Source organism: Glycine soja, chromosome 4 (genome assembly GCF_004193775.1).
Source record: "Glycine soja cultivar W05 chromosome 4, ASM419377v2, whole genome shotgun sequence".
Taxonomy (NCBI): Eukaryota; Viridiplantae; Streptophyta; class Magnoliopsida; order Fabales; family Fabaceae; genus Glycine; species Glycine soja.
The window spans coordinates 43,328,048-43,400,136 of NC_041005.1; the positions used below are offsets into that span (position 1 = coordinate 43,328,048).

Sequence of the window (72,089 nt, forward strand, 5' to 3'; positions counted from 1 at the left end):
AAATGCTCTCGAGAACGGAAGCTTCACTCATACTCCAAACATCTTTCCAAAGATCCCAACGGTCATATTGTGGAAAATTGTCTTGTGAAGCTGAAGACCAAGTTTCGAGACGATCCAACGATTAACGAAGGCGGAGCAACGTTTTTACCGAGGCAGCTCATGTAGCTTCCTCAAGAAGCTTCATTAAGAGGCTTCCTCAAGAAGCTTCCTCGTTGCTTCTTTGAGAAGCTTTTTCATGAGGCTTCTTTGAGAAGCTAACACTTTAACTACTAACACCCTCCTAATAACAAAACTCACCTCCTTAAAAATAATTACGGATAAAAATAATGCAACAAATATAATCAAACATCAAACATAATTACTAATAATATTTAGATATATATCACGGTGTTACAACTCTCCCACCCTTTTAGAAATTTTGTCCTTGAAATTTACCTTACTCAAACAAGGATGGGTGAGCTTGTCGCATCTGACTTTCCAATTCCCACGTGGCATCTTCTCCTGATGCACCTCCCCAGATCACCTTGACCAACAAAATCTCTTTCCCTCTTAGGTGTTTTGTTCGCCTATCCTCATTCCTCAAAGGCAATGTTTCATATGTCAAATTCTCCTTTACTTGTACATCATCCAATACAATCACATGGGATGGATCACGGATATACTTACGGAGTTTAGACACATGAAATACATTGTGAAGATTATAAAAAGACGGGGGTAATACAATTTGGTATGCCACAGGGCCAACTCTCTTAAGAATTTGGAAAGGACCAATAAAGCGAGGTGTGAGTTTTCGGGATTTCAATGCTCGACCAACCCCAGTCCACGGAGTGACTCTCAAGAATACATGATCACCAACCTCGAATTCCAAATCTTTCCTCCTCTTATCATGATAACTTTTCTACCTACTCTGAGCAGTCCTCATCCTTTCCTGGATTAACTTGACCTTCTCTATGGTTTGTTGTACCACTTCTGGTCCTAAGGTGAGGCCTTCTCCGGGCTCTAAACAACATAGGGGTGTCCTACACCTTCTACCATATAAAGCTTCATAGGGAGCCATGCCAATGGTAGAGTGAAAACTGTTATTATAAGTGAACTCTATCAATGGAAGAAAACTCTCACAGCTTCCCTTCTGTTCTAAGACACATGCCCTCAAAAGGTCCTCCAATGACTGAATGGTCCGTTCAGTTCGGCCATCAGTCTGAGGATGGTAGGCTAAACTTAGTCTAAGCTTGGTCCCCAACGCTCTATTTAAGCTCCCCAAAATCTAGAGGTAAACCTAGGATCTCTATCATATACTATGCTAGATGGCACACCATGTAACCTGACAATCTCACTTATATACAAGGTGGTCAACTTCTCTAAGGAAAATATGATATTAATGGGAATGAAGTGAGCAGACTTAATCAGTCTATCAACAATAACCCAGATAGAATCTAATCCTTTAGGGGTCCTAGGTAGTCCTACCACAAAATCCATGGAAATATTGTCCCACTTCCACTGGGGTATGTCTAAAGGTTGTAACTTCCCTGAAGGTCTCTAATGTTCTATCTTAGCCTTCTGACAGACTAGGCATGCATACACAAACTCATTAACCTCTCTCTTCATGTTGGGCCACCAAAACATTGTCTTTAAATCCTGATACATCTTGGTAGCACCAGGATGGATGCTCAAATTACTCCTATGTCCTTCCTCTAAGATCATCTTCCTAAGTTCAGGCACATTGGGAACACAAATCCTATCTTGAAGTCTCAAAACTCCATCTGATCCAACCTTGAAACTACTGTCCCTTCCTGACTCTATAACCTCTAACTGAGTCCTTAGAAAAGGATCAATCTTCTGGCCTTCTCTACTATCACCTAGTAACTCACTAGTGATCCTCAAAGTTCCTAATCTCACACTATTTGGAGTAACCTCGCATGCAAGACTAAGGTCTCTAAACTGTTCCAGGAGATCCATCTCTCTAACTATCAAGGCAGACATATGTAGAGATTTCCTACTCAAGGCATCAGCCACTACATTGGCTTTACCGGGATGATAGATAAGCTCAAAATCATAATCCTTAAGAAACTCTAACCATCTCCTTTGTCTCATGTTCAGCTCCTTCTGACTAAACAAGTACTTAAGGCTCTTATGATCACTAAACACCTCGAACTTAGAGCCAAACAGATAATGCCTCCACATCTTAAGGGCAAAAACCACAACAGCCAACTCTAGATCATGGGTGGGATAATTCCTCTCATGAGTCTTAAGCTGTCTAGAAGCATAGGCCACCACTTGGTCATTTTACATCAACACTCCGCCTAAACCCATCTTTGATGCATCACAATACACCTCAAATGGTTCTATCAGGTTAGGCAAAACTAGCACTAGAGCGGTCGTCAATCTTTCCTTAAGGGTTTGGAAACTATGCTTACACCGGGTATCCCACACAAAAGCTTGACCTTTACGAGTCAGTTTAGTGAAAGGTAGAGCCAACTTGGAGAAACCTTCTATGAATCTCTGGTAATATCCTGCTAAACCTAGAAAACTCTTAATCTCAAAAACAGACTTAGGACTCTCTCACTTAAGAACAACTTCTAGCTTAGAGGGATCCACAGCTATACCCCCTTGAGATATCACATGCCCTAGGAAACTAACTTTCTCTAACCAGAACTCATACTTGGACAACTTAGCATAGAGTTGTTGGTCCTTAAGGGTATGCAACACAATCCTCAAATGTTTTTCATGTTCCTCTCTAGTCTTGGAGTATACCAAAATATCATCTATGAATACTACAACAAAACTATCAAGGTAAGGATGAAAAAATCTATTCATGTAGTCCATAAACACTCCTTGAGCATTAGTCACACCAAAGGCCATGACTAGATACTCATAGTGACCGTAACGGATCCTAAAAGCAGTCTTTGGTATGTCCTCAGACTTCACTTGGATTTGATGATAACCCGACCTAAGGTCTATCTTGCTAAACACACAAGCTCCTACCAGCTGGTCCATAAGGTCATCTATTCTAGGCAAAAGGTACTTATTCTTAATCGTTACCTTATTCAACTTGCGATAATCCACACACAACCTCATGGTTCCATCTTTCTTCTTCACTAGCAACACTGAGGCTCCCCACAGAGACACACTAGGCCTAACAAACTGCTTATCCAACAACTCCTCTAACTATTTCTTAAGCTCAGCTAACTCTATAGGAGACATCCTATAAGGAGCTATGAATATGGGTCCAGCACCAAGTACTAAGTCTATGGAAAACTCTATCTCTCTCTCAGGTGGCAGACTAGATATATCCTCAGGAAACACTTCAGGAAACTTTCTGACAACATGGAGGTCACACATAGAAACCTTTGTCTCTATTTCCAGGCTAGACAAGATCATGTACACTTGAGCATCTTCCTTTAAAGATGTCACAACTTGGTTGGCAGAGATAAACATCATATCCTTACTCACTCCAGAATCATCACTTTCTGACAACATGGAGGTCACACATAGAAACCTTTGTCTCTATTTCCAGGCTAGACAAGATCATGTACACTTGAGCATCTTCCTTTAAAGATGTCACAACTTGGTTGGCAGAGATAAACATCATATCCTTACTCACTCCAGAATCATCAAACACTACACTTTTATCAAAACAGTTCAACAAGACATGGTTGAAAGATAACTAGTCCATACCAAGAATAACATCAATCTGACTCAAAGGCAAACAAATCAAATCAATTAAGAATGTTCTACCAAAAATCTTCACAGGACAATTCAAACACACATCAGAAGTTAACACAGAACCACTAGTAGGGGTCTTTACTACTAGATCTTTATTTAAGGAAGACACATAAAGCTTAAGTTTTCCTACACACAAACAAGATATAAAGGAATGGGTGGCACCAGAATCAAACAACACAAGCAAAGGAATCCCATTTATGAAACATCTACCTTGGATTAGATCTTTGGATTTCGAAGCTTCAACACCATTAAGGGTAAAGACTCCTCCCGTGGCCTTTGGATGTCCAGTTTGACCATTTGGGCCTCCACCATTTTGCTCTTTCTTGAGTCGTGAACAATCTCTTTAAGTGTGTCCCTTTTGTCCATAATTAAAACAGATCATATCGTTATCTGGACAATGTGAGGAGATGTGCCCTGGCTTACCACATCTATAACAAATGATACGAGTGGGGAAAATATTAGGTTTGCTACCACTACCACCTGCAAATCCCCTAGCAGCAGTCCTTTGACTGTCATGGCGGTTACCATATTGCTTAGGAGGAGTCGAATATGGTTTTCCTCGATGTTGAGGCCCATTCTTTTTGTTCCTCATTGGACCTGTACTCCTATAATAGGATGCCCTGTCTCGGGAGTCTTCATCCCAAATCTAACACATGTTAACCAAAAGTGGGAACTGACGAATACCTTGGTAATTCACAGCTTGCTTCACTTTAGGTCGCAAGCCATTTAGAAACTTTACAGACTTGGAACTTTCACCATCTCTCCCTTGATAATGGGGAAAGTATCTCAGCAGCTCCTCAAACTTGGTTACATATTCAGCCACGGTCATACTTCCCTCTTTAAGCTCCAAGAACTCCATCTCCTTCTTGTTCCTAACATCCTCGGGAAAGTATTTCTCCAAAAACACTCTCTTGAAGTCCCAGGTCACATCTTGACCTTCAGCCTTTAGGCTTTGGCGAGTATTCTCCCACCAATACTCAGCTTCTTCCACTAGAGTATATGCACCAAAGGCAACCTTTGGCCCCTCCGAACATGCCATCACTCGGAAAATTTTCTCAATTTCCCTCATCCAGTTCTGAGCACCATCAGGGTTGTATCCTCCATTGAATGAAAGAAGGTTGTTTCGTTGGAAGCAGTCCAACCCCTGGTACTCAACAGCTCCACCAGCTTCTCCCCTATTCAGATTCCCTATAGCCTGAGCTAAGGCTTGAAGGGCATCCGTTATCGCACGATCATTCCGTCCAGCCATCACTCCATATACACACCAGGGAGTTAGACTCGGAAGGAATACACACAAACAAAGAACCACACAACAATCACAACCATCACAAATTCCTACTCAGTTACTCTTGAGAGTTGATGCCTCAAGACATTAACACCCATTTTCCATCTTTTTCATTTTCTGATCGTTTGTCATATCATTCCATTGCCCTTCACAAATTATATAGGTGGCCAGTCTGATAATCCGTGACCCGGCATTGAAATTCATGGTATAGCAGACGTCAAAAAAACAAATTCAATATGACTACAACAATCAAATCTCTATAGCTCATTAAAACACAACTAGTGAATAAGTGCTAATAGCAAACAACGAACATCAAACATCAGAAAACAACCAACATCACGCATTCAACAAAACAACCAGAGAATGCACAAAAAAACATAACAGACTCACAACTCACTGGCCGAAAGGTTCAACCTGGCTCTAATACCACTAGATGTAATGACCCGCCTCGTCGCTACGGTATCCACACTCTAATATTCGATAATTTCAATTTTTATAAAAAGAACTCCCTTAATTTTTGCTTATGAAAATAGAAGTGATTTTGTCGCAACATAAATTCATCCAACACACGCCATTACTTAAGTGAATATGCATAATTACATAGAAACTAATTCGGTACATGTCATACACATAACGAAAATTAAATCTGTTCATAGATATAATTAAAATCTCAGTTTTACATTTTTAAGTCAATAAAATAAAACTTAAAAACTAACTACGGAGGAGTTGATTAAAAAACACAACTCTCTCCAAAAATAACGCCAACGTCATCACGCCGGCTCGGCGACTCCTCACCAGAATCTTACTCCCTGCACTCTGTCACTATCATTCTGCTCCCACAAACAAGGTTCGTGATCATCACAGGTATCAACCACACGATACAAAATTGCAAGGGTGAGTTCATTGTAAAAAGAACCAATACCAATTCCAAATAACCACAACTAGCAAGGAACATAGGCAAACATGATGAGCATACACAACAATCATTATTCAACACTCATATCCAACAAATATTCATCATCCACATCCAACAATTACTCATCATCCTTCCATGGACCCAATCAAGACTGCAGAGAATGATGCATGCACCTGACTCAACACTCAGATGCAATGTGGTACGTACCAACAACAACCAAACCTCAGGAAATAGCCTAAGTGTGTCCACACGACACTCTCACTTAGGAACTGTGCTGAGTTCGTCGGGATCACCCGGTTGTGCACGTAACAGCCCCCCTCTCATAGGTGATCAGCCTGGGAGCCCAAAGGTGTTCCCTACCAGGTGACAAGCCCCCTTAGTACAAAGTACACTTGGCCACAGTTACTCTATTTCCTGTGTCGTATGAGCTATGATCACGACCAAAAGTAAGTGCCAAAGACCATGGACCAATTAAAGCGTCTAAGCATCCCGTCAGAAATGCTTAGATTCTCTAACTATGCTAGTTACCCACGTCTAGGCCATCCGACAAGGTCAGTGCACTCTACCCCCCATGACATACACTCCATACGATGTATGAACGTGGCCAAAAGCTAGTGCCAAAGACCCTGGAAGGTCAGTGCACAGTGCCCCCCACAAACATACACAACATGCACATGCCAATGCATTTTCAACATCAATCAACATTCCATTTCCATGTCATTCACAGCATAAATATCATCTCATCTCAATGACGTTATCAACAACAACAGCAACCTCATTTCATATTCACATATTCATCAATAATAACAATTCATGTTGACATGGTCTTTATTAACAACGTCATCTCAAATCAATATCATCATATATCAATTAAAATCCTTAATAGCGACATCAACAACAAATCACATTTCGCATATATATATATATATATATGCGAGTCATGTTTGGTCTTGAAGACTCACTTACAACCAACTCTCCTACAACCCTTTGGTAATTCTACAAGGTCCCAAACACTGTTATGTTCCATGAAATTTATCTCATGACTTTCATCGCATTTAACCACTTCTCATAATTATCACAACTTACAGCTTGTGAAAACGAAATTGGATCGTTATCATTAATGCTTAAGTCTGTTTGTGTTTCATGTAAGTATACCACATAGTCATTCAAAATAGCTGGTCTTCTTTTCTCTTTAAGACCTCTTTAATGCTACTTCTTGCGGTTCTTCCATAATAGGTTCATTATGCATCATGTGTTCATTATTGTGTTGCTCCTCTTCATTAATTTTGCAACAACAACTAAAAGAAAAAAACCTTACTACTGGAGGCACAAACTAAAAGGACTTGCACTCTAACTTCTTTAATTTCCACTTCTCGTGGTAATGCACTCCCACTGATTTCACCATTTTCAATGAACTTTGCATTTCCAGTTTCGACAATTCTCATACTATGATTAGGACAATAAAACCTATACCCCTTTGATTTTTCTGGATAACCAATGAAATATTCACTGATTGTTCTTGCATCCAATTTTCTTTCTTGCCGATTATAAATCTTTATATCTGTCTGGCAACCCCAAACATGCAGGTGCCTTATATTAGGTATCCTATTCGCCCACAATTTAAAAGGTGTCTTTGGAACTGCCTTACAAGGAGCCCTGTTCAACAAATACATGGCAGTTTTCAAGGCATACATCCACAAAGATACGAGTAAATTCAAATTGATTAACATACTCCTAACCATATCCATCAAAGTTCTATTACGCCTTTCTGATACACCATTTTGTTGTGGTGTACCGGCCATTGTGTATTGCGCACAAATGTCACGTTTCTGAAGAAGTTTAGCAAATGGACCTAGGTGTTGCCCAGTTTCATCATATCTTTCGTAATACTCACTACCTTTATTAAATCTAATAATTTTGACCTTTCTATCTAATTGTCTTTCTACTTCATTCAAGTAAATTTTCAAGGCATTCACTGCCTGAGATTTCTCATGCAATGAATAGACATAACCATAACGTAAATAATCATTAATAAAGGTGATAAAGTATTTTTCCCTTCTGAATAACTAACATCAAAAGGTCCACAAATATTAATATACACAATTTCAAGAAGCTGAGTGCTTCTTGTAGCTCCTTTCTTTGTGTGTTTTATTTGTTTTCCTTTAACACAAACCACACAAATATTTAGATCCATAAAATCTAGATAAGGAAGAGTTTTATTCTTTATTAATCTTTCTATCTTTTCTTTAGAAATGTGACCTAAACGTTTATGCCACAAGAAAACAAATCATTCATTCACTAAACTATGTTTAGTGCCAACATTATGATGCAGAGTTTAAATAGTTTTAACATACAAACTGTCTAATTTCAATTTATATAAACCATCACAAAGAATACCAGTACCAATGAGATAATTATGGTTAAATAAATTGAAATATCCATTACCAAAATTAAAAGAGTATATAGTAACATCAAGTTTAGATAATGAAACTAAATTCCTAGATAAACTAGGTACATAAAGAGTTTCCAGTAAATCTAAACGATATTCAGTGTTGAGTTTTAAACAATAAGTCTCAACTACTTCCATTAGAGCTTTCACTTTATTTTCCATGAAAATGAACTTCTCATTTAGGCTTATGATTTGGATTGTAAAGAATCTCTGCATAATGTTAGAAACATAAGTCGTACATCCAAAATTAATTCACCATGTATTATGTGGAACTTAAGTTAAGTTTGATTCAAAACATACATGAGCATTAAGCTCACCTTTCTTTTCGAACCAAGACTTACACTTTAGGCAATCCCTTTGGAAATGTCTTGATTTCCTACAAAATTGACAATTATTGCCCTTTGATACCTTATTCTGGATTTGCAAAGAATCTTCATTTATCTTTAATGACATTTTGCCTTTATCATGCTTCTTCATAAATTTCTTTCTAGCTCCTTGATCCCCTTGGTGACTTACATACTTAAGCCTCGTTTCTTCCTGAACTAACATACTGTGCAATTCATGCACATTTCATTTATCTTTCATGATATTATAGCTCATTTGGAATGGGCCAAACTCAGACAGTAATGAGTTTAGAATAAACTGAACAAGAAAGTTCTCATTCACAGTCATTCTCAAGGTCTTAAGTCTTGCTACAATGTTTGTCATCTCAATGACATGTTCATACATTGTACGTGAAACATCAAACTTTATGGTGACCAATGTACTCATTAATTTCCTAGCAATAGACTTATCAGCTGTTTGAGAGCACTCTCTCACTAATCCCATAAATTTTTTAGCACTTTCGATTTTAGAGAGAATTGTCTTAATACTGTCTGCAATAGTCATTCTCATCAACATTAGGCTAGTCTGTTAGACCTTTCTCAAGCTTTATAATGAACTTTGTCTTCATTGCTACTAGCATCAATAATAGTAACAAACTTTTCTTCCAACATAGCAAGATTATGATCCAAAACACCGAGGTGAAATTGGATTTTCTCATTTCAGTCAGAGAAGTTAAGCTCATTAAAATTGACACATATGATACATAAGAATTCAATGAATTCAAAACATGTATTACATAATAAAATTTACATAAGTGTTTTGAGACATAAATACATGTCATACATATGATTCATTTAGATGACAGTCAATGTATATTGATGTTCTCCTTTGGGTGATACACCAACACGCAACATACAAACATAATGATGCTAATAAAAATTCTTAACATTATTTGGCAATTAAATATGCACCAATTAGTAGTATCTATTTCCTTTGGGCATATAAATAAAACTAATGATACACACAAATCGCCTACAATTAAATTCATTAATTATAAGAACAACTAATCAACCTTTGGGCGATCCATAAATGTCTTATAACAATAAATTTCAATTACCCATGAACCAATAAATATATAATTTAGCATTCATTATTCTAAGAGTAATTGAAATAATCATTAGTTTGGAATTAAATAACCTTACAAATTTGGCCACTTTAGTAACTAACAAATTCAACATACATTTAATTCCAACCAAATATATATGCACTGCACATACTTATTTCTATTAACAATTCATAGTCATTCTATTAATTTCATTCAAGACCATAAAATAATATTCATATTTATTTGTGTTTTGCATTTAAACACATTCAAAGGAATATGCAGCACATACATATTTATTGCTATCAATAATTTCAAATCATTCACATTAATTTAATTGAAAGGTATAAACTTTCAATCCTTTAATCATGTTTAATAATAATTTTTTTAAAAAAAATTAAGCAAGTGGGATTAAAATAGCAAAAATGGGTTGTAGATAGTAAATTCCAAAATATCCCATCCCAACGCAACGGACGTACGTGCAATGGCACTTTTCTATCTTTCTCCATTTGAATTGGAACTACACATTAATGGCCAGCAGCAACTTTTCTATTTTCCTTCCATGAATGGGAATTGAAACTACACATTAATGGTGGGGGACGCTTTCTTCATTTCTCCATTAGAAATTAAAACGGACAACTTATATTAAAAGAAAAAACAACACCAGTCATTATAATCAAATTAAATTAGATAGCACAAAAGAATAAATCTGAAATCTTTTTCCAAATTTAATATATACAATCCAAAGTATCCATTAGGTATAAATATCATAAGTTTTTCTTCATTGAACGTAATTAAAATAATATAATTTTGCATATTCATACCCTTTTCAATATAAGATTTCATATTTGCAGTGGAAAAAATCTTTAAATTTCATAATTAGGGTTGATGTATAATTGAGAGAAATTAAATTATCCCTAAATTTCATAACAATCAATAAACAGATAAAGCGTACCTTTTTCCATATGAAAACTTGTACGTTTCTCCATAGTAACTTCTCTTCAGTGTTCTTTGATTTTTTTGGAAGATGAGAGAAAATTCCTTGAAAGATGAGAGAAATAAAATTTCCACTTTCTTATACCTTTGTCTCTCTCTCTTTGTTCGTAATGACTATGAGTGAGAGAAAACACTCTTCTATCAGGAGGGAACCTTATTTCAAGTTAGTAGGCGTTAATTTTCTTTTATAATCACTACTCATGCCAAGAAGTAACAGTCCCTTTAAAAACTTTTCCTATCAAGCTCAATTACAATTTAACTCTTATTTATTAATTATTTATTTATTAGTGTCACATAATAAGATAGAAGTCTCTCACGTTCAAACAATTGTCTGTGTGATGAGCGGTAACTTAGGTTGCATGCGAAATAGAAAATACTTTTATGCATTTATACTTTTTTTTAATATAAGATTTCATACTTGGAGGAAAAAAAATCCCTAAATTTCATAATTAGGATTGATGTATAATTGAGAGAATTTAAATTATCCCTAAATTTCATAACAATCAATAAAGATAATGCGTACCTTTTTTCATATAAAGACTTGTACCTTTCTTCATAGGAACTTCTCTCCGGTGTACTTTGATTTCCTTGGAAAATGAGAAAAAAAAATTAAAAGATGAGAGAAATAAGATTTCCACTTTCTTATATATTTGTTTCTTTCTTTGTTGTTTGTGATGACTATGAGTTATGAGTGAGAGAAAACATTTTTATGTCAAGAGGGAACCTTATTTCAAATTAGTAGATGTTAATCTCCTTTTATAACCACTACTCTTATCAAGAAGTATCAAGGAGTACCGGTCTCTTTAGAAACTTTTCGTATCAAACCCAATTACAATTTAACTCTAACTTATTTATTAATTATTTATTTATTAGTGTCACGATAGATGTCTCTCACATTCAAACAATTGTCTGGGTGATGAGCGAGAACTTAGGTTACATGCGAAATAGAAAATACAACCAAGAATGAGAGAAACAGCTCCACATTATTATTACTGCATCATTCATATATATGCCCAATCCCAAAAAATCAACAGCACATTAATGCCCAAGATTAGAAAGATACTCAGCTCCAAATCTAGCCGACTCCATAAACAAAATTTGTATGAAATTTTCTAAAAATCATATTTTTTTCCTCTATGAACATTTCCACAAATATAAAGGAATAATAATAAATTTGTCAAAATCACAAAGTTTATAAAAATGATCGATATAAAAAATCACAAGATAATCTGCACGCAAAAAAAATCATAGATTCAAGTCATATACTCATTATTTCATCTTTCTTGTACATAATGAAGATATAAAAGTCATAGAAAAAATGGTTTAAAAATGTAAAACAAAATAAAATAAAATTATGAAAATACAATTCACTATTAGAAAATACACTTTCAACATCGGTTATTTAGAACATTCTACATCGGTTCTAAAACCGATGTTGAAAGTGACGATGTTGAATGTATAAATGTTAACATCGGTTTTGGAGAACCGATGTTAACATACATATGACAACATCGGTTCTCTAAATAACCGATGTTAAACACAATGAACAACAGCAAAAAAAGTGTACGCATGATGAACGTTGACATCGAAAAAAACCGATGTTAATATATGTCCTTAACATCGGTTTAGCTAGAAAATCGATGTCAACGTTGATGATGCATACACTTATTTGGTGTAGTTCTTTGTGTATAACATCGGTTATTTGTACATAACCGATGTTAACGGTGCAATATTCACATCGGTTATTTATAATTAACCGATGTTAATGTACAATAGTTGACATCGGTTATCCACAGATAACCGATGTTAAAATACAAACGCTGACATCGGTTATACTCAAATAACTGATGTTAATATACAAACGTTAACATCAGTTTTCTATTATAACCGATGTTGGTTATGATATTAACATCGATTTTTGTTAATAACCGATGTTGTTTTCAAGTATTTTTTTTATATATACTTTCTGTTTTTACAGTAAACCCAAAATTGTACCTGTTAAATGCAATTTCAGGAGGCCCAATTCACAGCAAATAAACATTTTATTATGCTTTCAAGCAGTTTTAATGATAATAAACATCAAATAATTGATTTATTATAAAGAACAATCATCAAATGAATTCAATGTTCATGTTACATAGAAAATGTAAAAAATGTAAAAAATGTTAAAAAATGTCCCTAAATCCTAGGCCTGATCTCTAACTCGGAGATAAAACTGTGCCCACTGGATCCGCAATGCTTTTAATCTCTCTGGCTCCAATGGTCTAGGATCGTTAAAATACTGCATGATGAAATAAATCATAATAAGTTAATAATGTAATAAAAATTATAAATAAATTGATTTTCTTTGAAATAAACTTACCGCTTCCCAATTATTTCTAAAAGTTCCTAAAATGATGGTGGACATCCAGTGCATCACATAGTAGTCGCACTCAGTAGTTCCTTTTTGTCTATTACACTAAATACATAATGAAATTTGGATATTAATTAAACAACTAGTGTACAGACACATAAAGAAATATATATAAGTGGAAATTTTATGTAAATGACGTACCTTGACGACAATCCACCTAGCAGGAGCCTTTGATTTAGGCTGTGGAGCATCATCAAGACCCTTGATAGCACTGTTCCATATGAGTAACAATTAAAAACTGGTGTTGTACGTTGAGGTATTACAATGCAAATGTATTGAAAAGAACACTAACCTATTAATAATCCCCTTAAGGTAGTTGTTTGGCCTGTTATGCAATGAACAAAACCAGACAACTAAGTGTTCCTTGGGCAGGATGACCACCATCTGCCAGTGTCCGCTGCAGTGGAACCTAAAATGGGTTAGTACATTAGTAAACATTAATTAAATTTTGTTATTTTGTGACTTACCCATTTAGGTAGGCTCCAAGATACACATCGCGTTGTGAACTCTGCATCCAACTCTTTATGTAACTTTCAGATTCAAACTGCGATTGCCCAGACCTCTGAATGGACTATGGCTCGAGGAATCCAAAGATATCAGAATTCCCCGCTCGCATACATGTTTCAGTGAGATGCCTGTTTATGTTAAGTCAAAGTTAAATATTTATGAATTGAAAGCCATAACTTAGGTAAATAAAATCCTTTTATTTAAAGACTTACAGAATCCACAACTGTAACACTGATATGCTGAGACATTGACCACCGTGTGCGATTTCAGAGAGGTCTTCGTGCTTTATGTACAGGGGGAAATCTGGATTAACGACCCCGAACACGGTGGCATCCCATCTAACCTGATAAGGCCTCAAGAAAAGCTTTGGGATGGTCAATGTCATCAAATAAAGCGGATCATCGACCTCCGGATCGGGCTTCGAAGGTGGTTTTGGCGGAGACACAACTACCTGTTCATGAAACTAAGTTAAATAGCCAAATTTGAGGCACGCTTAATAAATTAATTTAAAAAGAAGAAACATATAGTAAGGACAATAAGTACCTGGTGTGATAAAGACTTGATCAGATGTGTCGGCCAAGCAAGGAAGGTGTGAAGTGTCTGCCCCACTAAGGAAACCTCATCAGTGGGTACAGGAACTGGAGCATCTGCATCTTTAACCTCGTCCACACTCACCTTTACTTGGCCAGACAACAAAGGAGTGTTATGAACAAGAGTGGATCCCTCATAAACTCTCCCCACGGCAACCAGGCGGGCAGGATCTGCTTCTATGTACAAGCCGCACCTGTCAGAGTCACCCGTTTCAGGATCGTTTCCTGAGGGATCAACACAACTCCCCTTTGTGCTCACTCGAGGACCGGAGGGACCAGAACCAACCAGAGGCTCAGGAGGCACTGCAAGTCCCTGAGATTGCATCTGTGAATGAAGCTGGCTGAAGGATGCCATGACCTGCCTCATCACTTTCTCTGTGATGGACTCCTCTAGCTGGTCCCTTATCTACTGAGTCAGTTGCTGTAATTCGTAAGGAGGCAGGGAGGAAGCGCTGCGGGACGTCCGTGGAGCCGATCCAAAGTATTGCTTGATGGTGACACCGGCTCCAGCAGCACGGACACGTCCAGGGTGCTCTGGACGTCCAATAGCAGCGGCCAGAACATCCTAACATCCATGGGGGACGAACGATCCCTGTGTGGCCTGCTTCTCAAACGAATCCTGCACAAAAGACACACAGTGGTACATGGCATTCTCAAAATATTCAAACATAATTGTAATGGTTAGTTGAAAATGACTTACAATCTTCTCAGCGATTTCCTTTGCGGCCTCAGTCGTCATCTCCCCTGTCTTCTTCGTGTGGGTCATCTTCCACTTCACGTGGCGTCTGACCGGGGATGGAGGGTCGATGACGCCATCAACGCTTCCTGACTGTGCAGCTTCCTGCAACTTCTTCTTGGTCTTCTCATCCAGGAGCTTCTGCTCCAAATAATCATAACCCCCACGAGACAAAACGTGGGGGGCAGTATTCTGCTTCTAGATGGCCTGTGCCTTGATGCGCACATCCTGGAAAAATTAAACAATAATGTTTGAAATGGGTAGAATGAAGTATAACAACATCATGTTTAATATGAAAAACAACTTAAATGGCAAAGGAACATACCTCCCAAGAAGGGTCTCTACGAGTCTGGCAAAACTGGGCCCACTTTTCCTTGCTGATGCCGTATTTGTCACAAACAGTGTCCTCGACACCGTCCTGATCGGCTGCAAGGGCCCATTTCCTCGTAAGGTATTATTTAAACTGCCTCCATCTCTCCCCCACGGTCTGTAGTAACTTCCTTTTCGTCCTACTGTCAGAAGCCTCTGGGATATCAAATTCCGCCTGACAACATGAAACGAAGTTTATTTGTTACAATAATGAAATTTTTTGGCTATTAATTACACAAAATCAAATAAGAAAAGAGAAATACCTAAATATCCTCCCAAATCAGGTCCTTCTGAGCAGTAGGGACCTCCTTCCAGTTCTCGTAGGTGATGTTCACCTTATCACGTGCCACAATCCCCAAATATGTTCTTAATTTCTTCCTGTGGGGACCGTCGGCCTTCCCGGTAGCAGGATCAACATGCACCACTGGTCTCTCAACACCAGGTGGTCTAGTGGACAACGATCATAGGCGTGAGGCTTTGTGTGTCCGCTTCACGGCAGACGTCGAAGCCAATGCGTCCGAAGTAGGAGGACGACGAGGAGGAGAAGGAGAAGAAGGAGGAGGAGGAGGAGGAGGAGGAGGAGTGGAGGCAGGTGGAGAACCCATGATCTTTTATACAATAACATACAAAATAGGATTAATGAAAAGAGGATCAGTCATAAGTTTTTTTTGGAAGGCAAAAGTATAATATTATTAAACAAAACCCCACCACATAAGGAGACAAGACAAATTAACCAAAGGACTCTGAAAGATTGGTAGTTGTGCTTTTTAATTGTGATTTCATCCATGTTTTCTTTGATATTGATTTTCTTAGGACTTCATCCATGTTTTCTTTGATATTGATTTTCTTTTTTGCAGAAAAGAAAGAGGGGGAACGAGCAACAATTTGAAGGTTGTACATTCAGGAACTAAAGAATTCAAAATAGCTAGTAATAAGAGGGATTTGTTTTTGGGATTTTCTGAGCACCAAGAGCGGCTACGCAAGAAGCTTGCACTTGAGGAGGGAAGGATATTTGCAGCTAATGAACAACTTTCTTAACTATTTGTCCTTCAAATTTTACTGTTTTTTTTCTTAACTATTTGTCTGTGTGTGTGTGTGTGTGTGTGTGTGTGTGTGTGTGCTTCTGTGTGTGTATGTGTTTTTGTGTATGTGTGTGTGTGTGTGTGTGTGTGTGTGTGTGTGTGGCTGTGTATGTGTGTGTGTGTGTGTGTGTGTGTGTGTGGCTGTGTATGTGTGTGTGTGTGTGTGTGTGTGTTGAAGATGCACACGAAGCGATGCACTGTTAAAAGGGTCCAAAAGTTAGAAGCTGAGCTTAACAAGCTTGAATCTGAAGCTGAACTATCGGGTCTGAAAATCAATTTTGCTAAGAGTAGATTCAGAGCTTTCGGGATTTCTGATCAATGGAAGCATGATGCAGCAATGTACTTGAACTGCAGCTACTTAACTCTTCCTTTTGTGTATCAAGGATATTGAAACATTCAACCTCGCACTACTTGGAAAATGGAAGTGGCAATTAATGCAAGAAAATGGTGAGCTGTGGACCAGAGTTTTGAATTCCAAATATGGTGGATGGAGGAACCTTGAAGAAATAGGAAATTCAGAAAAACAATCTGTTTGGTGGAGGGATCTAAAACAAGCTTTCAATCAATCTCAACAGGGACTGGTTATTCAAAATAACATGAGGTGGAAGGTGGGGGATGGAGAGAAAGTTAGATTCTGGACAGATAAGTGGATTAATCAACAGGATTCGCTAGCAGAAAGGTACCCCAGGCTGTTTATTATATCCTCACAGCAGAATCACACCATTAGGCAGACGGGAACTCAAAATGACACGGGCTGGGAATGGAATTTTTCATGGAGAAGACTGCTTTTTGACAATGAAATTGGTGCTGCCATCAGTTTCCTTAGGGAGGTAGAAGGACAAAGCATACAGCAACAACAAATTGACATTTGGGAGTGGATAGGAGATTCATCAGGGATTTACACAACTCGCAGCACCTACAATCTGATATGGGAGGAAATTGCTGGTGGCCAGAAGGAGGATTGGAGTATGGAACTATAGAAGACAAAGGTACCTAGCAAAATTTCGGTATTCGCTTGGAGATTATGTAGGGGCAGACTGCCCACAAAGGAGAATCTGCGAAAAAGGAACATACAGATCAACAATATGCTTTGCCCTTTTCTGCAGTGGAGCTATGGAAGATGAATCTCACCTATTTATTCTTTGCATCAAAATCCAACCAATTTGGTGGGAATCGATGTCATGGATGAATATCAAAGGCGCTTTCCCCTTCAGCCTGAAACAGCACTTCATGCAGCACATTTCTATCCAGATCGAAGGATTAAGGGCTAAGCGATGGAGGTATTGGTGGCTGGCAGTAACATGGTCTATATGGAAGCTCAGAAACAGAATTTTGTTTGCAAATGCAGAATTTGATACTAATCGGCTTTTTGAAGATGCTATCTTTATAATTTGGACTTGGCTTAGACAATTTGAGAAGGACTTCACAGTCCACTATAATCAGTGGTCAAGTAATATTAGACAAGGCTTTTTGTTTTTGTAGAGGGAGTGCACATAGTTTCAGAAATACTTGTACACTACACAAGTAGACCTATTAGACTACTTATGTACTACATATAATAGTCCATACCTTTGTAATTAGTACCTCTGGTACTTTATTTCAATATAATATATTTATCTTTGCTGATAAAAAAAAACATTTGCTTGCCGATTGATCAAAGATAGAATCCCAACTAAAGGGAATTTGCGGAGAAGACAGCTGGAGAAAGGCTTTGCCTAGCCCTACAACTATTGGTCTAGTAATTTATCAACAACATTTTTTGATTAGGGTAGCAGTGCAGGGTTATTGTATTCTATTTAGATTGGCACCTGATTCGTAGGACCTATGGTTCTGCTAGTCTGCTGGTTTCTACCTTGTATATTTAGTACCTTTGGTACTCACAGTTATTAATACAAATTATAATTTTACTGATAAAAAAAAGATAATACAAGATAGAGAGAAGGGCAGTGGCAGTCACAACATATATATAGAGAAGGCATGAACATATCAGTCCAATGAAAGAAAGGTCATGTAGACAGGCATAGCATAAGTTACAAATATACCAGTAATGCATACAACAACAATTTCAAATTAGTTTTCGAATCAAACATATAAATACCTGAGTTCGAGGCTTCAAAGATATAATCAAAGCGCTTCCACAGCAACGCCAATTAGCAGTAGTAAATGATAACCCTAAAAAAAATCATACAGAAATTAGCCACAGTGTATTTAAAGCCTTTTATCAACAATATGAGGGTTGTCCAGTATTCAAATAGAGAAGAACCATAATGATAATGGGTTTAGCTTCTTCCGTGAGTAATAGAGAAGGAAAACTTGTCTACAATAGTACTAGTAGTTGTTTCATTTGCACACTGCACAATTCACATGACTTTCAGCACAAGCTGACTATTCAAGCCATGATGACCATAGGAAGAACCACTTAAGAAAAATTCTTCGAAAACAAACAAACAAACCCCATGAAAGGAAAACAAACAAATAAACCCTAACAAACAAACCAGTTAAGAGTGCTGGTAGTAGCTTTACATGGATCAGGCCCAATGATAGTATGAAGAGTAGGCTTGATAGATTCCTGGTTTCAGACAAGTGGCTGTCTACTTGGCCTGATAGCTGTCAACATGTCCTACCACACAACTTCTCTGATCATTGCCTAACCATCTTGCAAACTAAGTTGGTGGATTGGGGTCCTAAGCCATTTAGGGTAGCTGATTGGTGGATTCATCAAAAAGGGTATCAAAATTTGGTGAGGGAGACTTGGAGTAGTGCTCAACAGGGGGTTGGGGGGGTTTTGTTCTCAAAAACAAGCTGATGTACTTAAAAGATGTCATAAGGCAATGGAGTAAAGATTATGGGTTCATTAATGACAAAGGAATTCAAAAAATCCAACAGAAGCTAAATGAAGTGGAAAATCTAGCATCCAATACCAGTCTATCCGAGGAAGACATCAAGGCTAAGAGAGATTTACAGCAACAATTGTGGGAGGTCTCAAATGCCTATGAATCCCTTTTAAGACAGAAATCTAGAGCAAAGTGGTTAAAAGAAGGGGACTGCAACTCAGCATATTATGTTTGAAATGCTTCCAGGTTTTTGCAACTCAGCAAAGTGGTTGGTTGTCCAAATGGCCTGACAGCTCCCAATTTAACCTTGAGAGGAATTACTCTGACCACTGTCCTATTATCATGCACTCTAAATGCATTGATTGGGGCCCTAAACCTTTTAAGGTTTATGATGGATGGCTAATGCACAAGCAATTTCAGAAGGTAGTGAGGGATTGTTGGTTAGATTATCAACCTATGGGGTGGGGTGGTTATGCTTTAAAATGCAAGCTTCAGCATCTTAAACAGAGGCTGAAAATCTGAAGTAAAGACAACATAGGAGACCTATGCAGCAAAGTCAAACAGCTTCAACAGAAACTAAATGACTTGGAGAATTCTATGCCAGTTCAACCTTCTGAACAACAAGTGAAGGACCTCAAGAAAACCCAAGCTGACCTTTGGGAAAAAGCTACTATGCAGGAGTCTATTGTAAGGTAGAAATCAAGATGCAGATGGATCAAAGAGGGGGACAGCAACACTTCCTATTTTCATAGAGTTATTAATTTGAGGAGGAGGAGAAATGCTTTGAGGGGGTTGCAGATTGGTGACACCTGGGTGGAAAATCCTAACATTATAAAGGCTGAAACCCTTCATCATTTTCAGAACAGGTTCAATGAGCCTCACTTGAGCAGACCTAACTTGGATGGGATTTCATTTAAAAGTCTGCCTTCTACTCATAGAGAAATTATGATTGAACCTTTTAAAGAGGAAGAGATAAGGTGTGTTGTGTGGGCCTGTGGCAATGACAAAGGCCCAGGGCCACATGGTTTTAATTTCAGATTTATTAAGCACTTTTGGAAGGAATTGAAGCCTGAATTCCTAAGATTTATAGCAGAATTCCATGTGAATGCTTCCTTCCCCAAGGGTCTCAATTCCTCTTTCATTGCTCTTATCCCTAAGATTAAGGACCCTCAATCCTTCAATGATTTCAGACCCATCTCCCTCATTGGATGTGTTTACAAAATCATTGCTAAACTACTGGCTAACAGGCTCAGCAAGGTCATGAACCACCTCATTGATGAAAGGCAAACAGCCTTTGTGAAGGGCAGACAGCTGCTCCATGGTGTTTTAATTGCCAATGAGGTGGTTGAGGAGGCTAGGAGGTCTAAGAGGCCTTGCAGGTTTTTTTCTGTTTGTGGATTCAATCCAAAAGAAAACTTAGGAGAATAATTGTTGCAGGTTTCTACAATTCAGAAGATTGTCTAGGTTTCAAGAGGACTGTTGTGATAGTCTTAGATTAGTACTGACTATAATCAGAGGATAATTAGAAATCATCATGTTTACAGCTGGTCAGGTTTCAACTTTTAAGTTAGCAAAATCAATGTGCATTATATAATTTTCTAAACTTTAAAGTATTGAAATTTCTAAAAGTCCAAAATTGTATCTAGATTCTAGATCATCTTATGAATGATGAGATGTTTGCATTTGTTTTTGTAAGCTCAAGTGTAGATTATAAAGATAAGCTAAAAAAAATGCGCAAACACATAAGCAGTTCACTTCAGGATATGTTATTGTAAAACAGTTACAAGCATAGTTTATTTGAAAGCACACTTACATATGACAACTTTTAGAAACTGCCAATACGAGGCAAGTGAATAGTTTATAAACAGTCTGGAAGCATTCAACAATTAAGCGAATAAAATAGAAAAGAGAGCAAGCAACCTAGTTCCTTAAATCCAGTTGGGTAAAAACATTATCTATACTTAAGAATTACTTGCTCAAGAAACAAAAAATATGTTAAAACAACAATAGTGAAGCCCCCTCTGTTGGACAGTAAAATGTTAAAGCAATTGCAGGCAATTTCAACAACCCTGTGGATCCATCTACAGAAATCATGGTTGATTCTCTGTTATAGTGCAAACAGAATAACACCTTACTAAAAATCATGCAACATTACTTATTACTACCCAGAAAAAATAAAATAGGTCAAATGAAGTATAGAAGTTAGTGTTACCTTGATCAAGAGAACCCAGCAACACACGCACGTCAGCGGAGCCTGTACAATCGCAAACAAAAACCTTTTCTTTATTATCCGATGCCATTCTCAATTCGGGTCAAACCACTCACAACGAAACTTAGCATACACGAATTTGACCTATGTACCTCGCGGAGAAAGCTTTGACCTTTGAGCACCGACGACTGTTTCAGCACCCTAGTAGCAACACTGTATCTAGGGTTTTCTTTGAGCTAGGACAATGTGGGTTCTGTGGGGTTCGAGCGACGACAATATGGGTTTTCCGGCAGTGTAGGGGGTTCTGTGGGTTTGACCAACGACAATGTGGGTGTCGACGGAGTGGTTTCCGGCAGATTTCGGGCGGGAGGAGAAAGAGAACAGCGATTTCAGGCAGGAGGATGACAAAGAGAAGAGGTAGGACAAGGTTTTCGAGCGCGCGCGACTTCTGAAATCTCTATTTTTTTAACTTATAAACACAACAACATCGGTTTTTTATGGATAACCGATGTTAACTGAATGTAGTTAACATCGGTTTTGTAAAAACCGATCTTAACATCAAATACATTACATCGGTTTTTTAACAAACTAATGTTAAAATCAACTCCTTAACATCGGCTCCCTCAAAATCGATGTTAACTTCATAGAGTTAACATCGGTTTTGCCCAAACCGATGTTACCATATTCATCTTAACATCATGTTAACATCGGTTTTTTAAATAACTGATGTTAACATCAATTAGTTTACATCGATTATGCTAAAACCGATGTTAAGTAACTCTATTTAATTACAAAAATACCACCGCGCTTTCGTTAACATCGGTTTTTGCTATAACCGATGTTAATAGGGCGATGTAGAAAACTTTTTTTTAGTAGTGATTAATGAATGAAAATGAGAGCAAAGGGGGCAAAAAAAAATGTAGAAAAAGAAGAAATATACGTTTTTATGTCAGTTTACCTTTTTTGTGAATATTTATTTTTTCAACTAATACGTGTTTTCCTTTTTCTACAATCAAACAATGAGGGGAAAGCTGTTTTAGTAAATATTTACATAAAAGGGACAAATCACAGTTATAGATAATATCAAAACTGATTAATTATTTGATTTTTTTAATATAATAAATTGTTATTATGAAAAAAATGGAATTATTTAAATTTTGGAGGGAAAAATGAATACCATTGAAACCGTATAATTAGGATAATCCATTCGTAGATCAACCGTAATTGATGAAAATAATTGTTTTTAATTTATCATGATAGAAAAAATCATTTTTAAGATTTAATGGTTTGATTTGTTAACAATTAAAATAATCTATTGCGGAAATTAAAATCATTTACTTAGAATTACATGTAATAATCTGTTAGAATGAATAGAAACAATAGAAATAGAATTGATTGCATTTATATATGGGACATAAAACTGTTATTAACATAATAAAATAATAGTTTTTTAGTTAATAATTTAATTCAACAATATCATTTGATATTTTTAAAAGGAATAAATATTGGATTGTAATGCCACAACATCCCATAAAATCAAATCTTCCTTGATTTTTCTATTATATTTCAATTAATATATATATATATATATATATATATATATATATATATAATAGTTAACAACATTAATATACAATAAAATGTTAAATGTTATAAAAATGACACCAAATTTTTGTATGATGTATATTATATTTTCATATACATGCATTAAATTTGTATTTTTTTTAAATTGAGTACTTGATAAAAAAAAATGTATCCTCATAAATTTTATTTTATATTTTTATATTTATAAATTTATAAATTTATATATTATTAATTGAAGAAATGTGAACATTAATAAAATGAGTTAATTTAAAATATAAACATCTTATTTAATTGAATAAATAAGGAAAATTTGATTTAACTAAAAACTTATTTTAAACATTGGTAAATGTTATTATTAAAACTTCAAATGTTTAAATATAATTCACGAATTCAATATTTCCTTTTTAAACATGAGTTTATTTTTGTTCTATAAAATAGATATAACTTAATACATATTACTCTAACAAATTTTTTTTATCTTCACATTTTTTTATATTATTTTATCCTTAATACTATTAAAATAATAATAATAAAGTAGTAAAATAGCTCCCACTGGCCACTGCATACTGCCCCACCTTATCGGAAAAATTGTCCACTAAACTTTTTCTCCCTCAAATATTCATGTGCTCTTTGTATACGCCTCTGTACCGTTTTCTTCTAGCTTTTTCCGCCAGTAATAATAATAATAATTTTCCGCTGGGTGCAGTTAACGTGCTTTTATATAAAACAGTAAACTTTGACTCAGTGTAGTAGACTGTGACCCATCGCATTGAATAATTTCGAGGGGAGAGAGATTTTATATGTATAAAAAATTAATCGGTTATTCGTAAATTCCAACGACTTGCTTTTGTTTTATGAATATTTTGAAATAATTTATGTATAAAATTATTTACTCAAAGGCACAAAGATAATAATAAAATAATTAAAATAAAACTTATAGCATGTGAATGAAATAAATAAAAAATTATTAATTATACATGAAAGAGAAAGTTAAAGAAGGAGAAGAGAAAAAAAAATGAAAGAAAGAGGTTATACATAAAAACTTAAAAGTAATAAAAGAAATTATAAAATGAGAATGTGGTATTTAATTTGAGTATTGTTATTAGTTTGAAAAAAATGTAAAAAAAAGAAAGAGAAACAAGGTACTGTTTATAAGGTTATTATACTTGTGTTGTTTAAGGAAAGAGAGTACATCATTAAAGGAAGTAAGCATCTAACAAAATAAGGTAACAATCTATATATTATCTATAAAAGAGATACCCTTGGAAATTCCTAAAATACCCCTATCTAAGATTGTGACACCTGTTTATTTCTTTGGTTTTTTTGGTCTTTTAGCCCTTTTATTTTCCACTCTTCTGCTTCTTACAGGTGTCTAATTTTGTAAATTGTGGCTTTTACACGTGTTTGATTGTGCAGATTGCGCATGTGATGGCCTTTGCTTCTTTACGTGGTTTCTTGCATTTCATTTCATTTGTGATGCTTCAGTTTGCGTTTTTTGCTTTTCATTTTTCCACATACAGACCAGGTTTGGGTTCTCTTTGGTGCTGTTTTGATGTATGTTTTCTTACATTGGATGTTAGCTTATGATTTTTTGGCTTTTCTTTTCTTACATGCATATTACCTTTTCGGTTTTTGGCTTTTGTTTCGGTGTTGTTTTCATGTTTGTTTTGTTACATGCATGTTATTTTTTCATTTTGCTCAGTTGGACGATGTTTGGTTTGCATGTTTGCTTATTGTGTTTGTCTATTCGTGCTACTTCTGCTGTTCTGTTCTGGTACTGTTTTCATGTGTGTTTTCTTACATGCATGTTAGCTTCTCATTTTTCTGTGTCAAACAAGGTTCTGGATTTTTTCTTAGCTTATCGTGTTTCTCTTTTCGTGGTGGTTTTGTTGTTAACTTCTTCCTTGCAAGATTATCGGTATTGTTGCATTTTTTTGCAGTATTATGGCACGTTCTCCAGACAAGATAAAGAGCATCGAAGGCTCAAAAGAAACTCTTAAACTTAGTGTGAGGATCAGTGATCTATGGTTTATTGGCACGCCTAACAAATCTGAGCAAGCTGAGATAGTGTTTGTGGACTTCGATGTATGCTTCAATTTTGTGTTTTTTTTTTGTAGATTTATTACTTATTGTTCAGGCCATTGTGTTGTAACTTTAATGCAATCCAAGATGATGAGATTCACGCTGTTTGTAAACAAGACCAACTGAAGTAAAAAAAGATGGACTTGAAAGAAAATTGTACTTATGTCATGCACAATTTTAAAGTGCTAAAAAACAATGGTCAGTACAGAGTCTGTGATCACCAATTTAAATTGGTGTTTATTGGGGTTACTGTTGTAAGGGAGTGTATTCTAGAGGACATCCCTTTTAGAAAATACAGGTTTGCTGGATTTGTAGATGTTGTGGTTGGCCAGTTTGAACCTGGGCTATTGGTTGGTATGTTAACTTATATTTTTGCAATTGAGTTTATTTTGAAAGTTTTGCTCTTTTTGGAATAAAATAACATTCCTTGATTTTCCTACTTGCTTTAGATGTTATTGGTGTTGTGGAGGAGGTTGTCTTTCGCCAAGTTTCAGGAAAAGGTAGAAGGGTAGTCTTTAAACTAAAGGACTAGAGGTAAAGTTCGATACTTGGTAACAATTTGTGTCATATGCTTTGTCAAGTTGTGGGTATGATTACATTATTATTAACGGATTGTCTCATAACTATTTGTTTCTGATAGCCAGCAATTGCTATCTTGCACTTTGTGGGATGTTTATTGCTTGCAGTTTTTAAAGTTCTTAGATGATTATGAAGGTGATGGCCCAATTACAGTTCTATTGACCCATGGTGGAATAAAGGAAGCTCAGGGTATATCCTTATCTTGAATTTATTGGTTCTTCTGTTTATGCTATTGCATGTTATGGTTCTATTTTTTAAATGATTTAGGATCTTATCCCCCATCAGTCACCAATTCTTTCAAGGCTTCAAAGTTAATTATTAACTAACTGGTAATGGAGATTCAAGAATTCAATGAACGGTATTTTTTGTATGTGCTATGTAATATATGTTGAACATTTTTTGTCTTATTTTTGTTGTTGATTCTATATTTGTAGGCTTGCAGAGTTGGGCATTGAGGCCTGGTCAGGTTTTAAATCCCATGGTGAAGGGAGTACACAGCTTGGAGGTTCTATCCAATTATCATCAAAGGAATCATTCTTTGGAAAGGCTGAGGCAAAGACTATTGTTGAGATTAACACCATCTCTGAAGTAATCATCTTATAAATTTTAATTCTTTACCCCGCACTATCTAAAGTTATTTCAGCATTTGAAGTGTATGTTGTTTCACACAGGAAATTGTTTGTGTAACTGTTGGCACAATTACTAGGATTGTTCTGGACAATCATTCATGGTGTTATACAGCTTGCATTCAGTGCCATAAAAAAAGTGATGCAGAGATGGCGCCCTTCACATGTGCATGCGACAAATACAATAAGGAAGTTGTGCTTAGGTCATTGTGATCTTTTAAAATGTTGTGTATTCTTCATACCTTCATCATTTTTTCACTGTTGGTACATATGGTAGCAGGTATAGGCTTGAGGTGATGATCAACCACGGAGATGGAAACACAAAATTCCTGCTTTGGGACCGTGAATGCAGTGAATTAATTAGTCAATCAGTTGATGCAGTTAATAAGCTTAAAATTAAAGTGTGTTTTTGGATTCAAAAGTAACTCTTTATCTTTGATATGTTATTTTTTGTTTGTGTGATACAATTATTCTCTTTGCACAAGGATGGTGATGTTGATTTGAATGTTTCACCCCAAGCACTTGATAAGTTGCTGGGTTATGAACTTGCTTTCAAGATAAAGGTGCAACCCAAGTTCAGGAATTCTATTGTTTTGAAGTGTTCAGCTGACTCAAGCTTAATAAATGTTGTGATGGATATGCTAGCTGATGCTGAGGTATTGTTCAATGCAAGTTATTTGACATTAACTATTGTGAGAACTATGTATTCTATTCATACTTATTTGTTTTGCATGGGTTGTGTTATCTTCAATGTATGTCTTATTCAGACATCTTCAAAAATGAATATCTCAGTTTCTAATTCCAATCGTTCTGCCCAACATGAATCTGTGAGTTTTGATCACTGCTCTCATTTTTTAATATGATCTTTCTTGCAACTCTTCCATTTTGACACTTCATGACTTTCAACTTAGCATTCAACTTATTCATTGCTATTTGTTTTATCCAGCAATCCGTGTCTGTGACAGTAGACCATGATCCACTGCTTGGACTCCCCTTGATGCCTATAAAGTGGCAGACATTTCAAGATTGTGATGATGAAGCAGGGACCTCTCAAATTTCACCTGCACAGCTTTCATCCAACAAATTAAAAAAAACATGGCAAAATTTAGTGCATTTGGTCGCTTGTGCTGAACAATTTTTTTTGCCCTACTATTTGTATATTGTAAATTGGCTCCTACCTTTAATTATGTTGTCGTGGTGTTCCTTTAAAACTTTGATCACAACTTTTGTTTAAATTTGAATCTTATTTTGTATCCAAGTATTCTGGGATTTTAGTTCTGTGGTTTATCCAATGTCACCTTAACTATTGCACTATATTTCAAAATCCTTATTTGTTCAATTGTTAAAATAAATATCGACAAAGCATGGTTATATTAATGGTTATAAAGGCATGTTTCAAGAAACTCGACAAATTCTCAAAGTTGATACAATACCTATGCAAATGTTATGAATCAAATATTTTGTGAGAGATAGAACAAGTAAGATTTGGAAATACAAATCACAGATTGCTAGACAGAAAGTTCAGAAAACATGTTCTTCATAATCATGATAACTTAAATTTCAATCAAAGTTTTAGAGGGTCATTAAAGCATGTGATTTTAAGGTGTACATCCTTAATTGTCTCAGCACAAAGTATTCACAGGAAACAAATTAAAATGTTAGAAATAATTACCATGAAATATTGATCACTAGGATAGCTAAACCAGCATTCATATCTGATTAATTTTCTAACAACAGAATATACACACCAAGACAAAAGTATCAGCTTTCGAGTCTTGAGAAACATGATCTTGGATCATCAATGATATGTAATTAACTGTTTATTTATTATTAATCATCGTTTAGCATCATTTATTATTTTAGATGGCATTTTTGGCTTGATTTAACTTTGACAAATGCAGAATCGGATATTTTATAAATTTACTCCATCTTTCATCATATCTCTCAATATTTTATAAATTTACTCCATCTTTCATCATAATCATGGCTATACATGCATGTCTAATCATTTTTATCAAAGTATGATCCATTTAACCAGCTGTCAACATTGATTATTTTAGTCAACAAGTCAAGTTATGTCTTGGTCCGAGTGGAAATAGCATTTCTTTTCTGCATGTCCATGGACTTTTGGAATTTTAATTTACCATATATTGTAACATTCCAACAAGAAATTGCTAAAAATTTTATAACTCAGTCAAGATTAACAACAAGCATCAAGAACATGGATAACCATCAGCATGCAAATCATAGTGATACAGCACAAGCCAGGATAAAGAAAAAAGGTATCAGGCAACACAAAGTTAATGATCATGCTCAGAATATTGATTGTAAGCAATTCAAAATATTATCTTCCAAATTACAGTTAATAATTGTAATTAGTTTATTGATTTAATAATACAATATCCACATTTTTTTTCACACAAAGACAACCAAGCTATAAGGTGCATTCAATATTATGGGAATCCATTCCACATTAAATAGATTCCACTAAACTTAGATTTAATTCACTTTTTTAGCTAATATTCGTGATTCATTAGAGGATGAGAGTTTTGAATCAACACCAGGTACCAATCAAAATCTACTTTATCAAATTAATTCTCAACATTATAATGCTATAATCTGATCTAAATGCAATTTTCATAGGCTCGACTTCAGTTTCTTCACCTGAAAATCAAAAACAATATGCCCTTAGCTAATGAGCCCGCAATTAATAGAGAAGGTAACAATTAATATTCATAAACACTATGTTATTAGCTTAGCCTCAAATACCTTGCACTGTACAGAACTGCTTTTGTTTATCGTGTTCCAATTTACATGTTTTCCTAAAACATTTTCAATAACCAACCTCATTTTGCCATATGTCATTAAACAATTTCAGGGTATTCTGATCTTGGTGACCAACTCATGCAGTGTAGCCACTGTAATGCAAATACGTGGTATGATGAAAGAGTCTCAAAACATAAAAGAACTACAAATCCAAGATTCAGTTTATGTTGTGGAAGTGGCAAAGTTGAACTTCCGTTGTTACAAAATCCACCTAAATATCTCTGCCAACTTTTGTATGATCATGGTACATCTGATAGTAAAAATTACCAACAGAACATAAGGACATATAACATGATGTTTGTCTTTACTTTTGCTGGTATTAAGTTTGACAAATCAATTAATCATTCAAGAGGACCTCCTACAATAAGAATTCAAGGTCAACCATGTCATAGAATAGGTAGCATGTTACCAATGCCTGGGAAAGAACCAAAATTTCACAATTGTATATCTTTGACACAGAAAATGAAGTGCAGGATAGGATTAATGCAATAAGGTAGTTAGTCTTTCATTGTTATTATTATAAATGCACAACATCGATCAACAATGTTACATTTAAACAGATTTCAATGGTTTATTCTGCATTGCTAATCTTGCAATCATCATATATATAATTGTTTGCTTTGCTCAGCAGTCCACATAATCAAATTCAAGAGCACATTGTTTCACAGCTTAGTGAGATGCTGGATGAATACAACGTGCATGCAAAAACTTTCAGGATGGCGAGAGATAAATTTCAAGATGCTCAAGTGGATAATATCAAGTTGAAATTGATTGCTAATCGTGAAAAAGATGGTCGTACATATAATGTACCTACTGTTCCAGAAGTTGCAGCACTAATAGTAGGCGATTTTGATGCAAATTCAAAAAGAGATATTATTATTGAAACTCAGCATGGACAACTACAAAGGATCCATGAATTACATTCTAGCTATCTAGCTCTACAATACCCTCTCTTATTTCCTTACAAGGAAGATGAATATAGACCTGATATCCTATATAGCAGTCCACCAGATGGTAAGAAAAGGAAAAGAAATCGTCTTACAATGAGGGAATGGTTTTCTTACAGGCTACAATGCAGATCAAATAAGTCAAAAACTTTGTTGAATTCTAGGAGACTATTCCAACAATTTGTTGTTGAGGGGTATACTATGGTTGAATCAGAAAGGCTTTCTTACATCAGAAACAACCAAAAAAAAACTTCGAGTTGACAAGTTTTGTAGCTTACAACAGTCATTGGATGATGGAAGCACGAAAGGCCTAAATAAAGGTAAAAGAGTCATTTTGCCTTCAACCTTTGTTGGCAGTCCCTGCTATATGGATCAACTTTATTTTGATGGTATGGCCATATGTAGCCATGTGGGCTTCCCAAATCTGTTTATTACTTTAACCTGCAATCCAAACTGGTCTGAAATCCATAGATTGCTGAATCCATTGAATCTGAAAGCAACAGACAGACTAGACATAATCTCCAGAGTCTTCAAACTAAAGTATGAACAAATGCTTATGGACCTAACAAAGAATCACATGTTAGGGAAAGTTATTGCATGTAAGTTGATTCTAAGTTTGGTGAATTTATATTATGTGTGACATTGTTATTTTACACTGTCAATATTAAGCACACAACCATATCTAATAACTTTAATTGTTGTCTATTAACAGACTTACTAATAAATTGCAGATATGTATACAATAGAATTTCAAAAACGAAGGCTGCCTCATGTCCATTTGTTGCTTTTTTTACATCCTGATAACAAATACCCATCCTCAGATGAAATTGATCAAATTATATCAGCAGAGATACCTTCACAGCAAGATGATCCAGAACTGCATTCATTAGTAAAAAACCATATGGTTCATGGTCCATGTGGAACTTTGAATCCTGGATCTCCATGCATGAAAGAAGGCAAGTGCATTCGTTTCTATCCTAAAATGTTCCAGCCGCATATTGTTTTAGATGCTGATGGTTTTCCGGTCTATCATAGAAGAAACAATGGTCACACAATTGAGAAAAATGGTGTTATAATTGATACCAGGTATATTGTACCTTACAATCCAAGATTGCTCAAAAAATACCAAGCACATATCAATATTGAATGGTGTAACCAAAGCACTTCTATCAAATATTTATTTAAGTACATCAACAAGGGATATGATAGAGTAACTGTTGTTTTGATTTATGAAGATAATGATCAAACTCACAATGGTGGCACTCATAATGATGAGATCAAAGAATATCTAGATTGCTGGTATTATTAAAACTTGATCTCTAATTTATCTGACCATCATTGTTTTAACAGCTACATCTATCTTCCTGATAGATACATATGTCCCTGTGAATCTACTTGGAGAATCTTTGGGTTTCCAATACATGGCAGAAAACCTGCTGTTGAAAGATTGCACTTCCATCTTCCAGGTCAACATAGTGTTTTCTACGAAGACCATGATGATATTGATGATGTATTGTCTAAGCCAAGTATCTCTGATTCAAAGTTTATTTCATGGATGAACACCAACCAAAATTCTGTTGAAGGAAGAAATCTTACTTATGCAGAATTTGTTTCTAAGTTTGTATACAATCAGAAGAAAAGATGTTGGCACCTTAGGAAGAAAGGCTACACCATTGGCAAATTACTATGGGTCCCACCAATTACAGGGGAATTATTTTATTTGAGAATGATGCTTACTGTTTGTAAAGGACCTACCTCATTTAAGGATTTAAGAACAATTGATAATGTTCAGTATCCTACATATAAAGAAGCATGCTTTGCTATGGGATTTTTGCAAGATGATAAAGAATTCATTGAGGCAATCAAAGAAGCAAAAGACTAGGGTTCAACACATTATATAAGAAAGCTATTTGTGTTGTTACTTTTAACTGCAACAATGAGCAAACCTGAACAAGTTTGGGACCAAACTTGGCATTGGATGGCTGATGACATTGTCTATAATTATAAAAAATATCAACAAGTCCAGGTTAGTGCTAATTTCCCATGACACAAATCAATATTGATACGACACATAATTTGACTTTTTTTCCTTTTTGTGTATTAGCATTACAGCTTGATGATAGAACTCTTCAAAATCTGGTCTTGCTTGAAATTGAAGAACTGCTGCAAGCAAATCAAAGATCGCTTAGAGACTATCCTTCAATGTCATATCCTGAGGATGCGAATTGTCCAGCCTATCTAGACAATAGCCTTTATTAGCTGAACTCAATTACAACAATCAAGAACTTAGATCAAAGTTTGAACATCTATTTTCTCAGATGGCAGGTACATTAACTACAAAGCAATTTACCCCTCTGAAAATTATTATGTCCATTTCCTTCTTAGCTTTTCTCATCTAGAAATTAGTATTTCAACTTGATTCATTTTTCTTTAAATCTAACACCACATATCGATAATTTCATACGAACAAGCATCAATTTACAACCAGATGGTTGAAGCTGTTAATAAAGATGAAGGTGGTATGTTTTTTCTCTATGGATATGGAGGTACAGGAAAAACATACATTTGGAAAACACTTGCAAATTCACTAAGAGCTGACAATAAAATTGTAATTATGGTAGCCTCTAGCGGCATAGCTTCTCTGTTATTGCCTGGAGGTAGAACTGCACATTCAAAAATTCAAAATTCCAGTTCCAGTTTTTGAAGACTCAACTTGCAATATCCATCAAGGAACTCAATTAGCTGAACTATTAAATCAGACGAGTCTGATCATTTAGGATGAAGCACCCATGGCTCACAAATTCTATTTTGAGGCACTTGATCACAGTCTTAGAGATATCATCAAACACAACTCAAAGGACAATAAAATCTTCGGAGGTAAAGTCATGGTCTTTGGTGGAGATTTTCGGCAGATCCTGCCAGTCATTCCAATAGGCAGCCGCTCTGATATTGTTAACGCAACAATTAATTCCTCTTATCTATGGGATCATTGTCAGATCTTGAGACTAACAAAAAACATGCGCTTACAAAACAACATGCAAGCAACAGATCAAGAATAAATTGCGGCTTTTGCACAATGGATTATAGATATTGGTGATGGTCTTATTGGAGATGAAAATGATGGCTATGCTACTATTGAAATTCCACACGAACTATTAATCACATAATATAATGATCCTATTCATAGTATAATTAGCTCTACATTCCTAGATCTATCTCATCATCACAATGATCGTGAATACTTCCAAACCAGAGCAATATTAGCTTCTATAAATGAAACAGTACAACAAGTTGATGATTATATGCTTACAATGATACCAGGTGATCATATACTAAATTATCTTATTTTGTTTTTCATCTTTTTGTCAACTTTCCTGGATTTTACATTTTTGGTTGATGAATTTGCCTTTTTATGTCTAAAATATTGATAGGTGAACAAATGGAATATCTAAGCTCTGGTTCAGTTGACAAATCCAAAACCATTGAAAGTTGTCATTTCCGCTCACTCACAACTGAATTTCTTAATTCATTGACAACATCTGGCTTACCCAATCATTGTCTCAAAGTCAAGATTGGAACACCTATAATGCTATTAAGGAACTTAGACCAAACTCAAGGGTTGTGTAACGGTACTAGGTTAATTATCACAAGACTAGCAAAACATGTTATTACAGCTGACATAATTTCTGGGACAAATATCGGAGATCATGTTTATATCCCACGAATGTCTATGTCACCTTCACAGTCACCATGGCCTTTTAAGCTATTGAGGAGACAATTTCCAATAATGCTTTCTTATGCAATGACAATTAACAAATCCCAAGGACAATTCCTATCTTCAATTGGACTTTACTTGCCAAAACCAGTTTTTTCACATGGCCAATTATATGTTGCATTATCAAGGGTCAAGTCAAAGAAAGGACTTCGAATTTTAATACATGATCAGAACAAAAAAAAATGACTTCAACCACCAATGTGGTTTTCAAAGAGGTCTTTACAAATATTAAAAGGTAAATCCAATTTATTTGCGATTGCAAATTTAATTCTAACCACAACTGTATTTGCTTCTTACTCATATGATCTCTCATATACAGTTAAAACATCATCAAATGAGCCAATCTATAATTCATCAACTTCAAAAAACCAGTCTTCCGTTATGGAGTGCATTTTCTTATTTGCTGCATTTTAAATTTCCATCCCTTTTCATGAACTCCAAATTAACCATTTCTTTCATGAATTGCACGAAAGAAAATAAAATGCTTATCTCAATTTAAATACTACCATTCAACAAATGAATTCAATATGTTATTCTGGCTGTTTTCCTAGGATAATACACTTATTTTTATTATTCTTTTAGTAGAATCATTTCTCTTTTGTTAGATAATCAATTGCCCTTGGAAAATATTATCTCTGCCAAATCATTACCGATTTCAGCATTAGATAGGTCATTCATCTGATAATGCAAATTGTATTTATAACAATAAAAAAATTTAACTTCCTCTTTATTATATTCAACAATAAAAATACCTCTTCACCTGCCTCCACCACCACAGCCCTTCATACTCATCATTCTGCCAATTCACGTCCAATCTTTGAACGTAACATTCAATGCTCCACAGTTCCCAAACCACTTAACTTGTCACCACTTACACCCCCCAAAAGCAATGACCCTTCCATCACCCACTACCTCACATCATCAAACCACCGTTCCTTTTTCTACCACCTCCACTTCAACTCATAGCAAATCATTCTCTCAAAGCAACTAGCACCATGACTTCCACTTCATCGACTGCCTCAAGCAAGGTAAGCCTAAACCCAATACCTCACTGCATGTCTATTCATTTTGTGATTTTTTCCTTGCCTTTGCTTAGATTTTTCATCGATATCCCGAACCAAAATTCAACATCTTGCCATCTGTATTTGTGACTTTTGCAATTGCAATTTAGGACAGACATATTGAACAATTCTACCTTTGAATCCATGATTGTCTCACTCAACTTTCTTTCGTGTGCCAAACCCCTAATTCAATTTTCCCTGCTTCTACTTCATTTATTTGTACCCATTGTCTTAGGTTTCTTGCATACTACGTTATCATCTACCTTACTCTTTAGATATTAGCAACGTTTAAATCCACATTTTTGCCCCTCACACTTTTTGCATTCATGTTGTGCTTTTATGGCAATGCATGTTCTATTTTGACATTTTGTTGATACTAATTCAAAAACCTGTTCCAGTGGTTCTGATATTCTATTGTTAAATAGTTAGTAAGAAATTTACATATTAATTTAGTTTTCTTCATTGCTAACGAGTGGTGAAAATTATCTTATAATTTAAAATGATGCTACTATATTGTCACTGTCAATGGACCCTAGGTAGCATGTCATCTAGAATAACATTTGAATCATGCATGTAGGAAAAAACAGCCTATCCGTATCCTGTATGATTATGCAACAGCCTAAACAAAACAGAAAGAAGATTAAGTTAAACCTTTTTAAGTGCCTATTAAATTTTGTAGCATTCTATTACCATTATTTCCAAGTATTGTATTAAGCTTCTGAGTTGTTTGGTTATATACATCATCTGTTATGTTGTTTTTATAATGTTGATTCTGCCCTTTCAAACTTTCTTGCTTTTGGTCTTTAATTCGGGTTATGAAGTGTATTTTCTTATTTGTTCGGTCATATGATCTCTGATATACATCATCTGTTATATTCTTTTTATAATGTTAATTCTGCCCTTTCAAACTTTCTTGCTTTTGGCCTTTAATTCGGATTATGAAGTGCATTTTCTTATTTGTTCAGTCATATGATCTCTGATTAAGAACTTTTGGTGCTGTTGTATTTGCTTTTGGTGCATTTTCTTATCTCTGCTTTATTTTCTTCACCCATGGGTTGATCTTTCACTTTTGTTACTCTGCATGAATTATACATGTTCTGTATTGCTTATTTTCATGTCTTGGATCCAATTTCTTAGGTGTTATATTATATCCATCTTCTCTTATGTTATTTTGATTATCCTAATTTACAACTCTTAAATACAATTACTACTACATTGCAGCAACACCCCAATTTAGACATGCAGACAATTAAATTGGTCAATATACATGTTCTTTAAATGCTAACTCCACTTTTTTTTCATTGCACTGCAGTTGAGATTCCCTGCTATCAGACAACCATTAATATTGCAATTTAAAGTCGTGTTCCATTGTGACAAGGTTAAATCAAATGCTTCATTTCCATACTTTTTCCTTTGCTGCTTTTGATATTTTTTTCCTTTTTAAAATACTTTTTCCCCTTGTAGGACGCCATGGAAATACCAGGTTTTTATCAGCGGCAATGGCTACCAAATTATCCAGAAATTGTTGAGTTTAAATATGATGGGGCAACCTACGAAATTCAAGTCAGGCAGCACAAGGGCAAACTTTACTTTGCTGATGGCCTAACAAGATTGAGGACAAAATTGCAGATTTATGAATCAGTGATCATAAATTTCCTAGCCCGTGACCACCACTCAAAATTTGACCTCCACTTCACTCCACCATTACACCAGCAGACATGCAAAAGACGCCGCGCATCAAGGAAACATATTTGGACCTATGAAATCACCCAATCAATGCTAGGGGCACCATATCCACTGGTAAAATATTCATATCCGTTTGTATCTTCTATACAAATATTAATTTCAATGCCTAACTCTTTTTTTTCCCTATAGCAACTTCCACCCTCTGTCACACAATGCCTAATCCATTGTGGTGATCACATGACAATTTTGAGAAGATTCGGACCTCCACTTCAATGGAATGTAGTTGTGCTTGACAAGGGAATTGGTGATAAGTATATCACTCAGCCTTGGTATAAATTCCTTCAAGAAGGTGATTTTAGCCATGGAGATGAACTCTCATTCTACTATAGGCGTGCTGAAAAAATCTGGGAAATTGTTATTAGACGTGCAATTGATTGGGATGACAGCGACATAGATTAGGAAAACTTATTCTGTTATTTTCCAACGTCTTTATATTTATCTTCAAACAATTTGACAATCGATCAACTCTACTATTTAGAACTCTTTAATATGAATGTTACTCCTTTTGTCTTTTTACAATATCTTTCTTTTTATTCTTCCATCGAAAATCATTTAGCGAAAGACCCATGTGTGTGCACAGGTTACCGACTAGTTACAATAAAAAGAAGAAGACAATTCTTTGCAGAGTCATCCTGCCCACCAAACAACCAATTCTTTCAAATCCTATAATTAAAAAAAAAACACATATTCCTTGTTAATTATTAGACAATTATGTATTCATAAACCTTGGGACTAATAATTTTCATTTCTCATCTCATGAAAAACCATTTTTGCTTCGCTTTGCCCTACCTTCCCTTAGTAGGGGTATTTTAGTGATAGGTTTTATAGAAACTGGACGATCCTATTTGATCAAATACTTAGCGACAAACTCATATGTTTCTTTTATTACAGTATTTCTCAACAAGTTCCTAAATAACAAGCCTAAGAGAGAAAATGAAAAAAGTAGAAAAATAGTTAAAATGATCTTAAGCAACAAAAGGAAGATGGAAGGATGGAGAAGACTTACCGTTGGTCGATATAAAAATCACACAGTTTATAAAAATGATCGATATGAAAATTCACAAGTAATTTAGGAGAAGAGAAGGCGAGGGTAGGAGTGGAGGAGGACATGGGGGAGTGCAATGACGAGGCGGATCAGCTTGGTGAGTACGTAGGAAGATTGCTGGAGGTTCTTTATGTAGATTTGGGCGTGGACTTCTTTCATGTGATTCAGGGTGATACATCTCTCCAGGATTCTCACTACTACCCACTCCAAAACCCTTTGCACAACCATGCCTCAACTTCTTCTTCTTAGACTGATAAAAAAATATATATTAAATGTTTTATGCCAAAGTCAAGACTAAAATAATTATAATTATCAAAGTTAGATTTTAAATTAATGGATTTTAAAACCTAATCAAAACACCTCACGCACACAAACACCACTGTCAACAATCAACAGCGACACCTCACGCAATAGGGATTGCCTTAGGGTTTGCGCTTCCAATTTGGGATTTTCAGGGAGAATGTACAGATGAAGCATTTTCAATATTACCATTGAAGAGTCGCGGTAAAAATATTACTGGGTTAAAAATCGTGCAACCTTTGACGGACTCCTCAGCAATTAACACATGTCAGTCAACGTAAGTTGCTAACGGTCAACGTCCAAATCTTAAAAATCAAAATTATGTGATTGGATGTAAAAGAGGATTAAATGTGTGAATAATTTTAAAGAATGACCAAATTCAAAATTAAAGATAACTAGGAGGACCAAATTTATAATTTTTACCAAAAATTTATAATAACTCATGTATAACCAATTGCATTTCCTTACTATGATAACAAGTTCTTATGTACTTTACAACCTTTGTAAAATGGAATAGATATTAAAAGACAAATAATTGTGAAGTCCTTTTTTTTCATTTTTTTTGGTTGAAGATTCTTCGTTCGCTTTACTCAAGAACATGACCAAAAAAAAAACATAGCGAAAAGGAAAGCTAGTCCCTGGCTAACCAATGTGTCACATGCACTGTCTACATACGAGTCTAATATACTAAAATGAGGAGTGGAAAAATGGGCAGAAAATGGGTTATACAAAACTTGGCTTGTTGTTCGACTAGCATTGCTTTTAGAGTAATAGAATAGATAGACTACTTGCTTTGATTATAAATTGATTTGAGAATTAAAGGTAATTTATTAACTTTTATAAATTGATGGGGGGGGGGGCAAATTTACCGGTATCTTTTAATTATATTCTTACTTATCTCTTAATCTTTAACTAATTTACATATCTATTATTGAGTGAAAAGAAAAGGAAATAAAATAGGAAATTATATAACAATTTTAATAGAAAAAAATATTGCATTTCTATCTAATAAGATGGAACTAAACATCCGATAAATTTTCACTAATGGACTATAAATAATTATATAAATACATTTAATATTATATTTTAACTAAAAATTTTTAAGATTTAAATATATGTATTTTATCTTTATTTATATAATGTTGAATCTTTTATTTTTTATTTGATGTGAAATTTTAGTTCATTTATATTCCAAAGGACAAATTAGGATTATTATTTCATGGTGTATATATTTAACGGTGAAGTTTAATATAATTAGGTCCATTAAATTTTATCAAGTCTGATCGACGATTATGCATCAAAATTCTGTAATAAATATTAACGTGACTAATTTAATTATTCATTAAATATATATAGATTATTGTGCCATCTGCTATCTAGTAAAAAATTTCATATAAAAATTGATAGTATGAAAAACATGAAAGAATGAGACCAATAGATACTTGATTTAAAGCATAATTATTAAATGATAAGCTTTTAAGGAATCAATATGCATTTATTCGAACCATGTTTAAGAATTAAGACGGTTAAACTTGCATTTCTCAATATCTTTTGTGTCAATAAACATGGATAAATATATATTTTTTGTCATTAATTTGTATTGCTAGTACTTCCAAATTATCAGTGTACCTACTCTTTTGTCAGAGTGAACGCATGCACACTTTCATTTTCATAAAGTCAAATGTATTTTTCTTAAATTTTATATTTCATACTTATAATTTTATGTGTTTGAATTTCTAATTTATTTTGATGTGAGGATAAATAAATATGCCTACTTATTTTAATAAAATCATAAATATTTATGTTAAAATTTTATATTTTATATCTATTATTTTTATGTCAACATATTAATTACCTTATTTTATGTTAGATTTTGTTTTAAATTATTTGCACCGATCGACTCCCATTCCTAGATCTCCCCAATTATAGTTATTTATTAACAAAGAACTTTAATATATAAATAAACAAACTACAATTAAATAAAAAATGAATGTTTTCTATGAATAGGAAAAGTGTCACATCAAAACGTCGTAAAAGTTATCGATAGATATGCCTGTTTCACAACTATGATTTCTACCCAAGTAAAAAAAATTCATGAAAAAAATTCGTAATCTGATGAAAGATAGTTCGTCTTCATTGAAGTTGGATTACTAGTTCAAAGTTCTTGATTCTCATTAATTACGGCTGGGTTAAAACAAGGAGAAGAGAGAAACTTTACCTTGCTGTCATTGTTATGGGAGAATTTAAGAGGAAACAAAGTGCCAACCCAGCACAACTATGGTTAAACGGACGATACAGGACGTCATGGAAGCTAGGTTTATCTGAAATGGTGCTTATGTAATTTAATATTTTTTTACTTTAATTTTTTTTTCAGATCCTTACAAAATAATTTTTTTCTTAAAGTACTTTAATTAATATTTTTTTACTTTTTAAGATACTTTTTATTATTCAAAATATTATCTAAAAAAGGATGGAAAATAAAATAAATATATTTTATAAGGACTAAAATAAAAAAATAAAATTACAGAAACAAAAAATATATTTAAACTTAATTTATTTTATAAATTTCTACAAATATATCAAGAATCAAGAGCTATCTAAGCTCTAGTTTGTGAAGAAGTCTGGCCAACTCAGAAAATATTACAACATAAAATTGCAAACAAAAGAAATAAAAATCAGTATAATGCAATAATGTATACCAATTTGTTCTGTTTTTTATTTCCTTACAAACAAGTCTTCATTTGTCTTAAGTAGAATGAAAGGTCTACTCAAACTTAAACTACACAATATGAGCAAAGTCTACTTCAGTATCATTACAATGCGATGATATCAACATCTTAAATGTTTGGTCGAGAAGTAGACTTACACAATGTCATTTCTCCATATTTGCCAGAAGTTCACTGAAAGAATCCAAATTGTCCAGATGACAACTAGGACACACACATCTCCTTTGGAGCTCCTCACCAAGTGAGCTGTATGCCGCTTCCAATTTAGATGACTGCTTGTTTCCAGTTAAGTACATAACTCAGATGCTCCAATTATGCTAATCAATTAAAATCCTTTAACTACACTATTGATACTAAGATCACACAACCAGAGTAACTAGTACTAAAATTTGGGAGAGGAGGGATAGAACAGTGTCTTTGGTAATAAAATTTTTAAAAAATATATTGTTTTATTATGTTTTATGAATATAGTATATCACCTCTATATTGATGGGTCGGGATTCTACTTTTCTTGGTTGTGTAACCTATGAAGCAGAGACTATCAAAACTATTAAAACAATTGCACTAGTTAAATATTTGTAAGGATATAAGGTCAAATCCTGCAATTCTTTTGTTTCCATGACTATCATGCTCATTAAAGACACCTTTTTTTCACAATCAATCAATTGCTGCTGAACCTGCAGGTTCTCCTTAACTTGAGAAAGAGTGAAAGCTAAGAAAATAAAGATCACGAAGGAGCCTTGACATTATAGGATTTGATTCTCATCTTACATTCTCATAATTTTTTTGTTCTGCTTGGTATTCCTCATCCTCTTTAGCAATTTGAGATACTACCTCTAAAAGTGTACTTTCAAGAGCCATTATAGCAACTTCAGCATCATTCTCTTTCATTGTTACTTGTGATGCATCTAAAACAATATCAAAGTGCATCCTCAGTTTCCAGGCAAAAGTCTTCACGTAGAAAAGCTTAATTGTATAGGAATACAATACGTTAAAATTCAAAGATAAAAAGAAAAGCTAGATGAGAATGAGGGATGTCTAACTACTACAGAAGATCTAGGAGGTATCCACGGGGTGAACAGGATCATCTATAATATGCAATTTTTAATATCAAGACACTATGAATTTAGGTAAATAACACAAATCAAATCTAATTATTGATGACAAATGTACAGCACCTAAATAGAGGACATTAACGCTAAACAACAAATAATTTTCAATGGGTTCTCTCACTGCTGTTAAATTTAATCAATCCTGCTTTTCATTCTCTAATAACAATATTACCTATAAAACTTAAGCGAATTAAAATTTTCTATTAGGAGTGGAATAAAATCTTATTTAATGTTTACTATATCCATATCTTTTGTATTGAGATAGTAATACAAACATGTACCAAAAGATGAGCAGAAAGTGATTAAAAAATGAGACTACTGGCTGAGGTCACTAAAATGAGTAGCAGGAAATACAATCTGCTTCTTCTTGTTTTGTGAGAAGGAAGCAAAACAAAGTAACTAAAAACTAATCTCCTCTCTACAAGGCTACAACACAAGAATCCTCAAGTTCTGCACTTCTCATGTCCTCGTTTTTTCTTTTTCTTTCTTATATTTTTGTACATATAAAGAAAAGACTATAACAGTCAAAAGAATAACAGAACCTGTGGAAGCTGTTGAATCAATGTCGCAAGTAATAATGCTCTCTTGAAATTTCCTGCATTTACTGAGGGATCAGTAACTATTTTTGTAGCAATTATAGTACATTTCACTAATGCACAACAATATTTCGATTATCTAACACGATGAACCTTATCTTGCCATTCATATGAAGCATGTTGTGGAAGAATTGCTCACTGCAAACACACATGGAAATCTATTGAAGCAAACAATCAATTTAACTTGAAAAATGGTGGAAACGAGCACAGGAGAGTGGCGAAAGATGTGTTACCGCAAATCTGCTTCTTCACTCTTTGGTCATGAAAGGACAACACAACATACAATTACAAACAGGTCCGACGATGACAAGTTATAAACAAGAGCAAAACATTTGAAATCCGACGGCGAGAGTGAGTGAGAATCACCTTGAGAGTTTCCAAATCAGATCCGACGGCAGAGATGTGGTTTTGAATTAGAGATACTCTCGCCTGCATCAATGTGTGTTCAATTGAATTGAATTCTATTAAAGAAAGTGAGTGAGATTACTGAGATGAGAAAGAGTGTAACCTCTAGCGTTTGAGCGGAAGATTCAGTCAACATCAATTGAACTTCGAAGCCTTTAAGATCCTGTTCGACAAGTTCTTTGCAGCGCTTCGCATTTTCAAGCTCCGCATTGGCCTCGCTCAGCTCAGATTTAAGCTTCTCGATTTGCTTTCTCAGATTCACCACTCTTCGTTCTTCCAATTTCAATTTTCAAATTTTCAAACAAAATGAATATCATGAAGCATTGCTCTTCCTTCTAATGGAAAATTGGAAGCAATGAAATGAGTGAATACCTCCTTGAGATTTCTCAGCAGCGAAATTACGGATAAGGCTCAACAGCTGTTTCTGCGAATCGCTTCCTCTTCCCATTCCCGTTCCCGCCATATTCTACCGCACCTTCCACAAACAAACCAACCTTATTTATAATCGGTTAAATCATCTATTTAGTCTTGTATTTTATTATTTTTTGTTTAGTTTAGTTTTTTATTTTTTAAAAAAATTTATTTTAATCATTTATATTTTAAAAGATGACCAAAATTATTCTTCCGTGTGTTTTAAACTAATACCACTAATGATTTTAAAAATTTGATAGCTAAAACGGCCATAAAATGTTTTTTTTTTCTTCTTCTCCCTTTTTCTTCACTAGGCAACACACCACGCACGATGAAGTTCGAGAAAGGAGTGAATCTCTTACAGCAAAATGAAGTTGAGGACGATGTGCTGGAGCACCATGACGGAGAAGGGGTTGTCGACGAGAGGATGAAGTTGAGGACGATGCACTGGAGCACTGCGACAGAGAAGGGATTGTCGACAAGGAAGAACTTGAAGACGATGTGTTGAAGCACTATGTTGGAGAAGGGTTTGTCTATGGCGAGGATGAAGTTGAAGACGATGCGCTCAGGTTCAATGCATAAAAGCTTTTGGAACCTCTGTTGGCAATGTGTTGTCTAGTGAAAAATCGAAAGGATGAAGGAGACAGAAGAAAAAAAAGGAGGAAGATGAAGGAAAAATGTTGTATTTTGCAATGATTTTTAGCTATCAATTTTTTTAAATCATTAAGGTGTTAGTTCAAAATACACAAAAGAATCATTTTGATCTTTTTTTTAAAATATAAAAAATCAAAATTTGGATCAAATTAAATAAAAAATAAAATAAAAACCTAAATATGTGATTTCGCCTTTATAATTCGTTCTCAGCACCCAAATTCAATTTGTATGTCCTTTTTTTACTGTACTGATATTTTATTTAATTTTTATTATTTAAATAATCTATTCTTTATTTTGTCACTAAAACAGTTTTAACTTTTAAGTGTTTTATTTTTACAAGCTTTTTTTTACTGAATATTTTTTACAAGCTAGTTTGTTTGGAATTAGATAGTCTATCTCGTCACTTAAATGCCGTCGCATTTTTTTTATGAGTGTTACGTATCGTGAACCTTTTTCATTTCATTCATTGTAGTCTTTATATACAAAATTCAAAAATTAAAGTAAATTTTTGTAATTGTAAGATTAAAATTATTGATATCCATAATTTCAGATACCAATTTGACATATTATTCTTTGCTTAGGATTTTTATTGGTTAGTATGTTAGTTTTAGAAAATAGATTAAAAAAATAACTTGCATTAGAGGATCTTAAATTTTAATAATAGAATATGCATTTTCACTTAAGAAAAAAAATTATTTTGCATCAAAGAGAGAAATTCATAAGAAGAATCTAGATCCACACATGTACGAATCTTTCTTTTTTTTTTTTACATTTCAAGAGTAATTTTTTATAAAAAAAAATCAAAATAAGTAACTTTTGAAAATTACATAAATGGCTAAGTCGTGTTCTCAAATGTCCAATTATGGCAATGAAATTTGTAATGATTCTAGAAAAAGGTAGCATAATATTCTCCTGATCATTATAAAAAATAAAATAAGGCCTCTTATATTTTTGCCTAAGTCGTGTTCTCAAATGTCCAATTATGGCAATGAAAGTTGTAATGATTCTAGAAAAAGGTAGCATAATATTCTCCTGATCATTATAAATAATCGACATATGTAAAATTGAGGATTTAATCAAAATTATAAAAAAAATTAAGAACTAAAATCGTCAAACAAAAATAGGTAGACAAAAATCGTAAATCAAGAATTAAAGAGAGACCTAAATTGTAATAAGCTTGTATTTTATTACTTTAAAATCAAATTCATTTGACGGGATGTAATTATACCCTATACTTAGTGGTCCCGTGTGTCCTGATACCAGCCACTACTTTCCAACTTTCTCTGCTATTATTAATTTATTATCCCATAAATGAAAATTATTTGCTGATACTTAATCATGTACCTCTCCCAAACGTGGCCACGCTTGACCAAACACTATTCTATTATTATTCTTACCCGGATAGCACATCGTATTGTGTCATGAGTGACATCAATAATGTCCATGTGGTATGACCTATGGGTCTTTATCCATATTTGGATTAAACCTTAATTCTCACTTTTCATATCTTTGTTTTTTCCATTACCATATCATTATTGTGGAATGGTCACAGTTGAATGCCGACTCTTTCTCTCTCGGCTTTTGTTATTTTTTATGAATTATTTGGCGAGTGATAATCCAAAGTGGTTTCCATTCTTTACTACTGTGAATATAAAATGTGAACATGAATAAGAGATGCTTTTCCGCTTCTTTTTTGGTTAGGAACACTGCAATAAATAAATGCCCTAAAGTTTTGATTTTGAACTCGACAAAAGTGAATGAAGTAATCAACTAAGTCAGCATGATTTGCTAGGTGCTTGGTTTCTCTATAGGCTAAACCACCACCAATACTTAATTTAAGAGAATTGTTGAAAAGTCAACTGCGGGAGAAGAAAACATGTAAATCTTGATCTCCCTGTCCTTTTCCATCCTTGAAAATTATGGCTTGTGAGCACGGGCAAGGGAGAAACTAAAAGGGTTTTTTTTTTACTCTGATGATTGAGGGAGTTTCTTTATATATATATATAGGTTTGAATGAAACAATGAGACTTAACTAACTTTGATTTGAAGACAACATATGAATATTAAAGGAAATTATGGGAAAGGATAGAAAGTGATTGTGTTTCTAGAACTGGTACTTTAAAAATGAAAGTGTGTGAGAGAGAGAGGGGGCCAAGACACAAAGCAGTTGGCAAATTAGCAGAAAGTTCAAAACCCCACAGAGCTGTTTTCAAATAAATTCTGTTCTTTTTATCCCATTCAAGTCAACTTAACACAAAAAGGTTTAGTCTTTGGAATTGGGGTTCTGGGATTTTTCTATATATGAATTGAAGTGGAGATGATATTGGTGTAGTTGGTGAGATGAAGGGTGTTCTTTCCATCAGTTTCTTGTTTTGTTGTGTGCTGCTGCTTTTGGATTCTTCAATTTCACTTCCTCTATGTGTTGATTCAAGTGAGTTTCTCTCTCTCTCTCTCTCTCTCTCTCTCTCTCTCTCTCTCTTTGTTTTAGCCTTTGTTGTGTGTGCTTTATCATTTATGCATAGTTTTTGTCTATGGTGTAGGGGCACCCTTTACCTTGAATAAGACACTTGGATTTTGTCCTTACAATGGAAGCACGTGTTGCAACACCACAGAAGATGCGCAGATAGAGAAGCAATTCCGAGCGAGCAACGTATCAGATCCTGGCTGTGCCTCGGTTTTGAAATCAATACTTTGTGCGGTAAGGTTTCTTCTTCTCCCAAAAGCATGAATTTAGATAAGGACCACGAAATATGTCTTTTTTCTCTGCCCCTTTTATTGGGGTAAACTTTACTAACAGGTTCTTCACGTTTAATACGTTTTATTAAGTAGCAATCAAGAATTAATGAATACGTTGTCGTGTCTTAATGGGTGTAATTTGGGTTCAAATAAATGATTTTGGCAAAATTTTGGTTAGGATGGAAACAAAAATAAACCCACCACCATTCATCCCAAAACACCCCTATTTTATGTCATGAATATCTGGTTTATATATTGATATTTGAGGATCAAGACTCCAGAGCGCCCTTATCAATTTCTCATGGATGGGTAGTGGCACTTTACAGGCTTCAAAATATAAACTTCTTTGTCATAAAATTTTCTTGTTTGGAAAAGGAATAGTCATGGCTATAGTTTTATTGATGCTATAATTTTCTTATCAATATGTTGACATAGAGACCACTGTGACACGTCCTCTATGCTGATAATTTCTAAAAGCAAGAATGAATCAAAGATAAAAGTATCCATGATAACTTCTGCCTTGGATTAATTTCTCTGATACCTTTGTTTGTAGAGGTGCGACCCATTTTCAGGGGAGCTATTTACAGTTCAATCCTCACCTAGATCAGTTCCTGTGCTTTGCAATTCCACCATACCAGCAAATTCTTCTCAATCAAAGACAGAGGTGCACGTTTTTTGCTCTCAAGTATGGGACACATGCAATGATGTATCCATAGTGAATTCTCCATTTGCCCCTTCATTACAAGGTCAAGCAGGAGCACCAGCTCACACCAATGCTACCAAACTCACTGATTTATGGCAGTCCAAAACAGACTTTTGCACTGCATTTGGTGGAGCATCTGATAATTCATCAGTGTGCTTTGAAGGTGAACCTGTTTCACTGAATAAAACTGAGACCTCTATTAGCCCCCCTCACGGCTTGTGCCTTGAGAGAATTGGTAATGGATCTTACCTCAACATGGTGGCTCACCCTGATGGCTCTAACCGCGCATTCTTCTCTAACCAAATGGGCAAGGTTTTTCTGGCAACACTTCCAGATGTGGGATCAGGAGGAACAATGAAGCTTGATGAATCGAGTCCTTTTGTTGATCTAACAGATCAAGTTTATTTTGATACTCAATTTGGAATGATGGGCATGGCATTTCATCCAGATTTTGCTAAAAATGGACGATTCTTTGCTTCATTTACATGTGATAAGTCTAAGTGGTCAGGATGTACTGGAAGATGTTCTTGTAATTCAGATGTTAACTGTGATCCATCAAAGTTAGGTACTGATCACGGTGCCCAACCATGCCAATATCAAACTGTTATTGCAGAGTATTCTGCTAATAGCACTGGATCTCAGCCTTCCTTGGTACGCACCTCTTCGCACATAGAAAAGTAGTTTCCATAATGAGTTCAATTCAATGAATTTACACGAGTTGTTAATGTTTTTGCAGGTGGAAAGTGCTAAACCAACTGAAGTGAGAAGAATATTTACCATGGGGCTCCCATTTACATCTCAACATGGTGGTCAAATACTCTTCGGACCTAATGATGGGTATTTATACTTAATGATGGGATATGGAGGAGGTGCAGGTGATCCTTACAATTTTGCACAAAACAAGAAATCCTTGCTTGGAAAGATTATGAGGCTTGATGTAGACAACATCCCAAGTGAGTAATTCACATATATATATAGGGGATGTATTTAGTGACAAAAAGATTTAATTTTAGCAATACAACCATGCATGAATGGTTAAGATAAACTCTTCACATGCGCTCACACTCTCTTGTAATGTGTGTATTTTTATCTTACTCTTGGCATTGACATCTAGACATCTATCTTTAATCTTCAGGTGCAGCAGATATTAGTAAACTCGGCCTTTGGGGTAACTACTCCATTCCAAAGGACAATCCTTTTAGTGAAGATAAAGATCTGCAGCCTGAAATATGGGCCTTGGGACTAAGGAATCCTTGGCGCTGCAGTTTTGATGCAGAAAGACCTTCCTACTTTTTGTGTGCAGATGTTGGACAGGTTTGTGAATTTAGTGGTGTGTTCAATTTATACAACAACTTTACACAATCAAACATTTGTGCATTACAACTTTGCAAGAGACCAAAATGTGCATTTCGAAGTGAGACATAATTGCCAGTTTTCTTAATAGAGAAACATGAGAATTTCTTTTTCTTTAAATTCTGATTCCTTGATCATCTTGATTCTTGAAAACTGTAAAAATACAAGTAGCAAGCACCAACTTGACTTATAATATCCTTTAATCATATCTAGCATAGTGCTATAAAACAGGTTCATCATCAATAGACCTTTCTTTACTTGTAATTGCAGAACTGTTAACATTCCAACATAGAGCTATTGATCCATTTATATAGTATAATAACATTACAGTTAAATCCCTAGATAGGTTGGAGTTTGTTGTGCCTCAAGGGTAAGAACTTTTAAAAACACACGAATACAAAAAAGTGTAACTAAAAACTTTAACTTCTACTCTATTCTTAACAATCTATGCTTCCTTTAAAGTGTTACCTAATTTTTTGAGAGTTTAGTGGAACATTCTCAGTAACTTAATTGATTTTCAGGATGTTTATGAGGAGGTGGATCTCATCACCAAGGGTGGAAACTATGGCTGGCGTGTTTATGAGGGCCCCTATCCATTCCAACCAACACAATCACCTGGAGGAAATACTTCGGTAAATTCAATAAATCCAATTTTCCCATTAATGGGATACAACCATTCTGAATTAAACAAGAATGAAGGATCAGCATCCATCACTGGAGGATATGTCTATCGATCTACCACTGATCCTTGCATGTATGGAAGGTAAAGAAGCTTCTTCCACAATACAGTTTGTCAAATATAACAACAAATTCTAATTTTATTGGGGGTTTTAAAAAAGGTGAGTGACTGTGACTTCAGTTGCAACATCAAGGTTGTGAGATTTTCTACAACTGCATTGTGACCGTATTAGCTGCATTTATCTACAATATCTTGCAATGCCATGGATTGCATTAAAACCGCGACTGCAGCTGCAATTTAAAACTTTGATTTGGATCTGCAAAATATTTCTTTTGCACTGAACATCCCCACCATGATGTGAATACACCTTGAGCCAATTCACATAAACTTCTGGACAAACATTTGCATCATGTACCTCATTATAAAAGTTAGATGAGAAGATTTTCTAAAATAGTTAAAGTGCATGAGTCAATCTTAACTTTCCCGAAATAATTAATTCATTTTTCTTTTTAATTCTTTAATTTGTCTTTTCTATAAGTGTCCCTTTTGACAAGTTTCTTGAAACTAGTTCCTAGACTCTATTGGAACAAACAATGCCAAGTGGACAAGTACTAGGAGGAAGGGTGTTCCCCTGTGCACCTCAATTTTTTGTACTGATAAAATTTTATATGTTAAATTTGGTTTCTTGCCTATCTATGCAGCATTAACATTGCTTATTGTTAAATCACTGAACTTCAGATACTTGTATGGAGATCTATACGCTGGAGCAATATGGGCAGCCACAGAAGATCCGCAAAATAGTGGCAATTTCAGCACCAGCAGAATTCCCTTCAGCTGTGCACGTGATTCTCCCATACAGTGCGACTCTGCACCTGGAAACCTTCCTGCTTTAGGCTACATCTTCTCATTTGGCGAAGACAACAACAAAGACATTTACATCCTTGCGAGCACCGGTGTATACCGAGCTGTTCGTCCAAGTCGCTGCAGTTATGCTTGCTCTCAGGAAAAGGCAACTACTACTACAACTTCAGCTCCCTCTCCTACTTCTCATGCTACACGTTGGAGGGTCCTTTCTGGATATCTGGTTTTGCAGTGCTCATTTTTCTTGCTGCTTTTGTTGGGTTTTATGTAGTGTGTTATGATCTTTGTACATTATGTAGTAGAGATCGTAAGAGGAGAATGTTTGCCCTTTCTTCTGGGTTTTCTACATTTTGGTTTCGTTCCTTTTGCTTAATTAATAAAAGATAAGTAAGTTGAGTTACTGAATCAATGTGCTTTTGAAGTTTTGATTTTAAACACAATCTAGTGCATGCAACCGTTAAGCTAGCGTATGTTTGTTCAAATTTTTTTGTAAACAATAAGCAAGGCTAATGTATAAAGATTAGCATTGGTGCAGTGATTAAAAGCACCAACATATATATGCTCTCGTACGTAAAAAAAAATCCACAAGGTTGAAGTGAAACCCTTCTCTCTTTTCGAAATGCAAAGGGGTGCGGGTGCAGTAGGAAGCAATAGTGACAGTACAGAAAGTTTTAGCCATTCAATATAATGTTAAAAATAGGTTTTACCGAATAATTTTAAAAAATGGCCCATGCAGGTCTCGAACCTGCGACCTTCGCGTTATTAGCACGACGCTCTAACCAGCTGAGCTAATAGGCCAATCATGTTCAAAGAAAATTAATATCGTTATATATAACATTAAGCTTTCTAATGTATATTTAATACACATATAAGTTTACATAATAACTCTTATAACAATTAATTTTGATCTAATAATCTATACTTTTTTACATATATAAATTTTAAAATAAAAATTATAGGTTTAATAAAAATTCATATATATAAAAAATATGCTATTATATTAAAATTAATTGTTATAAAATTTATTATGTAAACTTATATGTGTATTAAATATACACTAAAAAATTTAGTGTTATATATAACGACATTAATTTTTTTAAATATAATTGATTTATTAACTCAGTTGATTAAAACGTTGTGCTGATTATGTAAAAATTACAAGTTCGAGACTTGCATGGGTGTATGTTTTTAGGTTTTCTCTTTTCACTAAATGTATGAAGAAATATGTTAGCTGCAAAAAAGAAAAACATTATTGTTAAATGGGGCAATATGATGAGCTCAATCCATCAAACCAATTATTGACGGCAATTGCTTTGGACACCCAATATTTTTGTTGGGACACCCAACAATCAAGGTGAAAGGGTTAAAATGTCTTTCACCTTTTCTCTATAAAAATAAAGTGGCTCATCCATACGAATCACTTCTTCCGCTGTGACACCTTATTTTTTAATTTTTTTTGTAATGTAACTTTTTTATATTAGCAATAGTTTTAGTAATTAGATTGGTAAAAAAAATTATAATATATATAAACGAATTTGGAAATAATAATAATAGAGTAATATTAAATTTTTTTAACTTTTAAAAAATATTAAAACCAAAATTTAAAATAATATTGAAACAAATATTTTAAAGTGATAATATATTTTTTAGTTTTAAAAAAATATCGAAACCAAAATTTAAAATAATATTGAAACAAATATTTGAAAGTGATAATAAATTTGTTAGTTTTAAAAAATGATTGAAACAAAAATTTAAAATATTTTAAAATTGTTAGTTAGTTTTAAAAAAATTGTTGAAACCATAATTTAAAATATATTAAAATTGTTAGTTCTAAAAAAATATATGAAATCAATTTTTAAAAGATATTAAATTTGTTAGTTTTAAACAATGATTGAAACCAAAATTTAAAATATTTTAAAATTGTTAGTTTTAAAAAATATTATGCAGATAATGGTTAGAACTAGAGGTCTCGGACGGGTTTAGGCCGAGTAATAAGAAAAGTTCTAGGGATGAGAGAGACTAATGATGATGATAATGATGCCCACAGCGGTGAAAGCCAACCATATATGCCCATAGGCAACAACAAGAGGCACATGTTGAGGATCCTTTTACGACTGCGGAGGAATTAAACGAAGAGAAACAACAACAACCTGTTGAAGAAGGTGTTACTAATGTTGAGGGTTTTTTAGATGGACCCCATGACACATTAGTTTTAAGAGATTTTGAAAATCTGCTTTACGAGTCTGGAATGGAGAGGTATGTAAATATTAAAAAAAAAACATAAAGCATGTAGCTTACAACTTATTATTTTTTTGTTACATGATCGATATTATTGTTTCCAGCAACGTCCTGAGCTTAAGCTATCTTCCCATGAAAGGAAGGCTAAGTTCAGCAGGCCTGCTCCAGAGATTGAAGGCCTTGTGGCTGCCAGCGGACTAAGTCCTTTGATCGCATGTTCCCTAGATACAGGCGATTGAGGACTTAAGTTTGCTTTCGTGGAACACTTGCATAAGGAAACTAGTAGTTTCCATTTGCTAGTAAGAGAGGTGACTATCACCTTAGATGATGTGGCGTCGTTGCTGCATTTGCCGATAATAGGGGCGTTCCATAACTTCGAGCAACTTTATGTCGACGATGTTGTCAATATGTTGGTGAAATTACTAGAGGTCAGCGCTGTAAAGGCAAGAGCTGAGATGATTCAATGTCATGACTCTTATGTTTGACTAACCTGGCTGCGAGACGTGTATCAGACGAAAATCGATGCATGTCACTGGATCGTAGTAGCACGAGCGTATTTGTTGCATCTGCTTGGATGCACACTCTTTGCTAACAAGAGTGTCACACACGTGCATGTGATATTCTTAGATGCACTACATGACTTGACGCAGAGTGGGACTTATGCTTGGGGCGTTATTACACTTGTGCATATGTATGATAATTTAAATAAGGCGTCAAAGAGCATGATGAGGCAGCTTGCAGGATATATCACTCTGTTACAAGTTAATTGACATATTAATAAAACATTTTTTCATTGGTGTTGGTTATTCTATGTTGTCACTTATTTTAATGAATATGTTTGCAAAATATCTATAGTGTTGGATCTACAAGTATTTTCCGTCTATTGGTTCTGCCATAGCTGCCAAGGATTATGACGAGCGGAGACCGCGTGCATGTCGATGGACCTTTGGCAAGGCATTACCCGTGTTGATGTATCGTAGGCATCTGGACAGATTGACCCCTGATGTTGTGTGCTGGATTCCATATGATGACCACCGTTCATTTAGAGAATTTAAGGTCATCTCCTTGTTCTCTGACCATCTCAAATGGGCCCCTTGACGGTCATTCATCGATCGGAGAGGATTGTACGACAATTTGGGTACATCCAGACCATTCTGCCATATCCTGCTTTGCCTTCAACTTCTATTGAAGAAATGGATGTTATATGGATGCAGTTTGGTGACTATATTGCACCTGTAGGACAAATTTTTATAGTGCCTGGTCAATGTTCGTTAGATTATATGCAATGATTCTACATGATTTCGCATCCATTTATGACTCCAGCATAGCCAGGGGATCCTCCTAGAGTTCCGCTGGTTCAGCAATATGGCACATTTGTTGAACCAGATGTGTCTCAGCAATCGATGGCGGCAACGGCACCTGATGAACCAGACGTTGATGTGCATCGTCCTCGACATGCAGTAGTAATATATATTTTTTGCATATTTTTTGTTTGTTGTTTTTTTTATTACTAATAATTTTTATGTTTGTTTTTTTTTCCACTTACTAGGATGGTTATGTAGCAATTGATGCTAAATTGGAAAGGCTACTGAACCTGAGGATCTTGACTGAAGGAACAGAAGCCTATACTGTTGCCGAAGAATGTCTGACAATCGCCAGAAGCTACATTGGTCAACCAATTGGAGGTCACAGATCGAGGTGTAGGCGGTGTATGGATGATCATTGAAGTTTTTTTTGCCTTATATATGCTATTTTTAATTTTGTGGAGAATTTTTTTATTTGGTACATTTATTTATTGACATTGACATTTGGTTAATTTATAAATTTGGCATGTTACTTACGGACACGTGGTTAATTATTTTATACAAATTTTTGTTATTTGTTTATCCATAATTAGTCATTAATCTTGATTTGAGGGATAAATTAATTTGTCCTTAACAAATTATGAATGTATGTTTTTTGCAACATTTAAGCATCATAAATCATTTTCAAATTTGACAACACATTGTGAATTGCATGCGTCTGTTTAAAAAAAATCAATATTACACCTACATACTGACATAGAAATGACTATTCAATTATTTTAGTTCTGATAGTAACAATGCATATTTGATGTAACATTAAAGCATGAAACAACATTGTAGTACTTGACAACATATAGGAAGTGGCACTCGTCTATTTTAAAAAAGATATTGCACCAACAAAACTGACATTCAATTGTCTACTCAATTATAAAAGTCTAATTGAACAACATCTATAAATACCACAAAAACACTCTCAACAATCACACATTCTCACCCAATCTACCTTTAGAAACCAAATTATAGTCTCGAAACTATGACATTTTTGGGAGAAACAAGAAATTAGACCATTTTCAACTCCAGATTAGCTTTTATTTTTCCAATTGGATCAATTATTCACAACAAATCTGGTGTTGTGGAAGCAAAGCTTCATGATGAATAAAAAATGATTCAAAGGTGTTTTGATGATAACAATGATGACAACAAAAGATGATGACAAAGGTGATGAACAAAAAGCTCAAAGATCAAAGAACAACTCAAGTGAATCAAAGAACATCTCAAGTGAATCAAGAACAAGTCAAGAGTTAAAGAATCAAGAAGAATTCAAAACTCAAGAAGGAAGCCTAGAATCAAAAATCAAGATCAAGATTCAAGACTCAAGATTCAAGAATGAAGAAAAGATCCAATCAAGATAAGTATTAAAAAGTTTTTTCAAAACTTTGAATAGCACATGAGTTTTTGACAAAACCTTTACTAAAGAGTTTTTACTCTCTGGTAGTCGATTACCATATTGCTGTAATCGATTACCAGTAGCAAAATGAGTTTGAAAAAGTTTTCAAACTGAATTTACAACGTTCCAAATATTTTCAAAAGGCTGTAATCGATTACAATGTTTTGGTAATCGATTACCAGTGTCCTTGAACGTTGAAATCCAAATTTAAATGTGAAGAGTCACATTGTTTCACTCAAAAGCTTTGTGTAATCGATTACACTTATTTGGTAATCGATTACCAGTGTTTGTTTCTGAAAAATCTAAAGATGTAACTCTTCAAAAAGGTTTTGACTTTTTCAAATGGGTTTTAAGTTTTTCTAAAAGTTATAACTCTTCTGAATGACCTTCTTGACCAAACATGAAGAGTCTATAAAAGCAAGGCTTTGTTTTGCATTTTCAATCAATCATATACAATCCTTTACAAGCCTTGAATCTCTTTGAATCTCTTTGAACTTCTTCTTCTTCTTTGTACCAAAAGCTTTCTGAAGTTTTCTGGTTTTCTAAACCTTGAAAACTTGTGCTATTCATCTTTTCATTCTCTTCTCCCTTTGCCAAAAAGAATTCACAAAGGACTAACCGCCTGAATTCTTTTTGTGTCTCTCTTCTCCCTTTTCCAAAAGAACAAAGGACTAACCGCCTGAATTCTTTTGTGTCTCCCTTCTCTCTTGTCAAAGAATTCAAAACGACACAGTCTGAGAATTCTTTTGATTCTTCCCTTTCTCTAATACAAAAGTGTTCAAAGGACTAACCGCCTGAGAATTCTTTTGTATTCCCATTCACAAAGTATCAAAGGTTTAACAGTCTGAGATCTTTGTCTTAACACATTGGATGGTACATCCTTTGTGGTACAAGTAGAGGGTACATCTACTTGAGTTTGACTGAGAACAAGAGAGGGTACATCTCTTGTGGATCAGTTCTAGTGGAGGGTACATCCACTAGAACAAGGGAGGGTACATCCCTTGTGGATCTTTGCTTGTAAATGGATTTTTACAAGGTTGAAAGAAATCTCAAGGACCGCAAGTCGCTTGGGGACTGGATGTAGGCACGGGTTGTTGCCGAACCAGTATAAAAACTCTTATGTGTTTGTTTCCTTCTTCTCTACTCTTTTACTTTCCGCTGTGCATTTAATTTCCGCTTTTACTTTCTGTTAAGATTCTCTTCTACTTCTCATTCTCTTAACAATTTAGTAAAAGCCTTAAAAGAGTAATTTTTTAATTAGTAAAGGTTTAGGAATAATTAATTCAACCCCCCCTTCTTAATTATTTTGAGGCCACTCGATCCAACAGGTGTTTAATTCCAAAGTCCCACTCTGATACCCATGCGAGTACCTAATGTTTGTAGTTTTGAAACATTAAAAAGCAGAATGCACAATACTCTTCAACTAACCAACGATTAATATTTGGATGAAATTTACTACCGACAGTCATTCGCAGATGCATGTAACCAATTTGACTTTCAATCTATACAATTGAAAAATGATTATGATGTTAACACAATGTAAATGTGTAATGAGCAATACTCGTGTGATAGTCTAATTGAGTTATTATGTACCATTGGTTGAACACCAGATGGTATATTAAACTTACTTCAAGCCACTATAACTCCTACTCATAATGCCCTCCTATATTACAACGAGAGGTGGAACATGCCACACCAAGGCGACTTTGTGGGTTACTTGTTCATAGGAAAAAATCCAAAAAAGATTGGACATTCCTTTGGGATGTAGCATCGAAAAATTGAAGGATGTGATCAAGCAAGTTGCACCTCAAGAGATTCCCTCTTATGGTATTCATGAATCACAAACGGTAAGACGATTGTTTTTTCGATAGCTAGGTCATTTTGAGCATTCATAAAAAGTTATAAAATTTGAAATAATTGAATTAAAAACTGACGATGACATGGTGAAGGTCTTAGTACAATCTAACTAGGGAAACGATTTGGCCCAATAGAAATTTTAGTTTTTTTAGTAAATCGGTAAACAAAATGGAAGACGACATGTCTCCGTCGCAACATGATTCTATGCAAAATTAATATTATTTAATTGTAGTTTTTGATACATTTTATGTTTGTTTCAACTTTCTTGTAAGTTAATGTAATGTTTAAATTGGTGTTTATTAGCTAATGAAACCGTATGTTTTTTATTTTGAAAGTACATATTTATGTCCTAACTTTTTGAAGTTATCTTAGCAAAGCAACACAATTAGTGGAAATAACATGCATAGCGTAACAAAATGCCAACAAAATAATTATTTACAGAAACGTCAGTGGAAATAACATATTTTATGTTCACCTAAATCAACAAATTTGATTTTCAACCTGGACAAATTTGTGTAACGTTGCATTATACCTATGTATGGGTGGGCCACTACTTTTCCTGATAATGACAATGTGTATTCCATAACAACGCCAATGGTGGTAAAGGACAATGGTCTCGTAAAAAAATCTGTTACATAACCACAAACAGATTCAATGTAAGATAACCAACAACATTGTCAGCATTTATACTAATATAATAATTATGCAATTACTTGAATAAAATGATTCTCATACATATGAGCAATGCATATTACGCGATGCATAAAAGAATTTAGTAGTGGTTGACTTATAAACGGAAAAAATGTCATGCTTTGTTGTCGTAAAAGAGAAACAACGATCACATCCCATATCTGTAATATCCATCCACTTGTCTATGGTAACCTACATGGGACAAACAACAAATAGTGGTTACTTATATGTTATTTTAAGAAAAAGTCACATAACAATAAACTTACACACCATAGATAATCCATCAACAAGTAGGGAAAGCGTTAATTCCTCAAATTTTTCTATGCCACAAGCATGTTGATATACTTTTTCGACCAACTTGTGAGTTTTTTATGTAAATGGTTGCACACCAATGATCACAAATCTTCACTCATACCCAATAAGGCAACGATTGCACGATAACCACAATTACCATCCACTTTGATATCAATAATGTTTTCAATAGAATTCTAGATGCACGGATGAAATTGATCTAACATTGGAATATTCTGTCTCTGTATTGATTGCTCAGATGACGATGCACTATATTTCTCTGAATAATTACTATTTTGCACAGAATGTAACGTATCAACATACTCCTAATAAGATGGATCACATTTTGTTGACTTTTTTTGTTTGGTCAGCGGTTTTTTTAGAGCACCTTTGGTCTTCACCTTTTCTGAAGGAGGACACATAAAGTTCAGATTAGCATAAGCAATTTCCTAAAGCTTTGTATTCAAATGTACTTTGCTGTAAACATCAAGTTGCTTAAATTGTTTCGATATGGTTTTCATCTTCTCAGTTATGGTCACCTAAGCCTCACATAACCCTTGATCTGAAAAACTGAGTCTACGCCAAAAAATGTGGATTTTCTCTAGTGGTATGGAGCCAACAACATATTTAGACAACTCACATGCACATGGAAGACCGTGGGTAGTCCTCATGACACATCAACAACATGAAGGGTTTTTGCCTGCATAAGTTACACGCTCATACGCAACAACAATTTCATTTAAAGCGTACCTTGATACTATGCCAAATAGTTTTTTGTACAAGGTAACTTTAAACACATGCCCAACGACGTGTGTATTTGTCTCAAAAGATGCTTTAATTTGGGTGTGTTGAAGTGTCATCATGTTGTTCATTTCTTCCCAAACACTGCATATGTCACCAAGGTTATTTTGTAGAAGTCTCTGTAATGACCAATGAGCACTCTCAATCCTACAAATGAAATATACAACAACGTATAAACAACCACAACATTTTCAATTAAGTCAACACTTAAACAAATCAACACAAATAAAAAACAATATTCATACATCTTAGTAGTTGTGTTTCCTAGATGCCTCACTTTGTTAGTTTATGCTTTAACAAATTTTTCTTTGTGCGGAATCACCTATGTTTGACACACATAGTCGACAAACATAGGCCACAGAGAGTAAGCCATTTCAAAGTTCTTAAGGTATTAATCAAAATAACTCTCACATGGATAATCAACCAAACTCCCCCAAGCCTCAATCACATAATCCCATGCATTTTTTTTACCCACCAGGGTTTTGTACTTTGCCTTCACATTCTTGTCAATATGAAACTCACACAACAAGTTTGTAGCATCCGGGAATATAGTTTTCACTGCATTCATCAAAGCCAAATCTTTGTCAGTTACAATAACCATAGGGAGTGCATCAACTTTCATGAAAAGACCTCGAAATCGATGTAGAGCCCAAACAACATTATTAAGACGTTCTACTTCCAAGTAAACAAAAGTAGTGAAGAATGTCATTCATGTTGGTGTAACACCAACAATATCAAACAACAACAGTTTGTACCTATTTTTTTTTTTAGGTACCGTCAATAAAAAAAATCAAATTACAAGAATTGGTTAATTTGACTGCATCAGGATGATTCTAGAACAAGTTATGTACAACATTTTCATCCTTCATCCTATGCCAGTGAATATATTGATCTCGGTCAAGCAGCATCATGAGCTGTTGCATTTCGGTGTTACTCCTTCTTATGGAAGAACAGTAAGCATTTCTGGCATTGTAAATTTGTTTGATTTTTATATAACTATTGACATTGTGCTCCTTCAACATCAAAAGAATATTTCTTAGCTTCAGCATGGACTTCGTCATATCAGCAACAACAATCTTCTCATCTTTAGTCAATCGACCCGCATATAGATGTCCAACAAATGACTTTGCCATTTCATGATTGTGAGTCCCACAAACTAACTTCATCATCCATCATTCTCCTCCCAAAACTGGTTTCGCACGCAACTTAAACGGGCATCCACATTTTCTACTGCCAATGCATGTTCTAACCAAATCCTTCTTCTTAGGCCTATACTCATCACTCCTTTCGCAAGCTATTAACATGAATGAGACTCTTCCTCTAACACTAGTATTTGTGTCTGACCTCACTATCACGACAATATAAAACTTTATCACAGGTAGCAAATAACTATAACACAATTCAAAGAAGGTATATGAACATTTATGTAATATAATTACTGTACCAACAACAAATTAGACAAATACTCAAGAAATATTAAATGCATCAGAACAATCAACGTGCTCTATTTTCACGTCTGTATTTTGCTTATTTTCAACATTCATATCAACTTCTTCAGACATGATAGTATCATACTTGCACTTTTTTTCGTCCATCTTAATAAAACATTTAACAAATTCAATGATAAACAAAAAACGTTTAAAAAAAGTATACAATCACCTCATTTGTTATCGACACAAATATAGCTCTATACAAAATTTTTAAAAAGATGCATTGTACATCATATAGTCACAAAATACATTTTCACTACATATTTTCATTAATATATTCAATTATAAAAAATAATATTATAATTAAAAAAATGACTAATATATATCATATAAATTCTAATAAATATATCATTCAATTAAATATCAAATCTTTTAATTATCATTTGTTGTAATAAACATCTAAATACATCATTCAATTAAATATTATGTTTATTTAATTTTCAATCATTGTAATAAACATCTAAAAACATCATTCAACTAAATACCAAATTTTTTTAATTATCAATTGTTGTAATAAAATTTGTATAATTATCAATTGTTGTAATAAACATCTAAATTCACCATTCAATTAAATATCAAATTTTTTTAACTATTAATTACTGTAATAAATATTTAAATACAACATTCAGTTAAATATCGAATTTGTTTAATTGTCAAATTTTGTAAATAAATTAAATGTATAAAAAAAATTCTAAATAAATTATAATTTTAAAAAAATTCAAAATATACGGATTGACAATTCTTATGATTCATACGGATTGTTAATCATATGATTGTTAATCCATATGAACCATACCGTATGGCCATACAAATTTCTAATCCGTATTATTCATATAGATTGTTAATCCGTATGAACCATACAGATTGCCATCCGTATATTTTCTTAAAAAAATTATGCATCCCTTTTTCTTCGACGATGAAAAATCACTGAACTTCACCGTATATTCATAAACAATGCACGTAGACCACGGGAGACAACAAACGCTCTGAAAAGGAAACTAACAGAAGTAAGTTACACTAAGGGAGTGCAGTTTTACGGAAAAAAAGGCGCTGCAGAAATGAAAAACCTAATATGCTATTTATAACCAAAAATACCCATATGGACATTTTCGGTATTTTGGAAAACTGTTGGGTGTACCAGCAAAAATGTTGGGTGTCCCAAGCAGTTCCCATTATTGGCCACTTAAGGTGTGCCTATGATAATTAGGACTTGGGTTTTCCTTTGCATGATTTTTAGATGATATGTCAATCTAGTTTTTTTTTTTTGTTTTTTTTGCTTTTCTGATTTTTTTGCTTGTTTTGGTTTTTGTTTCTGGTCCATGCCTTCAAGAACATTGATTGTTGATTTTTCAAGATGGTTGATTTATGCTTCAAAATTGTTAATTTCTCTCCTTTTTTGCTAAATTATTTTAAGATTAAATTCTTACAAAAAAACTAATTCTCCGAGCCACATTCTCCAATGGTAAACAATTTATAAGAATTAGTTCTTAGTTTAAAAATCGAAATAAGAACCATCCGTTGGAGATGGGCTTAGCAATTGGTTTAGGGTCAATTTTTCTCTTTCCAAAACTCCCAACATAGTTTATAATTAGTTTTAAACTTTTACTAACAAATTTGGAAAGTCTATCGGATAATCTCTTCTGTTGTCCATTTTTATGATGTTCTTTTAGATAAATTATGCCATTCATGTGAATTGTTTCACTAGATTTATCCTCAAAGTCATGTACTTTATTGTAATAAGAAAGAAAAGCCATTTGATTAAACTTGTTTATGTTTTGGTTTGGATTTTTCTCATTTTAAACTTGTTTTTAATGTTTTTATTTCAAGTAGTGAAAGGAGAAGAATTGAACTTAAAAGGAAAAAAAAAGAACCACAAAGATAGATCGTAAAAGTGTTAAGAACACTATAAGAAAGCTAGGTGCATAAGTAAGATGCTAACCTTATATATTAACTTCTGTCACTTTACATGTTGATGGAAGCCAGATACCCCCAAGCACAAGTTGGACATCTTACATTAATGAATGAGCATTAAGTGTCTCATTTTTAAAAGGTCAATGATCTCAATTTTTTGAAATAAAGGAAACACATTAAAAGGGGTTCAACAATGTGTTTTTGAATTTTTTAAAAAAATATTTCGCAAAGTTTTTCACAAATAATAAAATTTTAAAAGCTTTCATCCAAAAGAAAATGTGGAAGGAAAACAAAAACAAAAACACATTCATTTTTATACTTGTTTACTCAACTTGAGTCATGTTTAATTCTCCTTCAACCTTAAAAGGCTTTCACTAACAAAAGAAGGTTACAAGTCTTCTCTATCTCACTTCTAGCTATAACCAATAACAATCTAACCCATGATTGTCAACCCAAGTATTCTTTAACACTAAGTTATTCTTGACTTTCACAAACAAATAAATGTTTGAAATTACAAATGATCAATTTATAATGTGAGAATATGAAAGTTTAGCATAATAAAAGTAACTTTGCAAGGCAAAGAGTGAGTTGTTTAAGCACAAAGTGTTTTGTCTAAGGAGCAAGAAAGGTATCTTTTAGAGTTTGATAAAATAGTTTTGTATTAATCCTCCTCTTTGAAAGTTGCTTTATATAGACTTCTAAAAATTATATGTTCACTGAGAGAAAAGGTTGCTTCAATCTTCCTGTTTTGAATCTTCATCAAATGCATGGAGATGAAACAATCCTGCTTAAGACCATTATAAACGATAAATTCTTTCTCCGAGTAGTTAACATAACTATGTACCAAAAACATTTCATTGTGTACTGTTTCACATTGATTCAAGAAACAAGCTTAGTCTGAAACAAGGACCATTATGAGGAAAAATGTATGGATTATTTGATAGCATATGTACTTCAAGACTTAATTCATGGTATGAATTAATTGAGTGGTAGGACATGTAGTGTGCAATCTAATATTTATACCAATAAACTATTTATAAAGTTTGATTATATGTGAGTTATAATATTTGAAAAAGATTATAAAATAATATCTACAAAATGTGAATTTTCTTAATTGGTGAATATTTTGAAATATAAGATATATGATAAGATTGTTTATAAATATACATCAACTTTCTATTTCATCTCATTTTCACTTTATTTTTTTTACCTTTCTTTTCATTTTTTTATTACATCACTTATCACATCTATAACCATGTTTGTTGTTGTGTTGGTGTATGTTGGTTCTAATGATGACTCACTAATGACAACACAATGACTAATGGTGAATACGATTGGTACATCAAAGTAATGTAAGTGCAAAGGGAATAATAGTTGAAAGTGAGAGTGTTGAGTAAGAGAAAATGTTATGTAGATGAGAAAGATACGAGCCTATGTTATGTCTATAGGAGCTCTATTGTTAAGGATGGAAACATATCAAACTCACGCTAGCTTAGGCTTTGTGAAAAAGAGAAAAAAGTTTCCAATTTATAGTTATTACTAACAACAACAAAAAAAAGAATGATTGAATATTCATGCTTGACCTTTTTCCTTAAAAAGACTTTTTTAAAAGTCTAAATCTATTTTAATAAACAAGTTAGGCCATGCCTTACATAAGCTATAATGTAGGTTCTTATTTTCACTCCTATCTACTATGACTAGTTATTCAAACACTACACTATTACCAACGTGATGCTAATAATGTGATACTTTTTTGCTAAAGTGACACATGATGATATTGTCATAATGTTAGCAAATTAACATTTTGTAATGAAGTTTGATTTTATGGTAGGTGTTCCAACCTCAAATCCTCAAGCATCATTAGAGTCACCTCATTTAAAGTATTATATCCTTTAGTACTCCATCACGATTTTGTTTTTATTAAAATGTGTTTATAAACTATCATCTTTCTTAACTCTTGAGCTATGTGAGACTTTTTAGCTTTTAGAAATAAAGCCTCAATCAAAGCTAAGGGGGAAAGAGTGATCTGAGTCATGCTTCTAGCACTAATTTTTTGATCTCAAATTCTCAACCATCATTAGAGTGATCTTAAGCGATATTGAATTTTCTAACATACCAGAACAATAGGGCATAAAAAAAAATCAACATACAAAAATAATTGTAAAATAAATAAATTATAGAGATGATATATGAAGAAACACTAACTTATATGGAAAAATATGTATTCAAGCGAATTTTTTTTTCTCTATTTTCCCTCCTTTCCCTAGCATTTAAATTCACCCCAATTTAAATAGAAGTTGATTATTATCGTATAGGTGAAAAGATGTTAGAGATTTTCCGATTTAAGTGTACCGTGTATTGTTGATATATGATTATAGGTCCTTATAGACTATGGGTCTACCATAATTCTGCACCCATACAAAGTTATTTTTTTAGACCTTGCCAGAATTATTGGCCGAAGATTTTCACTTATTTAGAATATATATATTATTATCGTGTTTTCCCCTTTTTTGGGCGTATAAGAAAAAGGAGTTTGCAAAATGAATTTCAAGTAAATATCTTCGGCCAATTTGATATAGGTCCTTATTAACTTGTGTTGTGTGTGTGTGTGTGAGATTTCAAGTTTTTAATTATATACCAATAAAGTAATGAATTTGCAAAATGCAACCTGGTTTCCGTAATCCTTGAGCCAAAGAGGGGAACATAATCCGCATTTGAAATTCATCACTCGAGGATGCTTAGGTCAAATCGGACATGGAGTTGGCAATAGAAAGTAGAAACAAGTGATACATAAATCACAATACTACTTATTTTTCCTTTCGTTTATAGAAATTATTGCTATTTAAATTTAAATTAGAAAACAACGAAAATCAAAATCAAATTACCTGTGTAACTCCGAAACAAAAACATAACAACCGTACGATTAAAAAATAAAAATAAAAAACAGAAACAGTTTTACCAAATAAGTGTAAAAAAAATAAAAAATCAAACCTTCAATTTAATCAAACCCAAATTCCTAGTACTGTGTTTCTGACCCTCTCCAAAATCCATCTCTCTCTGGTTCCTTCCTTGAGTATCCTATATTTGCAGAACAACAACATAGGCACATAGACTTTGTATTTGAGGGTTTGTGTCCCTAACTTCGGTACCTTAAAAAAAAAAAACACTGCTCAAAATTTTTTTCTTCCAACATTTATTGTTTCTCTCTCTAGAAAAAAGAAAGAAGTGTTTCTCTCTCCTCCTTTCTCTCTCTACAACCCTTGATCTTCTTCCTTCTTCACTTTGATTTTCCGCCTTCAATGCGAACCCAACCATGGTCCTCTACACGTAATCCCACCGTACTTAACCTAAAACCCTTTTGATCTCTCTGTTTCACACCATGTCCCAAGGATCTCCCCCACAAGACACCACCGAACCCTCGCCGGAACCCGATTCGTATAAGGAGGAAACAACCGCCACAACCACCAACAGCACCGCCGCCGATGCTGCTCCTCCCGCCCCCACCCGGAGCCCCCCCACCCGGAGCCGCCCCTCCCGAGCCTGCACCATGCGCACGGCTGCACGCCTCTACGCGGCGTCGCAGCCGGCGAGGCCAAAGGCCGCGAGGAGGGAGCCTCGCCGCGAGGAGTCGCCGTCGCCGCCGTCTCCGAAGCTGCAGCAATGCAGCAAGATCGTGACGCCGCTGGTGGAACCGCCCCCGCCGGTGCAGTTGCCGCGCTACAACCTCCGGTCCATGTGGGAATTGGCTTCAATACTCAATTTTTTGAATGTGAGCTTCGAAAATATTGTCTTTTTGCTTTTCATTGGGTTTGTTATGCATTCATTCTCTGTGTCTAAGGTTTTTGTTGTTGTTGCAGCTGTTTAGGCCACTTTTGAATATTTCAGTAGAATTTTCGGCTGAAGAGTTTGAGACGGCTTTGCTCACCCCGAATGACACATTGGGTGATATACATATGCCTTTGCTAAAGGTTGGTGCTTTTTTATTCTTTTTCCTCCATTGGTTTGTTTTTGTGTATGTACTGCATTTCTTCTTTTTTCTGTGAATGTGGGTGATAATTCTTAAGTTCTAGCCGTTGTGGGTTGTGTTAGTATTGTGCTTCTTGTTATTGTTAGGAGTTTGTTGGATGTTGCATTGGTGTGTTTTTATTGAATTTGCAGTGGTTTTGGTTATGGCTGCATGTCTTGAATTTGAAGTTGTAGTTTTGTGCTAGTTTTGTTGAGTGTGCCGTTGCCTGGGTGGGAGAGAAATTCGGAGCTATGAAATGGAGTTCTTGTTAGTGTAGGGTATTAGGAGGGTGCTGTGGTTGAAAGAGAATAGATTGTGCAATGGGGCATTTGCTTTGGTTAGTGTAAGCTTAAATCTAGTCGTATGTTTTGGGAATGTAAATAAAATGACGAAGGTGAGAACTTGTCCAAATTTTCCAAGAGAATGGGTCGAATCTGAATGATAAACTTGGGTACAAATCACTAATGTGGAGTTTGTAAGTACATTACTGAAAACTTTTGGAGTTTGTAAGTACATTTCTTGTTTGATGGGGTGGTTGAAACTTTTGGAATCTGGGAAATGATGGAAGGAACTGAAAACTGAACACCCGCAAATGTGGAGTTTGTAAGTACATTACTTGTTTGATGGACTCCTGGCCATAATACGGTTTACCAATATAATATTGGGAGATTGACATGATTGCTTTGCTACTGAGTTCAATGTTTGACAGAAATTCGTAAGCACAAAGCAGGTACTTGATTGGAAGATTTTGTGGCATGTATGAGAAACCCTTTCTTCCCCTTTTGAAAAAGATAAATGTGTTCTGTTCACTTGTTCCTTTCATGTGCATCAGTGTTAAACTGGGGACTTCTGCTGATTGGGTGTGCTCTCTGCTCTGGTTTAGAAGCCAATTTCACTGTTGAAGGATAGTGTGCAACCATTAAGTTTTGTTCATTTATTCCTATTGTTTCTAAGTACAAAGTAATATGCTATATCAAACGGTTACAACTTCCAAATGTACCTGTGGATATTTTTTACTGGGTTTCAGCTTTGTTGGCCCTATTCCTAATTTTCTGGGGTTCAAATCAATCTCAAAGATAATCATGATCATTATTCCAGTATAATTTGCTGGACTGTTTATAAAAGTGTTTAGGCATCATCACAGAAATTACTAAAGAAAAGGCCTACTCTGAAGAATTCTCAGAACTTTTGAGACAAAAGTCTTCATTGTACCTAATTCTTGCTGCAAAGTTTATGACATGAACTATAGCTTTCTAGCAGATTTAATGTTGTTGGAAAATTATTAAGTAAAATAGCTCTGTACTGAAACTCCTGTGCTACAATGAGAAAGTGTTTGTATTAGAGGTGGTTCTTATTCTTCATGTTCCTGACGTAATGTGTTTGTAGATGGTGATGAATTGATCAAAACAGTGGTTGTTGAACTGTTTTGAAATTTAACTTTTTGGTTGACTATTATAATGACATCAATCTTGCTGAGTCTTTTACATAGGCTGATGAGTGATAAACAGATAGTGGGGACTGGGGAGTGAGAAAGTTTAGGCTGTTAATGTTATTCATCATCCAGATCTTGCAGAGGTGCGTGAAGTTTTGTATTTTAAGCTGCAGTAATGCAATGAACTCTGTCTCTTTCAATGTCTATACTTACACTGGTCCTTCATGGCTTCATCTATTGTGTTATGCGCAGAGTGGCTAAGCAAAACTTTGGTGATACTTGAACTAATTTAAGTTTTTTAAAATTGGATTAAAACTCAGTCTCTTTTGTGGGTGGATAGGTAGATATAGTTAAATGAGCGAGAGAAAGTCAAGGCCTTTTAATATTAAGTGGTCTTGCAGTTTAAGTGTCATTGTCTTTTAAGCCATAGTTATGGGAACTGATCCCTCTCAAATTTATTCCTCTGCAAGATCAATACTGTTAAAATAGGAGAAAACAAAGGTATAATAATGGACTGAAAACCATGTGTCTGAGTACACAACGGATGCTCTATTATATTGTGGTCATTACAATAAACACATGAGAGGGTAGTTTGTTTCCTCAAAATCAGATTCTACTTTCCTACTAATAATAAATGTATATTATTTTACCCTGATTTTCAGTGAATACTTTCTTCTGTATGCAATGTCACAAGCTTGCAAAGTTGCTGCTGGTCTGATAACAACATCAATTCATCTTTTTATAGGCAATTCCTCCCATTACGCGAATGGCACTTTCACGTGATACTTGGATAACTGTGTTATGCAGAAAATTGAGAGATTGGTGGCACTGGGTAATAAGACATTTTTTATTCAGCTAGCTGATAATTCAGAATAATATAACATTGCGTAGTTTCAAGAGCTAATATGAAAATGGAATTCAAATGCAGGTTGCCAATGGGGATCTACCTATTGTTGCTTCACATGGGTAAGTAATCAGTTAGGCTTGCAATATCTAAAATCCGCTTTATGTGTTTACCAAGTCTCATGTTGTGCTGACATGACATGACAGAGCGGAGGTTGAAGTATATAAATCACTTGATCCAGGGGTTCGTGTGATCATCCTAAAAGCATTATGTGACATTCGTGTTGAGGTACTTTTACTATTTAATGCTTGTGTATCTATATTTCTTATATTCCTTTTCCTTGAATGGGTGAATGTTAGTATGGTAGGATACTAGGATGTGACCACTCTCCTTGGTTTTTGAAAATTATGCAATCTATTCATGAGGTGCAGTGAATTAACTGCCATTATGATCTATGCATGAGATTTATCCTTTATTCACTATTTTTGCTTGGTTGCTTTTGTGTTCAAGTTGCAACCACCCTTTTTAGGTTTATTTTATCCTGTCTCTCACATTGAGTGGTTCTTTGGGCTTGCATATTTAACAAGGGTGTGATTTTCTGCCTCAATAGTTTGTCTGTAATAAAATATGCATGGCCATGTAGTAGTTAGGGGGCCAATGGCTATTGTGTCTTACTAGGCCCCCATATTTTGCAATAACTTTTTCGGGGGTTGAAAAGGGAAGGGGGGGGGGAGCAGTGCAGCAGGTAGGTACTCAAATTCCCATAGATAAAAACCTACTAAGTGCATCTGTGAAGGAAAGTTGTGGGGCAAATCATTCATTGCCTGAATTAAATATCTTACCTTTGATCATCCATTTGGTAATGTACATGATTAAACTTGACTAGTATTTTGCAGCAAGAAGATATCAGAGGTTACATTGACAGATCAATCAAACATGGCATTCCACTTTCAACATTCCGTAAGGAGCGTATTGGTGGTGATTCACACGGAATTTCTTATTGGTAATATACATGTGCTTTCACTTCAACCTGTTCAAAATTTGAAGTGTCATATCTGAAAGTTAATGTACGTTTGTCTTTTTTTGCTTTTTTATTCACATGAGTGCAGGTATGAAGACGACCAAATTATTGGTCATAGGTTGTATCGGGAAATAAGGAAAACTGAGGTGGTTCAAATGAAGAAAGGGAAACCAAGAGGTTCCCAGGTTTTTTCTAATACAACCTACCAGTGGGAAACAGTTGCTACCAATTTTGATGAATTTCAGGATGTTTCTGTAAGTTACTGAAGCTCATCTATCTATGTTCAGTGGCTATGTTTTAACAGTTCAGTGTTTTTCTGTGAATTGGGACTTTTGAGTTATAAGTTTTGAACTAGATAATGAATCACAAATTGATACTACTTTTATTATGATTTAAAAACCCTAACTTAAGTTATAAGTGAACTTATTGAATAGGAAACTGTTATTTAGTAGAACATCCAAAGTTAATTATTGTCCCATTAGATTCACAAATTATTGATCAAACCTAATAATAACAAAAACCAAGTGAAAGTGAGTCACATTATTGCAAAAGATTTTGCCTGTCATTGAATTATGAGATTTAATCATAGTTTTCTATCCTGCTGATCCCAAAAATACTATAATGGAATAATGGGATGGTCACTATACCAAGTATTATGAATACACCATGAATAATTCATACTACAAAATTAAATTAACCAAAATCAAACATGTATTGATCATTAATAATTAGAAATCAAGTATAGGCTTACAATCACCTTCAATCAGTGTTATCAAATAGCGGCCATGGTGACGCCATGGTGGAATGGCGTTGCGGGAATTTGAAAAAATGCCACCAAATAGTGGTGGCGTTGCGGGTTGCAGATGGCGGCGCCATGGCGGCTGCCATAGCTATGGCGGAATTGCGTTTTTTTTTTGTTTTTTGCGAGATAGGTGTTGGGCTGACCCGACCCAACCCTAACCCGATTTTTGCATGCAAAAGGGGTGAGCAGCGCAAGCAGGAATGGCACCACGCAAACGCGATGCGGCCCGCCAACACCCAGCACCTGCACCACGACGGCGAACATGGCACCCCGCACCAGCACCACGCACACGACGACCAGACGGCGGCAACGGCACTATAGTCTGCGACGGACGGCAATCGTGGTTCTGTTTTTTATTTCTTTTTTTGTTGCTGTTGTTGGCGCTACAGTTTGCGACACCCCTTTTCTATGTTTGGTTGTGCTTTTTTTTTTTTTCTGTTCACCCCCTTTTTATTTTGTTCAGCCCTTTTTTTATGATCTTTTTCTGTTTGACGCCCCTTTTTCTGTTTTTTATGCTTTTATCCTTTTGTTATTTTGAACTCTTGAATGAGTTTATTTGATATTGGGTACTTGGTTATTGTGGGAACTCACGAAACATTTTTAGTTTATTTGAATGCAATCCATTGTTTTTTTAATTTTATATTTATTTTTTATCTATTGTTTTGTTAATATATATATATATATATATATATATAATTTTTTTTGTCCGCCATGACGTCCGTCATTTTCCGCTATGCCATCCGCCATATTTTTATGGCGGATTTTTAGCTTTCCGCCATTAACAACACTGCCTTCAATCTAAAGCACAATTATCAAGTCAATCATCAAACAGCAAAATTGGAGCAGAGAAGTGGGTATGGCCAGAAATAGAACAACAGTGGTTGGCAACTTGCCAAAACTGAGCCAATGACAAATTAAAGGAGCATAACAAGTAACTAATAAAAATTGTCTAACAAGTTTGTGTGCTCTGGCACAATTATGTACTCAAACAAAAACTATAGTTAAATAGGTAACAGGTATAATCAACTAGAAAGGAAAGACTACGTAAAATATACATACATACATACATATATATATATATATATATATAAGACCTATGCAAAACAGAGATGGGCAGAAATATGCAAAAGAGGAAGAACCTGAGAAGGAAGAAGTCATACCAAACAGAGGTGGTGGATCAAAGACCTGAAAACAGAGGCCAGAGGCTGGGGCCACTGGAAAAAGGACATGTTTAGCCTGAAAATGCTTGGCAGCTGCTGGGAGTTAGTCTGAAAATGGGTTGGAAGAGAAGAACACCAAGGTGAAAACAGCGTGTGTGGCTAGTGGGATTTTCTGATGGTTGAAGAGGTTCCAACCCTAGAGTCCTTATGATTCCAATTAATCAGAAAAATTCCCTAAAAAAATGAGCAGACAATGGCAAAACGTTGGACAGACAAAACTGGAACTTTGTCCAGTTCAGAGTCCTGCTATAGGCAGAGTTTGTCAATGAAAGGCCGCAATCTCAGCCACAATATGCATGAAGCACAGACACAATGCAACAGAGAACATAAAGGAGTCTGAGGGTGCAATTTGGTGCTATTAGTATTAAGTACTTCATATTTATAATACTCCCT

The 72,089-nt window shown here is 34.6% G+C and overlaps 3 protein-coding genes and 1 non-coding gene across 5 annotated transcripts in view; 2 read left to right on the top strand and 2 right to left on the bottom strand.

The window, feature by feature from the left end:
* Positions 1-40,714: 40,714 nt before the first annotated feature.
* Positions 40,715-44,029, bottom strand: LOC114409768. 2 transcript variants are annotated; one of them, XM_028373352.1, is made up of 10 exons: positions 43,719-44,029; positions 43,318-43,411; positions 43,049-43,218; positions 42,907-42,969; positions 42,774-42,793; positions 42,634-42,678; positions 42,487-42,539; positions 41,604-41,740; positions 41,421-41,509; positions 40,715-41,108 (listed from the first exon to the last, which is right to left on the bottom strand). In XM_028373352.1, the coding sequence occupies exons 2-10, from the start codon at positions 43,406-43,408 to the stop codon at positions 40,979-40,981; spliced, it is 798 nt and encodes a 265-aa protein (XP_028229153.1). In that variant the 5' UTR covers positions 43,409-43,411; positions 43,719-44,029; the 3' UTR covers positions 40,715-40,978. The 2 variants fall into 2 exon arrangements, with proteins under 2 accessions (XP_028229153.1, XP_028229152.1); XM_028373351.1 differs by having other exon boundaries at positions 43,318-43,420.
* Positions 44,030-46,016: 1,987 nt separating this feature from the next.
* On the top strand, positions 46,017-50,751 carry LOC114409769 (HIPL1 protein-like). Its single transcript, XM_028373353.1, has 7 exons — positions 46,017-46,441; positions 46,551-46,708; positions 47,300-48,100; positions 48,186-48,402; positions 48,585-48,763; positions 49,324-49,565; positions 50,220-50,751. The coding sequence occupies exons 1-7, from the start codon at positions 46,351-46,353 to the stop codon at positions 50,611-50,613; spliced, it is 2,082 nt and encodes a 693-aa protein (XP_028229154.1). The 5' UTR covers positions 46,017-46,350; the 3' UTR covers positions 50,614-50,751.
* A 315-nt stretch (positions 50,752-51,066) lies between these two features.
* On the bottom strand, positions 51,067-51,140 carry TRNAI-AAU. Its single transcript has one exon. It is a non-coding gene; the product is annotated as a tRNA-Ile (tRNA).
* Positions 51,141-65,394: 14,254 nt separating this feature from the next.
* LOC114409770 (DDT domain-containing protein DDR4-like) overlaps positions 65,395-72,089 on the top strand; it is a 10,405-nt gene continuing 3,710 nt past the window's right edge. Inside the window, exons 1-7 of the mRNA XM_028373354.1 lie at positions 65,395-66,140; positions 66,229-66,339; positions 68,555-68,641; positions 68,738-68,775; positions 68,860-68,941; positions 69,550-69,656; positions 69,763-69,928. Coding sequence (XP_028229155.1) covers positions 65,751-66,140; positions 66,229-66,339; positions 68,555-68,641; positions 68,738-68,775; positions 68,860-68,941; positions 69,550-69,656; positions 69,763-69,928 — 981 coding nt within the window. The 5' untranslated portion in view covers positions 65,395-65,750. The remainder of the gene's footprint in view (positions 66,141-66,228; positions 66,340-68,554; positions 68,642-68,737; positions 68,776-68,859; positions 68,942-69,549; positions 69,657-69,762; positions 69,929-72,089) is intronic.

Bases quoted from the DNA above. Each gene is read 5' to 3' on its own strand.
- LOC114409768 (XM_028373352.1), bottom strand. From the start codon at position 43,408: ATGGCGGGAACGGGAATGGGAAGAGGAAGCGATTCGCAGAAACAGCTG. The intron at 43,219-43,317 runs GTATTCACTCAT...TGAAATTGGAAG, and splicing joins TGCTGAGAAATCTCAAGGAG to AACGAAGAGTGGTGAATCTG. The intron at 42,540-42,633 runs GTTCATCGTGTT...CAGTAAATGCAG, and splicing joins CATATGAATGGCAAGATAAG to GAAATTTCAAGAGAGCATTA.
- LOC114409769 (XM_028373353.1), top strand. From the start codon at position 46,351: ATGAAGGGTGTTCTTTCCATCAGTTTCTTGTTTTGTTGTGTGCTGCTG. The intron at 48,101-48,185 runs GTACGCACCTCT...ATGTTTTTGCAG, and splicing joins CTGGATCTCAGCCTTCCTTG to GTGGAAAGTGCTAAACCAAC. The intron at 48,403-48,584 runs GTGAGTAATTCA...TTTAATCTTCAG, and splicing joins TGATGTAGACAACATCCCAA to GTGCAGCAGATATTAGTAAA.